We start from the raw sequence: 72089 nt of genomic DNA, 5'->3' as shown, positions 1-72089 counted from the left end.
GACGCTACTTACTAGCTTCTGGACGTCGGAATAGTCTACATTGGGTGCACAATGTGTAAAAGTGAAAACAAAGTGGAACTGGGAACGAAGCGGCGAACAAAATGCCTCCACAGTTGCAATGCAATGGTGAGACTCAAAAGGGGATCATCGTCGCAAATCACACGTCTTGATATCCTGTTGAAGATTATTCTGGGATTGCTCTCACAGGAGGATAGAAGTGCGTGCAGGCACCTCCTCTTGATGTAGACTAAAACGGTTGGAAATTTGTCATGGGATGAGATTCAGTGATAAAGCATTGTGTTTGGACAGGGTACTGAGAAAAGATCTGAATATGGTAATTAAGTCTACGGCGGAGGACATATTTGTGAACCTGTTCGAGGCATGTTTAATATTTCCAGTGTCATGTAAGCACCAGAAGCTAGTGCCGCAAGCTACAGCTGTTACCTATAGCTGGAAAATATCGTGCCGCCCCATATATTTTTTAAATTGTTTGTGCTACAGGGAAAATGCTGAAGCGAGTAATCTACATGAAATTGGTATTAGGACCGTTTCTGATGAAGTGGCTTGTGTCATTGCTGGAGTCATACAGATCGACATCCTGGTCGATGATATCAATAATGTTAAGCTCGAATCTAATCAGTATGTGAAGAACATCGAAAGGAGTGTATCGTTATCTAAGTGACAGCAGTGAAAGGAGTGATCCAGAAAGCGTAATTTTTCGCACAGTCTGATTACAATCCCTAAGGGCGGAATATGCATGCTATACTATAATCTCTATATATTGGCAGCTCACCTAACTTTGTCAGCTACAATAGTATCCCAGAAGGCCGGTGTGTCTTTTTTATTGTCAAAAATTTATTAATATTAACAAGTCATGAATAAATTGTCAGATCAGATTCAATGTTAAAAAATTTTGAGTTTTTATATTTTTATGTACTTTTACGCAGTTTATTAGATATTTGTTTAAATTTATTAGGAAAAGGATAATTGCATTCTACGGGTAAAACAAACAATTTCCAAATGAGGTCTCTCTTTGGTTTGTCGTTCCTTCTTTGTGTGGTACGTTTTTTTATAGATTACTTGCTAAGATACATGTCATCATTATCCATTTTTAATAGGTATTTGGCACCTGGGTTCCAAAAAATCGTGAAGAAATTTGCAAGGATCGTAAAGAATGCATCAAAGAGGCTAACCTATCAAAATCGAATTTAGATTTAGTCATGCAAGACGCATTTGGTGCCGAATTTCCCTTGAATGATGAACTCAACCGTTATATTTATTGTATGGGTGAAAAATCAGAATTATGGGAGATGGGTACAATGGATGCTAATATAGATCGGGTATATGAGGTATTCCATGCGCTTGGTTACGACGTGAACAAGGACGATTTGGAAAAGTGTTTTGTGCCAATATTCGATGTTTCTTATTATGTTTGGGCCGGCAGAAGTATCAAATGTTTGTGGGATAAAAAGCTTATAAGAAGGAAAGCAGGATGTAGTTGTGGGAATGAGTCTACTGCAACTGGACAACATGCGAAATGAATTAGCGACACAATAAAATTAGTAGCTTTTCAAAACACCTTTTGTTTCAATACGGTTTTGGGTTTGCGAAAAATAGCCACTGTCTCGTAGTTTTGCAATAGGGATTATGACTTACTTATGGTAAGTTCAAACGGTTGAAACGCAACAAGGTCTTTAGATGAATCACATAACATTTCTCTCCCCTCCCCCAGACTCCACAAACTGTATAAGTCAAATCCTCCCCTAATAGGTCAAATCCTCCCCTAAAAAAATTGATCCACCCTTTTCACCCAATTCTTAATATTATCGAAGACATCCTCTCTTAAAGTTTTCCAAAAGATCCCCCCTCAATTTTTCCCCAATATACTCCATTCCCAGACACCCAACTAGCACATAGCTCCAATGCAATTGTCGCCCCTCTTTTATGTGTGAGCTATCCACTGCCACTTCCGTCTTCCTATCACATCGCATACGAGTGCCAGGCCTGTTCGCCGATCAAGTTGTACGTTTAAGATAGTATCAGGCCAGCGCACTCCGATGACATGACGCAGGCAGGTATTGAACAAAGCTTGGAACTTTTGAATAACAGAGGTGTTCACTTTCCATGTGCTTTTTCCAAACAACAACGCAGAAAGAACACTAGCATAGGAAAGTCTTAACCTGATCCTGGTATTATATTAGATAACTGCATTTTCAGTTTTTAGACAGCGCAACAACAGAGCTCCTAACGCGTTGGGCAACATCCAGTTCGGTGCCGCCCTCGGCAAAAACCACGCTTCCTATATATACAAACTGATCGACGCCTTCGATGCTCTTCTTCCGAATTTTGTTCGGTATCGGAGTTCGAGCGCCTCACTCCCACCACCACTCGCAGCGGTCAGTGGAGCCCTTAATCCCTTCTATTCGTTGAAGTTCTTCAACGATCCTGCAGTGAGCCAAATCTTCTGACGTCCCTTCGAGACGTACTGCACTCGGGATCGCATGGCGGCCCAATGCTCTCAGGCGGGTTATATCTGACTTCCGATCAGCAAGTTAGCTCTCTCACTGCCGAATGACAGCTGGATCATACAAGCGGTCGGTGTATAACTTGGGGGTCGCAACTTCCCATCCATGGGAGAAATGGCGGACGCAATACGGAAGCGAACGTGAGCGACCATCAGATGATGATCTCTTTCTTGTTACGCATATCAAGAAGACAAATCCTAAATCTACTGCTGATCGCGAAGTGGCCGATCTGGTTGCTGGTATGGCATCAGTCAATTGAAACCCAACTGACCTTATGGAAGGCTTCGTGCTCTAAGAACATGCCACCGCTGGTGAGGCGGAGGAAGTTGTGCAAAGCCACGAAGTTTCCACCATTACGGTCGCCAAGACCGTGCTTCCGCGTCACATGCTTGAGCAAGATATTGTCACATTGTACCTGATCACATCCTTCCTCACTATATCGGAAGTCTCCGTCGGTGGGTAGCATTGTGCAATTGTGATGCTCCTTAACCTGGACCGGAACCTTGCAACAAGAAGTCTGTTAGAAACCGGTTCCTAGAGCAAGAGAGCACACATTGCAGTAGCCGTCAGAAGCACCCCGACATCGAATTCGCGTCTGCTACGACTCGGCTATCCATAGTACAAAAGCGCATTGCTGCTAGCAGGGGAACAGTATTCTCCAGAGTTTCGCGGTCTTACCCCGCTTACGCTGGGAATATTCAGTTTATATGTTGGAATTCTCGCGAAAGTTGGGGAAGGACCCTCCCTATCGTTGTTGAGAAGAGCGCGCACATTCCAGAAATCAATTATAGTCCATTTGCCTAAATCATAAGCCCGGGGGAGATACCAGCTTTTAAGGTCTTTCAAAAGATTTTTTCATTTTCCCCAATATTCCTGGTTGCCATATCTCCTATATGCTATTTTGAAGGACGAATCCTCATCCGGAACTGGTAGATCGAATTTCGCTTTTTTTTACTGAATTCTCAATATCAGGGGATACATCACAACCGGTATCCGGTCTAGGCCTGCCTTAGTAAAGAACTCCTGACATCCCGGTTTTTGTGCCGAGGTTCACCAATTCGACATCTCTAATAGCCATCTGGCTTCCTGGTCTGCTCCATCGCTCCATCACCAATTCGATATCTCTGATATTTGGATTCCTGGTCTGCCCAACCGCTGATATAGGGTCTGCCTGTTTTCGTTTCTACCATTGGTATTGCTTTTGTAGACTTTCCGGACAGGATCATTCTCACCCATACTAATTAGGTGACCCGCCCACAGCAGCCTATTCAACAAGATTTTATCTTCAATCGGTCGGTCATTGTATCGCCCATAGATTTCTTCGTTATGTAGGGTGTGAAATAGTCCATCCTCATGTAGGGGGCTAAAAATTCTTCGAAGGATTCTCCTATCAAACGCGGCCAAAGGTTAGCAATGTTTCTTACTAAGAAGGAATATATGAGGACTGGCACGATCATTGCCTTGCACAGTAAGGGCTTTCACCATATTTTGAGACGCTTCGAGCGAAACTGGATTTGTAAGCTGAAATAGGTTCTATTCGCCACATGCAAGTGTAGACGGATTTCATCGTCGTAGCTGTTCTTGGTTATGATTTTTGACCCTAGAGAGGAGGAATCATTAACGGTCTCAAAGTTGATGCCTCCCATCTTTATTCTTCTCGTTTAACCAGTGCGATTTGATGCTGTTGTTATTTGGCTTTTGCTGCTGACGTTGCCACCATGTACTTTGTCTTGCCTTCATGAATATGATTCCCGAGATTTCGTGCCAACCGCCGCTTGCTTGATATGGATGAAGGTAAATTGAACATTTCGGTTTGTACTTCCCATGATGTCAATATTGTCAGGATAGTGCAGTAGTTGGGTAGACTTTTAGAGGTTGGTGCCTACCGCATTAACAAAGCATGGCGGGTCACTTTCTCCTGCGCCAGGTTAAAGAGGATGCATGATAGGGCATTCCTTGTCTAAGACCGTTGTTGCTGTCGAATGGTCTCGAGAGTTATCCTCCTGCTTTTATCTGGCCTCGCACATTGGTCAGGGTCAGCCTAGTTAGTCTTATTAATTTCGTCGGGATACCGAATTCTCTCATGTGTACAGTTTTACCCTGGCTATGCTATCATAGGCGGCTTTAAAGTCGATGAACAGATGGTGCAACTGTTGTCCATATTCCATATCTTGTAAATGGTACTCAGCTGCGTGATACCTCTATAAGTGCTGCACCGTGTGATATCCTCCTTTTATGTATGGGGCAGACAGTGCTTCGTTGTCAGTCGTCAGGCATTGATTGGATGTCCCACAGCTTGAGCATCAGTTGGTGAACCGACTGATGTAGTTGATCGCCTCAATATTTAACCACTTTGACTGTAATTCCAGCCAACGCCGACGGTGGCAGAATTTGTACACCATTTTTAGTTGGCGCAACCTAAAGCTCGCTAAAAGTTTATTTGTGAAGCAGCGTCAAATTTCTCAAACCGTAATTTCAATATGCTCACACGTTTGGAAATCAGATTTCCTTTTTTTTCTCGACAGGTTCAACATCGAGTTGTATAAGGCTTCGTCCTGCTGACTTATTACTAAAATTTCTTGGTGCGGTTACTCCCTGTGTTTTTCGAGTTCTAGCTTGCTTTTACTGTATGTGAAGTCGCTTCTTATCGGGACGAAGATCGTTATAGGTCTCTGTACGTTCTCGCGCTCTTTTAAAGTACAGCATTGTCCGGTATGGGCTAGCGTTCACTCATCGTCAAATCAGTCGTTCCGCAGGACATTGTTATGGATGGTCCCGGCATTCAATCTCAGCTGATTGTTAGGAGGGATTCTAGGTGATATTGGAATTCAGGCAATCTCAACGACATAATGATTCGATTCTATGTTGGCCTCATAGAGGTTCTAACATTCATCAAGGCTGACAGGTGGTGGCTCAGTAAAAACGTGGTCAGTTTAGTTGAAAAAGGCCAATGTTAGTCTGTGGATGTTTTCCGCGCAAATCAGATACTTTCAACAACCATTCCGCGCGATACTGCTAACTGAATAGTCCAGAGTCCGTTATCAGTATTGACTATATGTAAGTTACAGGAGTCGACGGATTGCCTGAATACCTGGAAGTTAAATTTTCCAAGCATGATTTTGATTTCATAACTGGGGCAGGCTTTTAGGGTCAGTTCTATTGTCTCATAGAAAATATCTTTCCCCAGTGTCCTCTGTAGGGGTATGAGTGGTAATGAGGATTGCCTTACAGACGCAGGTGCATGGTCTTTCGCTTATATTTTGAAACCCGTTAACAGCAGGTTTCATTTTTTAGCTGACTAGGAAATCTACTCCGAGCACATAGTTTAGTGAATGACCCCTATAATATGTGGTGTAGTGACTCGTCTCCAGGAAACCAGCGAATCTCTAGTAATGCTGTTACAAAAGTTTTATATTGGGACAGGGTATCGGCTAGCTACTATTCTGTACAGGGAGCGCACGTTCTATGAGAAGATGCGCAAATTGTTAGTCCGTTTTCTTTGCCGGGTTCATTGTTGTGTTGTCAATCTAACCCGCGGTTCCTCAAGTCGCTCCGTAACTTTAATTTTGCGTGTAAGATTGTTGGCCTTATCCAATCCCCAACCTGGAGGACCAGTAAGTACAATTTGACCCATTTTTAAGCGCGTGAGAATCGCCTTCACCCCTTTCCGTCTGTAGTTTTTCAGGAGGTGGAGATACGGTTTGACAGTAGAGCTGTTGGCGTGGGTTGAGCAGGCGTTTCGAAGGTCAAACGGAGATATCGGTACCAGGACCGCACGTGGTATGCTGCGATGGAACTGAGGTTAAGTTATTTGAGGTGCCAGCTGCCTGCGATCTGTCTAATATGGCGATCTTTCCAATCTGGCGTTCCAAGTCCTTGTTATAAGGTAACAAATACATGTCTAGGGGTTCGCGCTGTCTTCGGCCCCTTTCTTAGAGGAACAAGGAATAGAGTATCGTTGATTCTGAAGCGGTTTTACCATTTATGCAATGAATAGTTAGTAGAAACGAGGCCGAGGACAAGGACCCAAAACAACGACCAATCGATGGGAGCATTGTACCATATCTGAACATTAGTTAATCGACCCGAACTCATTTTCACCTTGTCCGTAACTCAAGTTAGTACTTTGAGTAGGGTGATATCAGAAGCCTACCTATTCTTCGTATTCTCTTCTGCACCCCTCCAAAACCTAAATTCGATTAAGAAATTCTGGTAAAGTAATAATTTTCGTCCAGTGCAAAACTATAAATTAGAGAACTGATTTAAGGAAATTTGGAGAGATGGTGCTGACCCTTCTCTCAATGATCTTTTCTGGGATTGGTATCTGCCACTTCTTTCAATATTTTGATTGCTTAATTGTTTGTTTAAATTCGGATGGAAATTTTCGAAAAAATGTTGTTTTCATTCCGAATATTCTCTACATACCGAGGCTCTGCCCTACAAAATGTAGCCTCAAAGAGTTCAATCTTCTTATCATTAGTTTTGACCACGGATTCCTTTGAAAATTGTATTTATAATCGTAGCATATGGAATGACTTTGTAAATACGTAATCACGTTAACATAAAAAAGTCGTACAAATGTTTTTATTTACAACAATCACACAGCGGGTCGTAACTCGCTGCCCCCAATGAACTTTCTCCTCTGATAATCACATTTTACACCATCATCTGTATCACCACTAATTATTTCAGTTATCACGAATCTGTAATGAAAAAAAGACAAACAACTGTAGGGAGTTCCCCTGGCGGTGCTGGCCTCCACATTCCCAGGGTATGCGACAGAACGTACGATCGCAATTACAGGGAGTATAATTGTTATTAAAAAAGGTGTGGAATAGTTTTTACCTGGACTATCTCGGCCGATCTAATAGAATATAAATGGGGGATTCATGAAATCACTGATTCACGCAAAATTCGGGCTGAGGAAGCAAGAATTCAGGGTATGTCATTTAATTAGATATTATTTCATTCAAATTGCTGCTCACTGGAAATGTTTAACTCACCTGGAAAGGACCTTCTCGTATGTGACAACAATGTGTTACGTGATTCGAAAAGGGCAGGCATTGAATGCTTTATTCGCATCATGGGGTGATTGGATAGGAGGCACTGTTGCGAGGAGAATTTATATGTGAGGTTTGTGCATTTCTAGAGCAAAATTAACACCTTATCTGATAGAATGTGTAGGTTGGAATCACTTAATTTGGAATAGTACAGGCGTGTGAAAAATCTATTAAAACTCTCTCAATCTGATGGCGACTGTTAGTTAAGGGAAGCGGATGATCTCATTGCATTTTTTTAAGTGAGTTGTGAGATTGGATAGTTCTAAGGCGACGTTACCTGAAAAAGAAGTAACAAGGTGCGGTTTGATAAATAAATGCAATATACATATCGAAATATAGAGAATAACCTAATTAAGTCCAAGCATTGATTACTTACTTAATTAGAAATTGAGCAGCTCTAATGCTGAATGCAATAAACTCGTTGTTCTGCTTAGTAACGTATTCACAGGCACTTCGATCTATTATACTTGGCCTTGCAGTCGATTTTAAATTTAGAAGCCATTTAATTATATCCCAAATCGTCTATGTGTCATAGTGAGTCACACACGCCCACGTGTTGCTGCAGTTGTTCCTTGGCAATGTGCTTCAGTACTTACCAAGACTTTCTGAGAAGCTTGCACTACCCGTATGATATCATTGACTTCCCTGTCCTGGTCATATTCTATTTGCCGCTTTCTCCAAATCCAAGTTATTTTGAGAAAGATCCATGACTCGGTAAAACAGCAAATAGAAGCCATGGCAGAATGGCGCTTCTAGAAAGATCACGTCGTTCATTGAAACCGGTCATGTCCTCCAGCATGATGAGGCCTTCGCTTTGAACTCAAAATTCTTCTGGAATACGTTAATGCAGGAAGGCCACTGCTTCGTCATATGGAGCTCTCATAATGATCATAAATTTTGCGGAAGGTCCCCTGAACTTAGAACACTTCAGAAAGACTCCCTGTTGATGGCGTCGAAGACCTAATAACTTTGAACAATGATGATTCGGCGGGATTATTATGTCTTCTATAGGTTGACAAGGCTCGAACCCAGCTGATCCTCCTTGATCAAGCTTTTGAGGTGCTCTTTTATGCGTTCTACGATTAATTCAAATACTATCATTGCCATTCATGCAAAGTACCCCTGCTAGTCGTAAACGGCATTTAAAGGCGATAGAGGGCTAGCAATGGAATAAGCCAACGCTTCTCGACGGCGACGTCGAAGTTTCAGCGAGAATTTGAACGATATAGGCTGTAAATACAGGGGTTACGCGAGGTAAGATGGCTTTGAGAAGTATCCCTCCCCCGCCAGCAATACTATGCGAACAGCTAGTTTACTTCTCACATTCAACATGTGCCTGGATAAGATGAAGTAGTTACCGACACTTTGTTACGTGTTGCAGAGGTTAAGATCCCAGCGACAGTTGATTTTCCGGCAATCGCAGAGGACCAGAAGAACGCGGATCTTCAGGACCAACTCCAAATACGCATTTAGGGATTTTCCCATCTTTGACTCAACGCCTAGTATATACTGCAAGACCTCAGACAGGGGACCAAGGCATACATTCCGGCCGAATTCCGAAAGGACAACCCCGTACCAGCCGCAGTTCAATGGGATGCTTAAAACATAGCACACGGCACCGAAAACCTCTATAATGCCCCAAGGCTGCCCTTCTCCTTCAGCTTTTGTCCCGTTCATAAGCGGGGTCGGCTGGTCGTGATCGTTTTCGCCATTTGGCTCTATCGAATGCCTGATCTGGGTGCAATCTCGAGGCTTTTAAATCCCCATCCAGCGTATCAAGCCACCGTTGTTTCGGCCTGCCTTTTGGTCGTTTAACATCCACTTGGATGTTCAGACCAATCTTGGTAAGTGAATTCTCGTTTGCACAAATTGCGTGACTAGACCATCGAAGACGTCTCTCTCGCAATTTTTTCAGTTCTCATTTCGGATGTAATCAAAACGTGTCCAACGCAACATTTTCGCCTCCATTACCGCAAGACGCCGTTCCTTGTGTTTTATAGTCGGCCAACACTCAGAACCATAGAGGGCGACAGGACGGACGACATTGCGGAAAATTTTAGATTTGAGACGTTCGTTGATACGTCGATCACAAAGAACACCAGCTTTTGAACGCCACTTCATCCAGATTGCGTTAATGCGTGAAGCAATTTCATAACGTAGTTCTTCACTGGTTGATAGCGTTGACCCGAGGTATTTAAATAGTCCAGTTCTGGGCACATCACTGCCGCTGGCAGTGATTGTACATTTTTCGTGGGGATCGGTCGTAAAAATTTCAGTTTTGTTTAGATTCAATCTGAGACCGTGTTGCATGAGGCGATCATTCCATTTTTGGACTCGGGATCATTTTTGCTAGGAAAACATCATCTGCATAAGGCAGTGTGTAGGGCGCTGGACGTTAGATGTCCCGTGTAACTATGTCCATAACAGGAAAAAAGAAGAGTGGTGAGAGGGCGTTTCCTTGATGAACACCAGCAGAGACCCGAAGCGGTTGCGATATACCCACCACACTTCGAGCTTTACTTTTCGGATCGTGGTAGAGCAACTGAACTCAGCGCACGAGTTTTTCTGGCACTAAGTGTTATCGTAGAGCATATCAGATGAGTTCGTGTGGCACACGGTCACACGATTTCTCTAGATCCAGAAATGGAAGTTAAGAAGGCGATGCTTTTCACGGTGTTGAGTAACCGCGGAGTGTGTATTGCATCAGTAGTTCCGCTGTTTTTGACAAATCCGGCTTGATTTACAGTTATTTGAACGATTTCGCGAATACGATTGTCAACAATGCGTTAAAAAATCTTCATGGTATGGGAAAGTTACCGGATCGGACGGTAATTTGAATATTCTGCTGCATATCGTTCGCCCTGTCTGCCTCTATGGTTCTGAGTGTTGGCCCACTATGAAAGACAATGAACGGCGTTTTGCGGTAATGGATCACCCAGATGCACTCAGATCAGGAATTCGATAGAGCCGAATGGCGAAACCGATCACGACGAGCCGATCCCGCTTGTGAACGGGACAAAGGCTGAAGAAAAAGAAGAGAGCATCCAGGTGGAGGTGTTCCCCAGAGAAAGCACTTTTTAATCGATTGCAGCTCAGACATCCTCTTCTGGGTCAGTAGTGCATTCTCCCACACATCGTTAAGGGAGGATTAGTACTATCTGAGCCAATCATTCGTGCTCTCGTCGGCAAAGTTTAGTCGTAACATTTTACGGTAAACGACGTTTAATGTCTTACGAGGATGCGGTCCCTACAGCTAAGATGAGTTTCCTGCTAAGCTGTTCACGCTCCTCAATATAATAACCGGGTGTATTCGAGGCGTCATACGCAACGGATCCATTGGCTTTGATACCCTTGCCTGCAAATGAAGACTTGTCCGTTGCTGACCGAGCTTTCTTTGCGGCCTTTTGGCCTGAAGAGTTGGAATCGTCAAAAAACCGCTACCGCTTGAGTCTTCCCTTAGCCACCGATACCTTGGGCCATCCTTTCCCCCTAACACTGGCACTATCCGGTGGTTGTGGTTTACCCGAAGACCGTTTACCGGGAGGCGGTTTGCCCTTTCGCTCAGGGTTGAATCGCCAGGATCGCTTTGAGTTTATGTTGGTCTTACGGCAGTAGATTTAGAAATTCTAGAATTCTACTTTTATCCAACATTTATTTGGATAAGGGCAATGGCTCGGCATGTTATTATAAGTGACAGTTGTCAGAGTAGTCAACATATATGTGGACCGATGTCTGTGTCTATTAAATTTCTCCACGTCTTCCGAGCAAGGCAGTATCAAATATGTGATCCATAGTAAGAAGAAATTTTATCGATGACAGAATGTGCGACGTGCGCCATTCAAAGGGTGTAGGTTTTCTATTTAGCTCTGAAAACATGTAGAACACTTAGGACCAAGAAATCGCTCACCCATCAACAACAGATTGAGGTACCGAAAGGAAGGATTCAGGTTGTGTGCAACTTCGACTCCACCTGCTGCAGTCTGCGCTAATTATCGGTTATTGCAACTATCGTTTTAGCAGTTTGATTTTATACTGGATAGCGGCATGGTATGATCCTATTAGTTAAAAAATAATCATGTGAAATTAAAAGTGACATCTCTTATTCGTAGCAAAGATTTTGAAAATATCTTGTAATACCTCACACTTTCCCGCCATTTAATATAAACTCATATCAGTATAGTTTCCTTCAGATATTAATTTCATAACTTTCCCGCAATCTTACACATGGAGGTGCATATCTAATATTTGCACATTGTCATTATGATATTGGCTTAGAATCAATATGTAACTTCTTAGATATTTGAGAGCATCAGGGTTGAAAGTGTTAATGGGTTCAAATGAGAATAGTTTTTGTGGTATTTGCTTTCTGGTATAACTTCCTCGTGTATTTCTCCGCCACGTGGTGTTGCTCAGTTGAAGTAGAACTTTTTGACGCAATCAGGGCGAGATGAAAGTCATTTTTAGATACGAGGTTACCATACATGTACTTATGTATAAATATATACGTGGAGCATATCAATAACAGCACAAGCATCTAAAGACGAGCGAGTGTATCCTTTATATCATTGGCCCAAACTTATGCTTTTCTAATGAACGGCTCCCTCTATATCGCTAGATTCCTTATTTTCTATTTTGACTTTATTTGAAAATCTAAAACCCCAACTACTGCCTCAATCTGCTTTCTGATTTTAATATGCTTCCCCTTTGCGTTGCATCCCCCGTTCGAGCATAAAGGCTGTAACATGACTGAAAATAGTGGATGGGCGCTGAAGGGAAGGATCTCCTTGCATTCTGCTTCTGATGTGTGCAAATATGCGGAATTCTATAAGTTAAAATTTTATCTGATTCCATCGTCTACTAGTTTGTTTGGTTTGGTTGGGCTGGCACCAGGACTGACTGACTGGCTTGGCTTGACTTACTGACTCATCCCAAATGAATTTTCTTGTTCGCTTGCCTGCTTGCATGCCTCACGGACTGAATGCGAGCAACTTGGAAAATTTTCGGGGAAAATTCATTTGAGCTTCAGTTTCGAAGGATATTTGATTATTAACTCCTGAACTGAAATGAGCTTCAGTGAGTTTTCCTTGATGATGGGAACAGACTATTGGTTTGGATATTTAATGTTGGATATAGGATGAGAAGTTGTGTGTTTGGGAAGGATTTGATATGCAAAACTTAATCGAATGGAAAATTACTTAAAACTGGAAAAGCTACAAAAGGCGTTCGTTATATTTCCGTGTTTTGTATGTGATGAAATATTCCGAAATTGATCAAAGGTAGTTTGTTAGGATTTTCATTTCGATAAAGGATGAATCAAGTTAAGGATTTTGTCTCTTATATGAATATTCCGAGGAAAAGGAAAAGGGGAAGGATTTATCTTTTGTTATAAAACACCACAGATCATAGAAACACAAACAATTTTCCATTCTATATACATGTTTCAGTTCGCTCTTCACGAGGATAAAATGTAGTTTCAGATATATGCATCAACAGAATTTACTGTGGTTAATAAATGTCCAAATAGGATGGAACTTTAAGGGACAAAAAGTTCTTGCTTTTGCCTGGACCGTGAGTTCGTTGGTCAGAAAATCAATGCAGATTATCAATAAACATTCACCAAGCAGTATTTCCTGAATATGTGACAACTCTTCGGTTAACTATCACAGTTCCAATCCAATTACTGTCGAATCCTTTCAAAAGTTCCAAAATTCTTTTGATGGAAAACTCTTTTCCTTCCTCGTCTAAATTTTGTTGTGCGAATTCTGAGTTCGCAATCAGAAGAAACACACTGTTAATGTCGGTATGAACGGCAGAAGAAGGCACCTGTATTTCTGACCAGATGTTACACGGAACTTTCTTCGTGGCGCAACTGATTACCTCTTTCCAGAATATCGAGATTCGTTCACTCCTTAAGGGAGTCATCCCGTGTAAAGGCTGTTTTTTGGCTTTTTTGAAAAAATAGTTTGGAGAACTGGATAAAGATAGAAACGTGATTTTTTCACCATATGTTTATTGATATCTTTAGTATATGTGATAAATTTTTCAGCTTGATATTGGAGCTAGTTTTTGGAATAAGTGTCAATTTATGCATTCATCTCCAAAAAAAGGTGTTTTTCTGCTGCCACGCTGGAGGACGCTGTGTTCATCTGAAGAAAAAAACTAAACGGCGTTTTAAAGTGGACAATATTCTACGGTCCGCAAACTAGCATAATTAGAAAATATTAAAAGGTAAATTTTTGGTGGGCTTTTGAACTTAATTTTTTGGATTTTGGTGTTTTTTTACGGCTTTTTTAATGAATAAAAAAAAAAAAGACCCGTCCGATTGCAATTATCCTAGTTTGCGGACCGTAGAAATATGTATTAAAGAAGTCGGGAAAATTTCAAAGAATTTGGAATTTGAGCTATGGTGGCAGCCGATTTTCAAGATGTAGTTTCGAGAAAAACGCATTTGAAAATTTAAATGCCATTATCAACAGTAAAATTTTAACTCACCATTAATCTGCCATACCTGGTCCATAGAGAACACCCTCCGTTTCTTCAAAAAAGTCTTGTAAAGCCGATTGTTGCTCTCTGGTTTCAATTCTGGCTCTTTTAGCGTTCGTTCGGACCGCCAAATTCGCGCTTCATTACGGCGGTCGGCATAAATCTGACATATGTGACCAACTTGACATCCCATTGTCACTAGGATTTTGAGAATGCCATTTAGTCCTTCATTGAAAATAATTACAGTCAGAAAAGTGACTATTTCTACATCCTTGGCTCCAGAATGAGGGTGTTTAGGAGCGAAAGTCCAGATCAATGCATTTAACGACTCATTGTTATTTTAGGTCTCTGTTCCTAAACATCTGTTCAAGAGATCATCTCGTGACAAATCTTCGTAGATTGGTTTGATGACTGTTTGAACTTCTTCAGTCAAAGGTGCCTTCTCGTGGTGGAAACTATGCAGTTCTCCTTTAGCTTCCGCTTTGCGCCATTTGCACCAACTGTCCTCGCCTGCTGGACAATTTTGATGCTGAGGATTTTCGTCTGTAGAACATTTCTGGAAGAAAGCCGCCCAAGTTTCTTGCTTCATTCCTTCTATCGAATTCGCGTGTCGACGAATAGCTAGCCCAAAAAATGTAGTGAGGTCGTTAATTACCTTATCAGTAAGTTTTCCGGCCCCTTTTCCACCAATGCCTTTGTGATTCTTCTTTGCATTTCTAAGCCGCGTTCCCATGCTTTTCTCGACATGTCTTACGCTTTCCTTTTTTACTACTACGTTTATTTTATTATTTGCAGAAATTTGCAGAAATACCGGAGAAAACTCCAGCAAAATCCAATATACAATATACAAAACTTGTCGCAATTGGCACATCCATGTTCATGCTTGCTAAAAGTTACTTTGCTGATGTTGATGCGAAGTCCTTTTTCTTCTCTGATAAGTATCGATACCCATGAAATACTCGTTTTTTAGTGCATGACATTGGACGTTAAAGCGATCTCCCTTCGTATGATCCATTTAAAAAAATCACTGAACACACAAACAGCACAATACTTACTACAAAATATAATTGAGTATAGCTTGAAAGCCTTTCAGTGCTCACTCTAGACTGGATTATGTTTTTTATTCCAAACAGCAAATAAGTTTAGATAATTGATTGGTTTTCCATTTTTTATATTTATAGCTGTGTTCGAATTTATAAGGCTCAGGTAAAAAACTAACAGGTAAAAAAAGATTCGATGCTCCTTCTCATCGAGTACTCTAGTCGCGGCTGCCAACTCCTTACCTGTTTAACACTGTAATTTCTGAACGACTCGGAATATCGGAAAATCCCTTTGCCCGCATATTCTTCACTGTATATAGATACAATTCATGCAAAAAAAATCGATTTCTCCAACCCGACACACGGGATGACCCCCTTAATTGACAATATCCAATCTTTATCTAATTGTTACACTGTTCGCTAACTGTCTAAAGGGTCAATGGCGATACATTGTTTTGAAATTGGCAACTGTATCTTGTTTCATGGACTCCTTCACTTTTCGTCGCTTTCAGTGTGAATTAAAAAAAAAGGCGTCCTAGAACTTTGAAGACCAAACCCACAATGAAAAGTCTTTTTTACAGCATTCTTAGACTCTTAGCCAAAATTCTGTTCTGAACCAGTAAATAAAAAGGATGTTTTTTACGAGCACTTAAACTCAGTTTAGGTGAGACTTACTGAAGGTGACATTGTGATCGTGATTGGTGAATGCGATAGTGGGGTCTAATAACAATTTGCTCGGGCATGTAATGGGGAAACACGGTCTTGGAGACTACAACGATAATAGTGTAAGGTTCTTGGATTTCTGCAACTTTCACCACCTCGTCATTGGTAGCATTTTGTTGGAACACAGATCCTGGAACTGATCGACATAGAGCAGGCTGGTTTCCGCTCCGAATCTGCCTGAATTGACCATACCAATATCCAACGGATCATAATGCAACAGTGCGCGGAGTTTAGATCATTGCTGCACGTGCTCTTCATCGATTTCGAGAAAGCTTTCGATGGTGTGAACAGGGTCTGTATCTGGAGTGCTATACGCAGGAGGGGCATTCCGGAGAAAGTAATGGCTACTATCAGCTCGGCATATAATGCTGCATCGGGGTAAAATCTCAGGGGATTTTGGGGTCTAAAGCGGAGTCCTTCAGGGTTGCATCCTGTAATCGATATTATTTCTTCTTGTTATCGGTGACGTTCTTCATGCTGCATTGTCTAGAGGATGTGGAGGAATTCAATGGACTATGATATCTTTCCTTAAACATCTCAATTACATTGACGACATCTGTGTGTTCCATCACCGAATCATGGACCATGGCCAAATGATTCTGGATCTATCAGTTTGTATATCTAAGACGCATTAATAGCTAGAGGTCTGCTTTCTCTGCCTGTCTCAAATCTGGAGATGCAGTTATCTCACCATTAAGATCAATTCTTCAATGAAGAATCTGCACACTCTCTGCCTCTTGAGAATGTTCTCAGATTCGCTAAAGCCTGCGAACACCGTAGGCGGGAAGCCATTGAATAGGCAACTTACGGGGATAGTACAATGGGCCTAATAATGGCCTGAGTGCTCGGAGCTGCGGTTCCCCCCATTTAACTAAACTAAACTAAAGATCAAATTGAGATTTTTCTGTGCTAGTGTTCTTTCTGTGTTGTTAAATGAGAGTTGCACACGAAAAACGAACTTCATTGTTATCCAGAAGCTCCAAGCTTTTGTCATTATGTACGCGTCGTATCATTGGAGAACACTGGCCGAAACGTTTCTAGAGTTTCTGGAAATGTGTAGTAGAATAGGGCCCAATAAAGCCTCTGGCCTAGATATCATACCGAATCGGCTCTTAACGTCGCTATGAAATCCAAGCCTGCCATAAAATACTAGGTACCACGAAGTGGCTTTGACAAGGATCATACCAAATTGATGAAGCCTACCGTCCGCTTGTAGAGTATTTGCAGCCAGAGCGGCATGCTTAATTTTCCACTATGCAACCCCAGTTTGGGAAAGACTCTTCCAGGCCACATGTAATGCAAAACAAGTCAGGAAACCAGAAGCTGGACGCTTCACGTATGAAAGGTTTTGTGTGCATTTGTCCCATACGAACCTAGCACGTAATATATGCACCCTCCGCCTTTTCAACCAATGTCAAAACTTAGCCTGGCTTCGGAAAGTACTAATCAAGACCTTTCATTTGATAGCCCACATGACTATATTTGATGAAAAAAAATGTACACCCCCCTTTTGTATGTATGGGGACCTCCCCTTAAATTCGACGTAAAAGGATGTAACTCACTGTATGCGTGAACGTTCATAGTTCCCACCTTTCCACCAAATTTGGTGCCAATCGCTGCTAGTCTCCGAGATGCGTCCAAATGCGTATGATGGACAGACAGACAGACAGTAAACCGATTTTAATGCGGTTTTGTTTTATATAAAACCTTAAAAGGCTGAGTGCGATCCACGGAAGACCTCCATGCAAACCTCACTTCACCCACCAATATCCATGGTTGGGCAATAAAGAAAACTAAACTACCTACACAGGACTTTATCGACCAACAGAAAGCCCTCAAATGACCAGATACCGACGCGCTATTAAAAAAGGAGTGCTATACCGAAACATTCTCAATACTTTCATCCGATGTTGCTAAAAGAGATTCAAAAATGGAGGACTCCTTGTAGTAGTTCGGAGGTCCTTATCCTATCAAGAATGAATATTACTCAAACAAAACTGAAAAGGGAGTAGAAAAGAGGTCTTAACAGATGCTGGCCTAATCTCCGCAAATAGTGCTCTTTCTTATGCAGATATGCTACCAAAAGTTAAGAGCGAGCTATGTTATTATATAATTTGGAGGTATAGATGCTATTGTAATTACTTTCGCATTTGGGAGGGACTGCAAAATAGCGTACATTGACTATGTAAAGCAAAATGAAGACTGTTCTTTATACTACTATATTCAGTAGGCAGTCTCGACCATTATAAAAAGAGCTAGTGAGTTAGTTTTTTCTATTGAAACTGGAAGACTTTGCTACAGGCATTGAAAATGCATACGACGGAAAACTGGTAGTTGCAATGAGTTTGTGGCTACAATAGGTAAATAAAATACCCCAGATCTGCACAGCAAAACTTGGATGGATAGCCTGCGGGCTTTGAGAAAAGCTAACACTGATTTTTTGTCATGTCAGGAGTACGAGGTAAGTAGGTGAAACCACTGCAGAAGCTGTAGTGGGAGAGGTCGTTTTGTAAAAAAATAGTCAAAGTATATCAGATCTATATACTCTGAAAAGAGACAAGTGAGAATGACAATAGGCACATTGCAAAATGCCGTTCATGTCCACTCTATCAATCTTAATTTTCAATCATTTTTAGGCAGTACAAGCTCCATTTTTGCAGTCAATGGATGGATATTGACATTGCAGTCATTAGTGAAATCCACAAAGCAATGAATAACTTTGGGTGGGCTGCAGGTAAGAGCGGTAGGGCTGATACCAAAGAAGACACAATTCCTTAATTTTTGTAAGAAAGGTTGAGGACACTAATAAGTACAACTTTTATCTGCCATCCCCTCCTTCATTTCGGTAATTACTAACAGATTCTCAAGAAAGTTGAATGGAAAAGAGAAGATATAATCTAACAATATTTGCTAAACTAATCGCAACTAGAGAGCAGTACATATTCTTGTATTGTTTGTCCTATTTGAGGCGGGGGATAGGTATGACCTCTGAATACCCAGACCGTAGTGGCTCATTGTACTCGACTCTCCATCTAACGAAATATGTCGAATTCGTTTATGTACCGCAGGATTTCCGTTAGTGGATGTGATGCTACCCGATGCAACTGGGGCATATCAGCACCAAAGATCTGATGTATGATACGTCCATAGGCATTGCATTCACATAGAAAATGTTCCGTGGATTAGGCTTCCTCATTACAGGATGGACACGTATCATTTTGTACAATTCTTATTGTGAACATATGTTTAGCTAGTGAATAATTGCCAGGCAGAATGCCCACCATGCTTCTGCAAATCTTCCTGTTCCTTCGATAGAATAAACTTTGCTGTATGCTTGTTAGGTTTTAGCAGGAAAAGTTTGGTGTGTCTATTGGCATTTAAGTTTTGCCACCTGCATTATGGGAAGTTTTTTTCAGTTTCTGAAGACAGTCTTAGCCTGACTTTAACCTTCTGGCATTCCAATTGCTGATTCCACTCTGGACATTGGGGGAAACTGAACCCTATTTCGTTAAGGTAGTCAAAATTCCATTTCCTTTTACACCATAGTGACCAGGTATCCAGAGCAGTTCCACCGCAATGAATCTAGAAATAGAGTTCAATCAGTTTCGACATTTCTGAACAATTTTTGAATTGATCAAAGAACTGCTGAACGCCATCAGTGCAGCTTGACTATAACTACACATCTCGATGCGGGTCCCCGTTGACTGCTCGTCAATCACCTAGGTTGCTACCCTTAGGATCGCGTACACTTCAGCCTGGAAAACCACTGCATTTTGTCCCAAAGAGAAAGCCTTTTTTCGTTTCTACTCGAGAGCTAGACTCCGGCCTCAGCACCATGTTCTGGTTTTGAAAATTTAGCGTAGCAGACTTCTGTAAATCACGCTACGCATTATTCTGGGATATCCCAGTTTTCTTTACGTTTCAGGATAATTTCATATCTTCTACTAAACAGATGCAGAATTCTTCCAATGTTCTGTGCCCCTCAGGCCCTTTGTTTCCCCATAAATCTAAGCGAATTAGTTTAGGAGCAACAGTGCTTTCAATATATATGGGAATATCCAAGGGATGCAAATTAAGTAATGCGTTTAGAGCTGCGTCGGATGTTCTGCTCATGACAGTGGTAATATCCAGGCACACACGCAGTTTACAGCAAAAACTTTTTGTCTGACTTTAACCCTCCACTCGCACTTCCGCCAGGAAGTTCAAATTGAACTATATCCAATCCGAGTTCCTAGGATTCCGTCTTTGTATTATAGCCTCTTCGCCTGCAATAGTTAGACTAAATTCAAAGTAACGGTGATAGGAGTGTGGGACTTCTTCTATCACTCGTCGGTCTTGAGTCAACTGTAACAAATTTGAATTACTTCGAAATTCGAACTACTTCACAATCGTAGGGACGCATCCCACGTTCGTGGTCATCAGATCAGCTGAAGTGATAAAATCAAATAGCTTCTCTCTCTAGGATTATATTTGCTACTGCCCTAACAAATACGCTGTTCACAACTTATTAAGAGTTCAAGGCCACTTGATTTCACACACACTAACAGATCCAAATCCCTTAGTTCATGCGTCGGTGGAAAATACAAGGGTAAGTAAGCGGAGGCAACTATAACTTTTCTTCTCTTGTCACCTGTTATTGTAAGGTGAACGCAACTGATTCCTGGGAACATTGGGAACAGAATAGTCTCAGCATGTTTGCTGCTGACAATGTTGAAATCAGGACGCAGGCTCTCGGTCTCGAGAATCTCTCATTGAAGAAGATCCTTGCTCCCTTTAATGATCCAATACCACAGAATTTGTTGAATCGAATCCATGGCTCTTGTACCAGAAATGTATAAAAGCAGTCCTGCAACTTTGCCAGCTTTGCTGCCAGCAGATAGGAATGGGTTTTGGCATGCTGCAGGTTCATATGCCTAGCCTTTATGTTTGTAGATATAAGTGTAATCTAAAAAGTCTGCAGTAGATTTTACCGAGGATATCGGCTTGTTCCCACTTTTTGCCCAAAGTTCCGCTTACCACCGATTTTTCTAAATATTACCACACTTGGAACTGTTGTAAAGCCAATGTACTCATTCGCACAGTAGTTTCCTCTGTTGTCGGCTGTAAACCTGCCTTGGTTCATGGTGTTTGGGCAGCGTAGACGCTTTTCCACATACCGGATTAGACCAGTTACATTCACGTTTTCAGTTTTTATTTTTTCCGATTTTCCCTGTGGAGGCGGAAGAGAAGATTTTGATGGTCAACATTTAGCCTGCAGTCTATCCCTTTCCTTTCCGGTTGAATTTTCCTTCTGCCGAGCCTTCCTCTCATGCTTTCAGTTAGAATCAGGCAACAGTGCCACCGACAGACCGGCGTTAGTCAGGTTTTCAGCTCTTCTCATTATGAGAGTTCCGGTATTCTCTTTTCCGACTGACCGCGCTGTGAAAGTGCTGAATGAAGGCTTTCCACTGAAGTGGAGAGCATGTCATCCAAAGATTTGTCCTTGAGAACACGTGAATCTGGCGAAGCCTCCAAAATCCGTGCCTTGGCCGCGAATTGATTGCTTAAACCCGGGAGTGGATTCAAAGTTTGTGACTCCTTACGATTTGGAAAGCTAAAATCCATTACTTCCATCTTCATGTGTTTTGTACACCTTTAGAGTATTAGTGAACTACTATAGGTCCCCGACCACGAAAAGGTGAGGTTTGAAGGGAGTTGTAATATGGGAGTTGCACATGGAAAGTGACCACCGATGTCACTCAAAGCCTTCAAGCTTCCGCCAACACCTGTCTACGACGTATCGTGGGAGTACGTTGGCCTGATACCATTTCAAACGAAAACTTTGGTCAGCGCGCAGGCCTAGCACCCGGACACAAGGACCGGAAGGCGAAATTAGCAAGGATGGGCCACATATTAAGGACAACTGCATTGCTGACTATGACATGCAATGGAACTCAGTCTCTTGAGATAACCGGCGAGTGGGTCGTTCTAAGTGGATAACAGTAGAGGAGGAGTACGGGCATCTTGAGAATTCCTGGAGGAAGTTGAAACGCATTTCAGCGAGCCGCGGACGATGGAGCGTTGGTGCGGTTGCCGCGCTAATAGTCCATAATACGTGAATTGAAACCATCTATATTAGCAAGGATCAGATCACACTTTTTAATTGACTACACCTTTGCTTCAAGTTTGCCTTCCAAGCTGTTTCGTAAGAGATCACAGAGTGTACAATTACGATGATAGCCCATGGATATTTTTAAAATTAAAGTAGCTTTCAGATTGTGCCCCACAATGAGAAATTCGCGCCTTTCTACTTCTTAGCTTTCTTTTTTGTTTCTATTTCTCCGAACTTCGTTTGACATATAGTGCTCAAGAAGTGATTAGTCTATAGCGGCAAGGAGTAAGGTTAGTGAAGGGACTGCAGAGTGAATCCAACCTGCTAGTAACTTCTCCTACACTTTTCAAGTGACAGGAAGAAAGGGAAGCCAGAGACGTGAATGGAAATGATTTGATGCCAGCTCGAGTGATTGAATCTATGCAAACCGGAAACCGCAAACCAGTCAAGGTGCTAAGTGGAAAACAGAAAAAAGCTCTACGGGATGAGTTGAGATTTTTCATGGAAGAGGATATGGAAACCGCTGTATCTCCAAACACGAGGGGATTGAGTCTCTGGCGGTACGGTGTGGGGGAAACTCCGTCAAACGTGGACTGCGATTTAATAGAATCTGTGAAATTGGATCAGAGAAGGGAGCTAGGATTTTCTACGATGTAAGATTCATAAGACCGAGAGCTTGTATCCTGATGTCAAGAGGCAACCATGCTGGGACAGTTCAGTTCCCAGGACTTAGTTACCGTCGTACAATATCATATTAATGGCGAGAGGAAAAACATCATATTTGCCTCCGTTTATTTACCCTATGATTCTTTGTATCCTCCACCGACGCAAGAACTAAGGGATCTGGTAGCCTATGCAGAATCAATGGGTCTCGAACTCTTAATAAGTTGCGGTGCGAATGCTCAACATATTTATTGGGACAGTAGCAAACGCAATCCAAGAGGAGAGAAGCTATTTGACTTCATCACTTCAGCTGGTTTCATGACTGAAACCCTAGGAGACTCCTTTAGAGCGTACTGTGAGGTACTGGTAGGCGAAAGAGAGATTTCAAGGCTGTGCAGAGTCCTTAAAAAGGGATGAGTTGCCTAAGTTGGACTCTCTTAGAGAACCCGATAGTATTATCACGGGCTCCAGACTGGAAGCAGTACAGACCTTCCTGGAAGTACACCACCCGGGAGAACGGTTGAGAGAAGTGATAAGGGGGGGGGGGGGGGAGTTGACGGTTCTTGCAACCCTTTCAATACGCAAGTGCTGCAAGGAGAACAGGAACACTGCGAAAAAGGTTTTTATCTATGAAAAGATGAGAGCTGCCATACTGACCTTCGAACATTTTAAAACAACTAGCATGGACAGGATCTATGCGGCAATGCTAATGGAGGGTATGGCGTTTGACTGTGTGCCTTTTCAAAAAGTTTGCGATGCCGCCAGCGCACATGGTGTTGATGATGCTTTATTGAAGTGAATTCATGGTATGCAAACGCTGAGATTGCTGTATGATGAAGTGAGTGTCGATCGCTACCTAACCACGGAAACAACGACAGGCTGCCGCAAGGAGGTGTGCTGGCACCGCTTCTGTGGAGTATGCTGATCAACTTACTTCTATGCGAACTATAAAATTTGCCAATACACGGTTAAACTGATGCTGATGACGTGGTCGTTCTTGCTGTTGTCGGGGATCTTGGAACGGTATGTAGAAATATACAACGTGCCATTGATCTGATGGACAGTTAGTGCCTCAGGCATAGTCTTTCAGTTAACCCGCAATGATATTATTCACAAACAGGAGAAAACTGGATGGACTTCCTTGAGATCAGGTGTACTATCCTTGATCTCTCCGAAGAAGTGAAATATCTGGGGGTCACTCTGGATAAAAAGCGTCTGTGGAACAAACATGTAGAGGTAAAGATGAAACGAGCTCTCAAAGCTTACGAGCTGTGCAGGCGGATCTTTGCCTCGACATGGGGACCCAGGCCTCATGTGGTAATATGGATATACATTGCTATCATTGCTATCAGGCCGCTTATGTATCCGTAGTGCGGTGGGTTAAGGTGAGACCAAAAGGTTTTCACCGTAAACTAGCCACACTGCAAAGAATTGTGTGTCTGGATATCACTGGTGCCATGAGCATGACATCCAGGGCAGCTCGAAATGCATTACTCAATTTGCAGTCCTTGGATATATTTATTCAAAGCATTGCAATAAGAGAAGCTTATAGACCAAATTCGATGCGATCTATTCCACAGGGCAGAAGAGTTACTGGGAGTACCGAGTCCAGTTCTTATAATGCTCTCCGTTTCTCGTGTCCCTATTCATCTATTTGGTAGAAGACATGAAGTTAGCCTGATGCGTAGGGAGAACTGGAAAGTCCCAGAGGAATGTGTGCCCGGTTATACAGAAGTATTCTATACCGATGGTTCGAAAACAGAACAGGGTTCTGGAGCCGGATTCTACCTCTCGAATAAAACCAAAAAGTGTACTTTTCCTTTGGGAAAATATGGAACGGTTTTTCAAGCCGAAGTTTATGGGATTCGAAGGGCGGCAAACTGGGTGATTGATGAGATGTTGAAGGGCTGGCGCATCGCAATCTGCAGTGGTAGCCAGACTGCATCTCTAGATTCACTATGGTGGAACTGCTCTGGGTACCTGGTCACTGCTGCGTAGAGGGAAATGAAATTTCAGATGCTTAAGCGAAAGAGGGGTCAATCTCAACCATCCCGGGACCAGTAGTATTGGCTAAAACTGTCTTCAAAAACAGGGAAGAAGTTTCCCACAATGACAGGTGGCAGAGCCTAAATGCTATTAGACACACCAAGCTTTTCTTGCCAGAACCGAACATGCCTACCGCAAAGTGTATCTTGTCGGAAAGCAGGAGGACTTGCAGGAGTAGCTGGACATATGTTTAGAATAGGAATTATACAAGATGATACGTGTCCTTCTTGTAATGAGGAAGCGGAATCCACGGAGCATTTACTATGTGAATGTCTCGCCTATGAACACATCTGGCATCAGATCTTTGGTGCCGATGTTCTCCAGTAGCCACAGGTAGCATCAAATCCATGAACGGTAATCCTGCGATACGTTAACAAATCCGGGATATTTCTTTAGATGGGGGTATCGAGTACAATGGGCCCATATGGCCTGAATGCTCTGAAGCTATAGCTTTACCCTACCACACAAACACACAAGGACGGAAGGAAAAGGAAAAAGGTCAACAGGCTAACACTCAACAATCTCGGCCGTCGCACTGCCGCATGAAAAAATCCAAATAAAAATTCAAAAAGAAATACCAGAGTCAGAGTACAAACTCCTAAGATTAAACTCATCCAGCACACTCCCAGCATTCAGATATTCCACTTAAATAATCAATTTTCTTCGAAAATTAGCAATTTCGTAACGCAGCCACGCAATGTACTGAAAGTAATCACATTAAAACTATAGGCCATCTATTACTCCCGATTCAATTAACTCGGAATGAATTTAGATAGTGTTTTGGCTCCATCGCCTCCGCCCCCATAGCATTTTCTTATTATCTGGCCCAGACATACATCTAAGAGCGGCAGCAATACTCGAACGATTCCGGCATAGATTCCGGCGAATAAAACTAATATCCCATTCCGACTACCAAAAATTGCCGGAGAAAATCCACTGAACTTAAATATGGATGACTCCGATAGTCTTCGACAAACTTCTTCAAAGCTCGGTAGTTTGCAAAGCGCCCTGGATAGCGTAGTATTCGGCTTAGAATATAGGCGGGGGTGGTGTACCCTCTCAACCCCATCCGCGTGTATGCCGAATTTTCAAATGAACGAATATTTGCATACGCCATCCGATGGAGGAGCCATACATAAGTTAAACGGATTATCATTTCAATGGAAATCACTCCGATAAGACATTCCTTTGCATATGGCTTGGGATTAGTGCGGGCAGGATTCGTACGCGAAGGATTTTCATCTGTTTCGAGGAGCATATATAATATACATTCGGAAAATACGTATGGAAAGCGCAGAAGAATGGCAGTTGGACAACGAGGGCCCAGCGGCGGTTATCATTGCTCCGGAGCTCTTCGAATAATATTGTAATATAATCAAAAATATTCAGCGACATAAATTTTTACGATAGCCGCATAATTTCGCATATTCTATAAGATATGTCGATAAATTCTTATTTTTTTGGGAATCTTGTATGCAAAAGATGTGCCCAGCATATGAAATTTATATGTGCATATTTTTCATGTACGCTGTGGGTGTAGATTAGGCTGAACAATAAAGTTGATCTGTCGTGGTAAGTGATAACAGTTTTTCAAGGATACAGAAGCACGTTCCTGCTTTCCTTCTCCATATTTACTTCCTTACTGCCCACCCGACAACTTGTGTATATGAAGATTATTTAAAAGTATAGATTGCTCCCTAAATTTATTTTCTGTGAAAAAAAATCTATTGTTCAGTAAGTCGAAAAGGGTTGGAATCTGAATGAATTCAATAAGTAAATGTTTCCTCAAATCTTCCTTCGTATAATCTGACTTTCTATCTATATACATTTAAATAGGAACCAGTCCAGCACTTCAAAATCCGCTAAACAAAACCAGTAGAAATTGCCGAATGAAAATCAGCGCCTCCATCCAAATTGATGATATTAGTGGTCTACCAATCTATCCGGATCCCACGAAGTATCCTACTGTGCGTCTCCTCAACTATCTACATCTTTGCGGGTTGGATTTTTACGAAAAATATGTTTCGGACTATTTGAAATTGAAGTCACCATCTGAGATATTGTTTCGGTTGGTATTTCGAAAGATTCTGAGCCATCATAACGCAGTATGGAATCCTGCCTCCCTTTTTCACTGGAGGCTTGTCCTGTTTTATATATTGAGGGCACTGAATACATCAGTCTTTCGCATCCTCTCATTTGGCGTCGCAATTTTCGAAAGCGAGATTCCATTTTATCTGCTTTAGGATTTCGACTGATTCCAACACTTAGTTTTCTCGGACAATATTCAATGGTGCTCTCCATATAGAGAGGAGGGACGAAAAAAAGGACTCGTACTCGTACATCGTCTATTTTGAATATCATTCCATCTCCGGGGCATTTTTGAGAAGTTTCGGTTTCTGCTTCACTGTTTGCCGGTATGCTGGGTATGGAAATGACATGAATCGGTTGAATATTTTTTCTCATCCGAAATGTGTCTATGTTGAGGATGCTTCTTGTGGGAAGACGATGTGGAGGGTATTCTTCGGATATTTTGACAATGGAGGAAATGGATTTTATTGTCGTATTTATTGCCGTTTCGTGCAATGAAATGGCATATTTTTTTCCTTCCTAACCGGATGAATTTTTATTACATCGAGATATGTAGATACTACTCACAGTTCTTTGAAAATGATGGGGAATAATTCTGGTGGTCGTGAAAGGATTCCGGAGATGATTTGATGGGTATGGAAATTTCGTACTCGCAGGAATTTGATATATTGTACATATAGTGGATTTATTAAAATAAGTTGCTATTTGTAGTAATATGCATATATTGGAGAAAAAACTTAATTTGAGGGCATTCCATTTGGAGCCATGTGCTTACTCATTCCTTGTTACATTTACGGATAAACTTACCCCTTTTTACCCCGAGTATGCGAAACAATATATTTTTGCTTGGATTGGCACCTTTTGGTTTCGCTTTGAACATCTTCACAGAAAACATCAAGGAATCCAAATTTTAAATTTTTATGGTCTTAGAGGCAGAATTAAGTAGTGAAGGTTCGATAATGCTGGGAGGGAAATCCTGGGTTTCGACGCCCTCAACATAGCTTAATTTAAGGCCAAGTTCTCAGCATTCTATAGAATACATTTCCCTATTGCTTCCCTGTTATGTCCCTGTTTCTCCTAGATACCTGCGGTCTGGTCCAACTTGGTTCAGCACAGAGATCCACATTCATGTGAAGCATGCACTACAGATGAAGTTTTTCCTATCACTAATGTTACTGACCTTGATCATTTCAAACCTATGTGTGCCTCTACAAAATCAATAATTTAAATAGCGCATAAACGATAATTTACGACCATGAGGGCCGGGTCCACTTTCTCCTTTTTCCTTCCCCTCAGAATATCCGCAAAAAATTACTACATGCTACGGTACCGCGCTTCATGCGACCAAACCTTCTGTTTTCGCCCACTCCTTGCACGTTCCGTTTTTCCAAGTTCCGCCGGAATTCTTATCAATGCAAAATTCACTCCGACTTCAGCATTTCCCCGACGATGTTATACGGGTTTATGTTGAGTCTTCCTCTCTAAGCAAAATCGTGGACAGTAGAACATAACCTGTTCCTCAGGTGTGCAAGCACATTCAGGACTAAAGGAAGTATCATTCAACTTAAAACGATTCAGACACTTCCAGTAACCACTATTCCTTAACAGGAATTGGGTCAGATGGAAGTTAGTCTCGTCGTATCGTCGCTGAATCCACTCTTTAATATGAGGATTCAAAGTGTGGGTTCAGCGACTCCTTTGCGAATCATCCTATTTTCCCTGCGACTCCCGCCTTGCTGCCTTTCGGAATTATGTATTCTTTTCAGGTAGATTCATTATACTTTTCTCGTACAGATAAGGTGCGCCACTTGTCAGAATGTCCATCATTACATTCCTGCAATAATTTACGCTGCCTCACCTGAGATTGTTCTGAAGGCGTTGCACACCTTTAGCGCCACTAAGCAATAAGTCATGTTTACTCTCCTCCGATTGCTCTCACATGCTTGTGCTCCCTTCCAAACTAGTGTCGCGTATAATAGTGTAGACTGAACTACCCTTAGGCTGTATTTTGGGCCTCCAATGTTAGGCATCATCCGGGCTAACGATATGCTGGTATTTACAGCTTTCTCATAGGTATAGTCCGGGTGCCCCTTGAAGTTGAATCTCGCGTCAGTCATCACCCCCATGTATTTGATAACTGGCTTTGAAGTAATGATGTGACCACCAACACAAATATCAATCCTATTCCTTTTCCTATGGTTGGTGATCAAGACCGTCTCGTCTTTTTTCCACAAGGTCTAGCTGAATAATATCTAGCCACGCTGTTATTGCGCGTTAGCGTCCACTTCAACGTCTTCAGATTGTTTGGGGAACGCAACCATAGCTGGATGGTCTTCTTTGGCACGGAAAGGGCAAAGACGTCATTGTACATTACGTTCCACAGGAGAGGACCCAACATTGAGCCCTGTGTAACGCTGTGACGGTTCATTGCTTGAGTAAACTCGAGAGGTAACTTGCGAGGAGTTTAGTCAAAAAGCCGGGGACACCCGTTTTAGCCAATGAACTCTTTATACACTTCCAGCTTGCTAAATTGAATTTTTGACGTCCAATGTAACCACAGCTCAGCATTTATTAGACGAAACCACGCTTACGACGTCCATCATTATGCGGGTCCGTCGAAATCCAAATTATTGCTCTGATAGGCCATCTTATATCCTATGGTAGGGAGAAATCTAGAGTTGACACTTTTTAGCTTCTTTCCTACTGTATCGAAATGGGAAATCGAATCGTGTGATGATGGATGTGGCGGTTGCTTATTGGACCCCGGGAGTAAAACTAGTTTTTGCTTCTTTCACCGAGCGGGGAAAACTTCTTCTACATGCTTGCTTCAATTACCGGGTCTGGTCTTAACAGCTCGGGCTTTATTGAGAACAGGATACAAACCGGGATCTTTATTATTACCGATTCTCTGGCAAATCCCTGCAAGTTCCTCTTTAATTACTGCAGGTATGATGCAGACGTTCAGTGCTCGTTAATATTTTTTACACTGCCTCTTTATCTAGGGGGATTTGCCTCCGTGTAAAGTTCCTTGAAGCATTCTCGCTTGCTGGTGCTTGCCTATCTCAAAGGTTTGCATATACTTCCCGTCTCTCGTCGAAGTCTGGTCTTCCTCTACATCTTTGGCAAACCCTTCTTACTCGAAAAGATAAAGCTTCGCGATTTCTTCATTTCACCAATATTTTGACTCTCTATTTACTAGGAACATCTGCCTCGGCATAGTAGCGTCGAATGCTATCATTATGCATCTCATCATTTGCTCAACCTTCTCTAAAGTCACACCACCGGGATTGGCTTCCCAATCGCATCTCTATGAGTGCATCCTCTTCAAGCTTTTTCAAAGATCAACTCCGATTTGCAGCTCCACGGGAATGCACATCGCCACATGGTCCATATTCGATCTAGAGGAAAATTCCCTGGTGGTTGCTATGAGTATAGTGCTCACTGACAAATCAGACCATTCTCCTCGCCAATGTGGTATTCACATATGTTAGATCGACTACTGAGCCGGACCCTGTTTCACGAAGCCTCGCTCCGCGAAAGCATCAAGGTATACTCCTAGCGTTGTAGTTCTACTGCCGCAATCCACAGCAAATCACCAGCATTCCAGTTTTTCTTCTTCGAATTTTGCTATCGTCACATTTAGTGGATCATGGTAACTACATATGAACATGTCAATTAGTTTTGCCCCGATGAATCCTAGTTCTGGAAACTCTATAACTTCTTGGATGGTTTGATTTCTACACACCCATATTGGTAATATTTTAGCCAACGTACTACTCGTATTGCTGCGATAAGGCGGGCTGATTATGGCCACCTTCTGATAGATGGTCTGTGTTGCCATTGTGGTTAATTTATATTAACCTCATTTCATTACTGCATCCAAGGCTTTTCTAAAGACATGGCATCTGCCTACAAGATGCCCAGAGTCGACATCCTTTTTACTCTTGCACTCACTGAACATATGATCTTTTCTCCCACATTTTTGCACCTTTTCGACCTGTTACTCTCACCGGTGCATTTCGCCGCTATGTGGATATCTAAAGCAGGGCTTGTGGTCGGCAAATGATCCAACCTATTTTTGCTTTACAAGCCGCCAGCAGTTTGAATGCTGCTTCAGCTGGTAAGCTGATAGATGTTTTCACATGGTATCACAATCTGTTAGTTTTTGGTCCGTACTTGTGCCTCTTTTCTAATGGTTTCTGCACTTTGTCGAGAAAACTTTGAGCCGTTTTGGCTCGAGCATCAAATCTTCTTTTTTGAAACGTTTGAGTCGACTGACTCTTTCTTCAAGGTCAAGCAGCTCCGGGTCAGATTTGACCTTCCTGAGGATATTGGCGTATGTTATATCACCTTTTTTCACGATGATAATCAAATGGTTTCTACATTCCTGACCGATTTTCGACGAGATCAAATGACTACTCAAAGCTTTCAGTGAAGCCTGGTTATGGAAGGAGATTGTAATCGTCCAAGTTGCTGCCCTTAGTATATTCTTCAGCTTATTGTTGCATATTGCCCCAAAGGAAAAGTCCACTTCTCGTTTTTACTCGAGAAGTACGTAGAGTCCAGCTCCAGAACCCTGTTCCGTTTTTGAGCCATTGATGGAGAATACTTCTGTACATCCCACCACATATTTCTTTTGGATTTCCCAGTTTTCCCTATGTTTCAGGATGATTTCATATTTTCTAACAAAAGAATGTATGGGGACCCGAGAATTAGAGGCCATTTTATGAACTGGATTCAATTTTCTTAATAATTCTTCGAATGCTCTGTTGCCCTTGTTTTCCCATAGATCTGGGCGAACTCGTCTATGAGCTGTTTTCATTGCAGTGCTTTGACTGAATATATCCAGGGGCTGAAAATGGTGTAAGTTTTCTCTTTTTTCTAAATAATGCCATTTTCCTTTTATTTAGATTAAATGAAAGCCAACGTCTGAGGCACCGAATGTGTGAATATTTCTTCACACCATTCCGAGCTAGCATATCCACGTCATGAGCGTAAGCTTGAGGGTGCATTGCTAAATTTTTCAGTTCGCATAGAGTGAGTCGATCAGCGTACTCCACAGAAGTGGCGATACCACAGCTCCTTGGGGGCAGCCTTTCGTTACTTCTGCTGTTAGGTAGCGATCGATACCCACTTCAGCACCCGGCAATTTCCGCGTTAGCGTAGCGTAGGTCCAATTAGAGTATCATCGATACCATGCGCTCTGACAGCATTACACAGTTTTTGGAAACGCGCACAATCAAACGAACTTAAATGAAGCACCTATATCTTACTCACCCTTCAGAGTTTCATCCCTTATTTTGGAAACCAAAGAATGAAGACCAGACTCACAAGACTTTCTACGTGGGTAAGTATGTTATCTTCCATTTAATGGGTGTAACCTTAACGCCTTCCCATGAATATGACTTCCAACCAGTCTTTCCAAACCTTTCAGCAAGAATGATGCCAAACTGGTCTGTCGGAAGTTCTTCGGATTTGAACAATCATCTTTCGGAGGCTTCGGTATGAAGACTACCTTAATGTTTTGCCAAAAGGTTGGCACGGAGCTCAAAGCAAGATATTTCTTAGCAGTCGCTCTAAGTGCTCTATGCCCTCGTTTAGCATTGCTGGATAAATGCCATCCAAGCCAGGTGCTTTGGAATGGGCAAGGGATTGTATAGCAGCTCTTACTTTTTCTTCGCAGTGTTCCAATTTGTCTTGCAACACTTATGTTACGTACATTCAAGGGTTGCAGGAACCGCCAACTCTCTCCATCCGCTCCTGCTACCAGTACTCCCGAATACTGTACCTCCAAAAGAGTCCATGTAGATTCAACTCTGGAATTTGTAAAAGTACCATCTGGTTTTGTAAAATAGCCCAACTTGGACGACTCATCCTTTTTAAGGACTCTATACAGCTTAGAAGTCTGTCTCTCTCCTTCCAGTTCCTCACAATATGCTCTAAAGGACTCTCGTTTTGAACGTACGAGCCTCTTATATTCACGCTGTGAGTTCAGGAACCAGTCTTCATTCTTATTGCTTTTACAGGCAGGTTCAGAAGTCACTTGGTTGATTTCCTGAGCTTTTGCTATTCGCAGTTCAGCCACGGAATTGTTTTACCGCTTTTGCCCAGAGAGATAGCGTTTCCAACTGATCTTCTATCGCCAGAGGAGCCCTTAGTCGCTTAGAGAGCTGCACTTTATTGCCAGAAAGTTCGTTGAACTTTGCCTAATCCGTTTTTCTACGGTTCCATGTTTGTAATTTAGACTACTCGCCCGCAGTTGGATTTAATTCTAGGTATCGGTGATATAGCGTAGCACCCGCCGGTGTGTAATCAACTCTAACACCTTTGAAGTACGGATTGCTAAGTCAATTACTTCACCTCTTCTCGGTTCTGTAAACGTAGAGGTGCACCCTATGTTTTGCAGTAATGAGACCAGCTGAAGTCATAAAATCAAATAACCTCCCTTCTCTGGTATTGTTGTCAGTACTGGTATTGTTGTCTAAGACTGTTAAACCTCCATGTCAGCCATCCTACTATAAACCCATATGTCTTCTAAACACTATGGGGAAAATTCGCTCTAGGATTTATCTATATTAGATTGCTCCCGGTCATTGAGAGTTAAGTAGGCGCCTACAGAGGAACAGTCCTGAGGGTGTGTTTTTCCTTCTGGACCATCGCAGTTAATGCGGCGTTCGTCATCTTGTCATCTGGCGCCAACTGACAGCTTGGGAGATTAGATAACGAACATATATAACATCAAGTCCACCTTTCCTTTGTTGGAAGCGAAAAAACCGAAAGCGAGAGATGGCAATGGCGATGGGAGTACGCAAATAAAGGTCGTTGGATTCATAGGTTGATCCCTAACATCATAGTGCGGCTGGAGAGAAGACTTGGGGGGATTAATTATAATTTCACCCAGTTTCTCACCGACCTGGATACCCTCAATACTTATATAGGTTTAAATTGGACATTTCAATTCCGAAGGATTCAGCGCATGTATCCTTCCAATGCTCGAAATTCGTGGAAGAAAGGAGGAATTTAGAGGAAAGAAACTCTAGGTGTAGTACTTGCGCCGAAAAAATTTGTCCGGAGAACGGTAGATTGCCAGGATAACTGGGACGCTATCAAATCCATGGTCGCAGTGATTCAAAGTAGACTTCAAAAACCGGAAGAGGTGAGGAAGGCTCGTTTACGGTCGCCTTGGGTAGAGGGAAGGAGACCTAGCCAAAGTGAGCTAACTCCACCCCGTGATGTAATATATAAAAGTGGTGTTACTGTGTACCGGGAGAGTCGAAGATGGTTTTAATAGGCCCTTGATTTACAAATAATCCGGAAAAATGGACACTTTGAATACGATATCACACAAGCTCCGTGGACCATTCCGAACACCTTGTCATCATTTATCGCTTTACTTTATCAATGTAAGCAATTTTCAACCCCAATGCATGCTTTCGGTGGCAATCTCAGCTTAGGAGGAAACTACTTAGTGTCAAAAAAGCTCTTCCTCCGCTATCATTCAAGAAGATTTTCACTCTGCTTCTAATTGGCATATATTTGATTGTAACAAACAGCGCACTATTTTAAATCTTTCATTTTGATTTGAAAATTAGTCTTTTCATAGATACGATCAACTCTAATGACTTGTCCTCGTTTCACTAAGAATTTTGTGTCATTACATCCAAATACCAAAGTTCGTTCATCACACATTTTCTGATTATTTTATTTACTATCCCCAATTTCATCCGAAATCTTGTTGAGATTATCTATAATTTTGCAGGGTTTGGATTCGCGAATATAAGAACTAAATACTCCATGAATTTGTATTATAAGGAACATAACAATTTATTCTCAGACGACGAGCAATTTAGCACGTCTCATTATTTTCAATTAGATCAAGATCAAGACTTCAACCACAAGCCCAGAATTGAAATAAGACCCCAAAAACATATGATCTGGCACTATAAAAATCTGTGGACACATTATTACCATCGAATTCGACAATAGCAGTTTTCGTTTGTTACCAGTGCAAGTTTGACTCATTTAAAGTTTCACGTATGGATTTGATAGTTATGTTTTGTGCATTTCTGATTGTTGTAAGTGATTTTTTCAACCTAAAAAAAAGTTTAGCCCAGTAGCCCCGTAGAAATTAGTACTTCCATTGTTAATAGATGGATTGTAAAAGATTTTGTGTAGCACAAGGACTTAAGACCAACGATTCTAAGGTGACTTCTATCAACACTATCAAACGGTTTTAAAGGGGAATGTTAAGGCAAATCTTTGTAAGAGTTCAAAAGGATGATGGAAAGCGAATCAAGTTACAATAGGAAGTTTCAAAGGTGATAAAATTACAAAAACCCCTGGGCTCGCGATTTTCTATGGATGGGTGACTCAAAAAGGTATTCAAAAGGAAAGTTTATTCTCCTAGACCGATTGGGAAGATGGGAAGGCGATGAGGCGACTCAGTCGACACTGACAGTGCTTCATTATTAGGTGTCAGGAACTAGCAACCACAATTACTCCCACAACCCTATTCGTACGCCATTCCTTCATTATTCCCACTACCCTATTCATAAGGATATTTGCGTAAACAGGCTTCCAATTAAAATATTTTCCTTAAAATTTCTACAGGTTGCCGCCAAACCATTTCAACCAGCAAGTCAACAGCAATTTAAACAAATTTTCAACGAATGTCTAAAATCCTCTAACGCTTCTCCAGAGTTAGCTAAGCTACTTTCAACTAATGTTTACCCTGAGACATCAGAAGTAGACCATATCCTTCGCTGCCAAGTTTCCAGGCTAGGAATTTTCGTTGACTCTTCAACAGGAGGATCATCTCAAATGGGACGTTGGCCATCGGGATACGATCCTGATCGTGTGATGGCCCAATTCAAAGCAGCCGGGTACAGCCTTGAGCCTGAAAGTGTTTCTAGTTGTCTTAGCCAATATGAGAAGCTAAATGAAAATGAAAAAGCCAGCAAAGAAATCAGATGTTTGGTTAGGAAAGCAAGGGAGCAACGCAGCGTCCTAAGGGAATGATAAGTTTTACTTGTGGTATTATTATTATAAGCGCTAAGTATTTTATGTATGTTTGAATTAAATTTGTTTACAATGTTGTTGTGTTTCTTTCCAACTTTTTAAGTAATATATTATTCGTACATTGAAAATGACTGGCAGTTTCCTCCAGGGCTCGTAAATGCTCTTACCATCTAGTCTCCTCCGGACTACAGCTTATAGTGCTACTAATTGCATTCCACACTTCCTCTTCAAATTCTTAAGATTCTCCTCTAAAGAATTTCAAACTTTCCCCCTTCACCAGTAAACTTTGGGCACACGAAGAGTATGTGCTCCAGGTCCTTGTATTCCTTTAGACTTTCAAAAAAGAAGGGAGATTCGTCATGTCCAAAACGGTGTAAATAACTGCGGTATCAACCATGCCCAGTCAAAAACTAAATCAAGTGATAGTGGATATCTCCATAGCTGCGCATAATCCAAAGCTGGATATTTGGAATCAGTATGTGCGTCCATCTCCCCTTGTGAGAATTATGCCAACGTTTCTGCCATCTTCGGCATTATGGTCACCGCGCGCTTTCCAGTTGTAAAATCTTCACATCTCCTCAAAAAATATCAATGGACATCATTCCCGCGACTGCGAGTGTTGTTTTGTCTGACGTTGCTCTAAATGCGCTAGAAACTAGTTGATACTTTTCGTTAGTTTGGGTCCTCCAATATTCGGAATTATGACAATTAACGCAGCTACAACTTTCTTTCTTTCTTGCCGCGTAGCCGAAGTATTCCTTGAAGATTAATCGAAGATATGGCATAACACCGAGATATCTGATGGAAGCCTAGGACTTTATCACATGCTGTCCCACAAGAAACTTTTGAAATTATTTCGACTTGCGATTGCTGGCAGCCTTAGTTTTGTGTTCCACCAACTCCCATCTATATAATACCCAACTAATTCTTGATCAGTCTGACCGTTGTGTGGATATGCTGGTCTTCAACTGGAATCAGTCTGTTGCATATAAAGTTCCAAGTGGGACGAGACACCATGACTCGTAGTTTGCCACTCTTTGGTAGCAGCACCAGCATCTGCTTTTTGCACTAAATCGGAAGCTGCCCTCTTCCAAACAGGTATTAAAAGTATAAATCAACCACCCTGGTCTTGCCTTTATCATCACCTTCAAAGCCACGGCCGCTATTCCACTCAGCCCGGGTGTTTTTAGTCCCTAATATTTCGTAGGCAATGATAAGCTCAGCCTCTGTAACAGTTAGAATTTTCTCTGGGGGAAGCTCTCTTTCGGTCCCAATATTGCATCTGCTTTATTGTCGAAACAGAGTGGTTGTTATTCTTCGGACTCAAACTGGGCATTTGAACTGCGGGTCCTTTCTTCCTTTCAGCTTCCCAGCTCTTTCAGGCAAGCTTTGTATCTCGCATATGTGCAGTTTCTTGCTCATCATTTGTACTTTAATAATTTCTTTTTGGGGCATAGATTCAGCACGCAATTGTTTGATTTCGTCGATCTACCAGGGTTTTTATCATTTGCACCACAGGCTACGAGCACGCTGTTGAAGTGTGACTTTTCTTTAATGTCCCTCGGCACTATCCGGGCTGGATGCAACTCATGCAGTTTTTCGGGTATCGCAGTTATTATTGGATTCACGGCACTTCAATTTCCTTTCGACCTCCGAACATCCTCCTCCACGTGATTGTAGTTTTTATTTTAATTTGGATAATTAAATAATGTTATAATAATTAAATAATGTTATAATACTTGTAGTCCGGGTAGCTGAGTGGTTAGAGCACAAGGCTGTCGTACGGAAGGTCGCGGTTCAAATCTCGCTGGTGACAGTGAGATTTGTATCGTGATTTGACGTCGGATACCAGTCGACTCAGCTGTGAATGAGTACCTGAGTCAAATCAGGGTAATAATCTCGGGCGAGCGCAATGCTGACCACATTGCCTCCTACAGTGTACTGTAGTGTACCGTTACGGTCTTGAATGAAGTGCTCTAACACACTTCAAGGCCCTGATCCAGTATGGATTGTTGTGCCAACGATTATTATTATTTCCGAGTTATCACAATCTCGGCAGATGCCGGATTTTACCTAATACTAGCACTAAGTGCCAAGCATTTAGGCTCGGACGATCCTACCTACTTAAAAACTAAAGGGGCACTGGTGGTGGTGGCCGGTGGTAGGTCAGTGGGAGAATCCGTCGAGTACTCCCCGCAACATCGAGCACGTATGCAGAATGGTGTACTTCTGCATGGTTTGAACCAGACTGTGCGAAAGTCCCAGGACATCAAGGGAAGCCGTCAGGGATTTAGGTACAATACCTGTAGCTGACAATATTATGGGAACTACAACCACCCGCTCGAGACGCCAAATTTCTTTGATTTCCCGAGCCAATGGCTCATAGTTCACCTTCTTCTCCACGTATTTCCGTTCAATGTTGCTATTATGGGGGATAGCAACATCAATAATATACGCGGAGCGACCCGTCTTGTCAACTAGCAGTACGTCAGGCTTGTTGTGTGCGGTATGGCGATCAGTCAGAACTTGCCGGTCCCAATACATGCTGTAAGCAGAACTATCAAGTACTGCTTGCGGCTCATATCGGTAAACCGGACATGTTCCCGTGATCAGCCCATGCTTATATGCAAGGTTTTGATGGATAACCTTACATACAGCATTATGCCTGGTGATGTATTGCACCGGTGCCATAACAGTACAGCCAGAAATGAGATGGTCCAACGTCTCTAACGCCGAACCACACATTCTGCACTGGTCGTTCTCCACCCGTTCTTTCATGATGAGCTTTTTATAAGCTCGGGTGGCGACCACGCCATCCTGAATGGCACACATGAACCCCTCCGTCTCAGCAAAGAGCTCCCCAGCACAGAGCCACCTGTTCGACAGATGCAAATCGACAAATGGCTGCCAAAGACAATTCACGTGTTTACCGTGCATTGCCTTCGACTTCCATTCCTCGATCCGCTCCTGGTCCGACTTCACCCCACTCAGAGGATTGAAAGATCGATCCTTCAAGTTAAGTGGAGTCAGTCCACAGTCTGCCTTGCAGACAGCCGCATGCAAGGGGCTCGCCTGCTCTTTACTGTAAAAATAAGCGCGCAGCGAGTCGACTTGGCGATGATGTTGTGCCGCCACGTCAACCACGCCCCTGCCTCCGATGTCACGAGGCAGGTTCATCCGCTCCACGGCAGACTTTGGGTGATGCATTCGGAATTTGGACATAGTTGTCCGTATCCGCCGCTGGACGTTTTCCAGGTCAGTCTTCGTCCACGGCAATATTCCGAATGCATAAGCCAGTGAAGGGATGGCGAATACATTCAACGCGCTTATTTTATTCTTCCCCGAGAGATGCGATTTCAGCACCAGCTTTACACGTCGCAGGAATTCGGACAGCAGAGCTTCCTTCAGATCACCAACTCGAGCATGGGTTCCTTGCAGAATTCCTAGGTACTTGTAGAAGTCTGTCTCGGTCATAGCTTCGATGTGGAGGTCACCAATGCTATGTCCGGCATGCGGCTCGTGATGACCTTTGCGAATGGCTTGGATTCGACACTTGTCTAATCCAAACTCCATCCGAATATCACGGCTGAACATGTCTATTATTCGCAACAGACTTCTAAGATGGTTGTCAGTACCAGCATACAGCTTGATGTCATCTAGGTACATCAAGTGTGTCAGTTCGCACTTAGCACGTAGGCCATATTTTATTGCAAAACCATGCCCTCTAGTATCATTCAGTAGCCATGAAAGGGGGTTCAGTGCCATACAAAACCAAAGAGGACTCAATGAATCCCCCTGGAAGATGCCCCTCCGAATACGGATGGGCTCTGAGGTATTAGCACCCTCAGATGTACGGACTGACAAGGTGGTATGCCACCCTTCCATGACTGTCGCCAAAAACTTTATTAGTTTCGGATCAATGCGATACAGATGTAGGATGTCGATTAGCCAGGTATGCGGAACGCTATCAAAAGCCTTGGCATAATCGATATAGCAACTGAAGAGGTTTCTTTGGCCTCTAGTTGCTTGTCCTACAACTACCGAGTCGATAATGAGTTGTATTATTATTTATTATTATTATAATACTTATTATTTATTATTATTATAATACTTTATTTATAGGAACTATTTACTATCGACTGGAGGATAAACTAATACTCCGAACTATGAATGTTTTTACAATGCAATGAAGTAAAACTTGTCCTCAAGACCTTACATGATTCAGGACTCTGTTGACTGGGCCAAGTCCCGCTTTTCAACACAGTTCATGGCCGTCCCCGCTCTATAAGGCTGTTGGTGTAGCATGCAGCGGTCCTCTGGTGTAGCGACGCATTCGGGGCCGTTTGTCCAGTCCAATCCGAAGCAATGCAAATACTTTCTGTTTCCTGTAAAGAACTATGTTAGGTGGTAATCAAATTCGCCGCGCTTTCGCTCGACCCACACTAGATCAGTGTCCACAACACTTTCTGGAATAATCCCGCCATTGCTTCCATCTTTTGTGCAGCTGCTTCCTAGTGGCTTTTCGGAGGTCTGCAGTTACATCCGCCTAATTTTTTTCTTTTCTGGTAGGAAAAGTGCGTCTCATTCGCTAGAAGATCCAAATGAACCATTCTCGCAATGACAGACCGTCACGTGCATTGCACACCGTCAGCGCGATTGACCGGTGTGTCGCAATTAACCTTCCCTAATTCAGGGTGTTGGCCATTACTCCCTTCCAAGCAAGAGCAGCGTATAGCAGGATGAATTTCACCATCTCTGCGACAAACAATCGACAAATATATTTTGGCCCTCCACTGCACATTATAGTATGATAGTATTGCTTCCCGAGCCGGATCCACGACCGTTGCTATTGCATCGATCGTAGACCGCGTTCTCCAAAATATATACTACCGCTTCGATAGACCACCCGCCAGCTCGATGAACGGAAGCAGCTTGTGGCATTTTACTCACTTAATCATCTTTCTCATAATGTCTAAAGGACAGATGGGGCAACACGAAAATAGTGTTCTAGGGGGTTTTTGAGGCCTCGGTAACAAAACCAACTTCTACCTCTTCAACTGAGCAGAAAACACTCCCTGCGCCATGCATGATTCAAATGTGCTTATGAACCTCTTCGCCCAATTTTAGCAGCTAACCTCAGGGTTTCTTTCCGAATGTTTTTCAATACCGGAGCTTTATTATCCCCAATTCGTCTACAGCTCTCTTTTATTTCCTCTCTGATGTCGTCCTGTTGAACCCTTCGTTGAGGTCTACGTTCTTCCTGTTGCAGGAAAATAATTTCGATTTTTTCCAAAAAAAAGTCACGGGTACGTCACTTGGAGTGATTTTTGCAACCAAATCTTGTTCATTATAACCTTGTAAGCGATGCCCATTTCCTCAATTCCAATCCATATGCTGATTGTTTTTCCCTCTTATCCTTTGGCAAAGCCATCTTGTCCGCAGATATAATGCTCCCAACAGTAAAATTTTCTGGTTCTACCAATAGTTGGGCTTCCTACTGTGATAGAAACGCCGTCGCATACCGTATAGCGTAGTTGCGGTAAGGCTCCCGGATTACTGCCACGTCCATGTTCGGCTTTTCACACGTTCACTTCGTCTTCCTCTTTGCACAACATGCATTGTGGATCTCCTGTACAATCTTTGATAAGATGACCCTCTTCTCTACACTAGTACATGCTGCTGTAAAGTGACCGGAATCGAGGTATCTGATGCACCTGTTGTGAGACACTTTTTTTATTAAAAGGGAACAGTAGTCCCAGCATTCAGGTGGGTCATTGGGTCCATTCTACTCACTCCTTTGGACAATCACCATCATCCGTGGCTTCAGATTCAAAAGTAGGCACTACGTCGAGATTCCCTTAGTGCAGCACAAGGGGTTGGATCAAATGAAATTGATACTTTTCGAAACAAATGTTTGCTTTGATATTGGTGGTAAATGGGAAGAATACGAAGTCACAAGGATCCGTTGTCAGAAAGTACAAAAACGAAGAATCTTTTCTTCCTCGTGCTCGTTTTTCTTCAACTGATACCGAAAAATAATTTTCACTATCAATAGTTGTTTTTAGATGTCGTGGCGGCCACGATTCACACTTCCGGGCGTCCGACACAACTAGCGTGTTCCGCCACAACACTTCACCCTCAGCGGAAACCAAATGGTGGTTTAAGCGAGGAACCAGACACATGGCTCCCTCAACTCAGCTGCCGTGAATCAAAACGGACCCGACCTGATGTTGATAACAGGATCATTGGGAGGAACATGTTCTTCCCGTATACCAACTCCGCTGGAACTCTGCTCCGCAGCAAATTCTTCTCGATTGTCTATTCGGAGGCCAAGAAGAACAAGTGGCAAGACCTACGATCAAGAAGAGTCGACTTGGGCCATTATAGTGGCCTTCAGCGGTCTGTGCCACCTTTCGAGCATTCTATTGGACAGCGCGTAATATGCGGTTCTCCGATGGCGTCTAAAGCCGAGGAGTTTGTCCAAATTTGCAAAAAGGGTGGACTCAAACTGCATTCCCTGCTCGGGGATTATAATTGCCGTCGCTCCAAAGGGTAGAATCCATTCTCGAGAGAGGGCCTCTACACAAGATTGTGCAATTGTGCATTTCAGAAAAATTATCTCAGGGCACCCCGTGAAACTATTGATGATTGTGAGATAACACCTGAAACCATGAGAGTCTCGCAAATGGCTAAGGCTGTCTAGGTGGATCGTGTGGAAACACTTCATGAACTGAGGAAACACTCCCACCTCTTTTCCCACATGTTTTGTAGTTCTGCATTTCTAGCATGCGATGGATTGTCTGGCTCAATAATTAATGTCCTTGCTCATGGTTGGCCAAAAATGTTTGATGGCGAGTAACCGATTCGTTGTCCGAATGCCTGGGAATACTTCTTTCGCGAATCCGCCGGAATATATGGCCTTGGTCTCTTATCTGAGGTCTCGCACTATATACTAGATATTGAGCCGAAGATAGAAAACTCCCCAAAAGTATATTTAGAGTTGGTCCTCAAGCTTTTAAAAACTGTTTCGTCCTTCTGCCCGTCGGTGAATGTCCGAAAATCCACGGTGGCGGGATCTTGACCTCTGCAACACGCGACAAAGTTTCAACAATCTCCTTATCTTTTCCAAACAAGTGTTGAATGTCAGAAGTGAATTGGCTGATAAAGCTCAAGTGCCGAAGTCGGTGGTGGTTATGGTCAGTGAATAATGTGACCAGTCTGCCTTCAAGGGAATACTGGAATAGTTCCGCTGAGCGGGTTTGAGCTGTTTGGAGAAGAAGCCCACGGAAGAAGGCGGAAACGTTGAAAAATGCACTTGAAGTGTGAAGCGGCGAAGATCAGAAATTGCAGGGGCTGGTGTATTTTTTAGTCTTTTCAGCGAGCTTACGATGGTACCAACATCTCCCGATACTTGCTGAAGGTCCCGGCGGCCTACTTAGCGATTACCCATTTCGGGAGGCGAATCTAGACCTCGATCTAGTCCTACTCCCCGAAAACAAAGCATCGACAGCCTCTGTCAACTCAGAGAGACTGTTAATGCGGCCACCATCTGCTGCAGCTGAGCCACCTGGCATGGGTCGCGCGTGGACCTTATGAACTTTATCCGCGATGACGGGATACGTATCCAGAGACTCTGAATCTGCACGTGCCAGGATGGCATATGTGTTTTTCGGAAGCAGAAAGACTGTAGGAGTTCGGTGCCGACTTTGTCACCACCCAACTACTTCGCACGGTCACCTAGCGTAAGCTCTGCTAGTAAGTGGTTAAGTTTAGTTTCAGTTTTACTTACTGATAGGCGTTTTACGAGCTGTTCTTTTAATTGCCTACAAGAGCAGGACGTCGGAGACAAGCTCAACTGCCTGCTCGTCTAGCCCGACCAGCGCTCGGCTTCCGCTGTGATACCGGCCAATTGGCGAATTGGGCCTCGAGCTAGAGGACCCATGCTGCCTGGCTCCTATGACAAAACAGCGGCACCCGTACGGCCATGTTAGTTAATGCGGTGCTTGCCTATATTCCGAAGGACATCGTTAGCGAAAGAGTGCGATCCAAGAGAAAAAATGGGCATGTAGAATGGGCAGAAAGAGCGGATTTTTACCGGGTTATCAATTTGTATTTAAAATTACTTTTTATTAATTACGGTTATTAATTAATTATTTATTTATTTGATTAAGTTGAATAAAAAGAATTTTAAATTATATTATAATTTAAAATTAATAATTTGTCAGGAGTCCGTCTCCTGGTGTTCCTTTTTCTCCAAATGACACCGAAATACAATTTTCGCTGTCAAATATTGTTTTTCGATGTCATACCAATACTGATGATGACTCAAAATTCTCTCGATCTTTAAACGAAATTATATTCGCTCTTTGGCAATATTACTGAAAGTTTGCAACCATTTACTTTCGGATCCTTCAGAAAATTCCTATCAATATCCTTCATGCTGCTTCTAATTTTAGGAAATCTTCTCATTTTCGTAGGTGGGTTCAGTTGACCTCAATAAAAATTTTAAAGTTTAAATCATTGAATGATTTTCCTTCATGCATCCTTTTTCGAATTATGTTTAAAAATAACATGAACATTCACCTAAAGTGTGACTCAACCCCCACCAACCCTCCCAACAATCGGGATCCCACTGAATAAAAATGAGCCTGAACAACTCTTCTATTTCGAACTCCCTGAAAGATTTTGATTTATTGGTTTGTTCCATCAGAATATCTATTGTGTATCAGACGCATCATAAAATAATATGCAAACGCCACAACAAAGGATCGCAGAAGGGTGGATTTATTCCTTTCCGCCAATTCATACTTCCAGACATCATCCTTTCACGCAATATTACGTTCGAATCCTGTCTTGGTATATTTTTTAAAATGACAGAGAGTGAACATCAACTCCGGGCGTATTTCGAATTTTTCCATATTTCTGATGTGAAAGGGAAGAAATAAAAGGGGTGATATTTCACGTCTATATTTTAGATAAATGCATGTATATTGGGATTGAAAATATTTTGCAAATATCTTGAGTATTCGTGATTAGACTGCATTGAATACGCTTTCACTCTAACGGATTGAGTCGGATCGAATATGGAATCGAATGTGAAATCGAATGGATGGAACGTGGGGGGTGCAGTATTGAAGTGGTGTAATGGCACATTTGCATATGGTTAGCTGTTTGAAAATCGCATAATTTATAGCCTCTTCAGATGCCAGTGAAATATTGAAATATTGACAGTAGTGATTGTTGTTGTGTTGCAATTTAGATTGTATTGTTCAATGCGTCCTTGCTTTCTGTGGGTTAACAATAAATCTAGAGGGTGGAGAGCACTTAGTGAATTATGCTATATTGTATTGAAGATGATGAATGGAATCGATTTGGTGATTGTAGATATTATTGTTTATTGGGTTTGTGGTTTTCCTGTTGAGTTATAATCCTAATTCTTAAGAAAATTGAAAATTGCCAGATATCCGCAGACAGAATTAATGCAAATTTAAGTGGCTTTCACCGACGAGAATGTTTCGTAATTTACTTTTGTTGAAGAAAAGCTCCGTCAAATTTCTGCGAAATATGAAATCCTTAGAATGCAGTGAGTGGCAGAATCCTGCTTTGAGATTAATAGGGCTCCCTCTCTTAATATGCTCATGCCGGGTATCAAGTAAAAGTCTTCATATACTAACTAACCACTACCAATTTGCTATATTTAACAGGGAACGATAGTTTCGTCACCATTAAAATTTGTGCAGTTCCCGAAATTGGTAAGTTTCATTTGGGTGGAACTATAGAAAATCACCCATTTGCCTCTGTCTTTCGATGATCTTATAAAGATAATTGGACATTGATTTCCAGACTAGGCTCCATGTGCATTTGTGATAACTTTTTCAGTTTCGGTTGGATAGTTTAACCATACCGTGAGCCATCTGATGCTACAATTCCCTAGGTACTGACCCTTAGAAGGAACCAGAGAAATAGAATTACTTTTACCAGATTCTAATTCTCAAATGTAGTCCATGGAGTTCATAAGATATATAAATTCCCTTACCTTACAGTTACAGATTACGTTGGGGTCACCAAAGATCAGTTCCCTCATTCCCGTTGCTGCTGGCGGAGTTAGCTAAGCAGTTCTAAAGGAAAAACAGCACGAACTGACCTTACTTTGCCCATGTATTTATGCAGGAAATACCTAACCCCCAAGTGTGTTGGATCGTATCGTGACCGTCTCAATTCAAATTCACAAATTCTTTAAATGTGTTCATTTTTCCTCTTAGGACTTCCAGCAAGATGATTAATTTATGCACGCCCCACCTTAATTACTCGAATCCGAGTACGAATTGGAGTCTGTGGTCATAACGGACAATAAGTCCGACTCACCACAGAACTCCGGCGAAATTACAAATGAACCCAGAGAGATCGAGAGCAGCACTGATGAAGGAGCAAAACTCGTGTCTTATGAGAAAACTCGATGTGGCTATTATCGTCCCTCTTGAAGCGACGATTAAACAAACGACACCAAGGCAGGCAGAACAAACTCGTGTTGAGCCAACCACAGCTAAGGCGATCAAGCAAGCAACGAGGTAGGACGGAAAATTCGACTACGCGTCGTAATACAACATTTAGATGATTTTGAACAAAGCAAGCAGAACATTTTTCGCGCCCTTTCCAAGAAAATCTTCCTAAAAAACAATAATAAGCTCTTCACCTTCCCTCCGAAAAGATAACTAATCCAATCCTCCGAGGTCTTGATTCGACTTTTTCGGTTCAAGAAATCGCTAAGAACTGAAGGCGCGTCCAGCGTTGAGCCTTTGCCCAGGCCGTGACGAAGGGGATGAATATCCAGTTGAACCTCTGGCTACATTTGACTCTACGTTTTGCGAAGCACACACCAAAAATGTTAAAGCCATTGACCATACCATTGTTAGCTTTGAACAAATCACATGTCCGTCGGTAGCATTTGCAGACGCTGTGTGAAGTCGCTGACAGCTTCAAATCACTCAAAGCTACTTTGATTTCCTTTGAAACCCAATCATCCTCGATCTTCGTTGATGCAGTTTACTGTGCTGGCCCAGTTCCTCCTCCTGCTACCTGATGATAGGTGGAGACCTCAGCGTCAGGCACCAGTGTTGCTCAGCCTTCCTACTTTCCATTATCACTCATATTTGGATTGATTCATCATTAGCATGGAAACCGTTCCGGCATCAATGACTACGATGCTGTAAACCTCGATATCAAAATTTCCAAAGAGCCATCCATTCCGCCCCATCACCGTTCTGCATTGCCAGAAGGCGATGCGCAAACTTACTAATCGGATTCTCAAGTCCACACTTGATCTACTTCTGATCTCATCCAACGACATGGTATCAAACGACATCATCGACCGAACAATTCGTCAGGACACTGAAGTAATTCAGCAAGTATGCAATGAATTGATTCAAACTGGTCTCCTCAACTACCGTGACCAACAATATCAAATTTAAAAGGATTCTTCAGCGAAGACTATTTAGAAGTAGAAATTCTCTACAGCGCTCCCACATCAGTGGAGACGGGTTAATCGGTCAACGTATTGAAACCCTATATATCGAATGCCTCCAGAAAAGCCTTTTCAACACTGAATTGAACAAACCATCTCCCTATCTGAAAAGGCTAACATCCTAGCAAAAAACTGCCCATTGTATATCCGTGCCCAAGTTTTCGAAGTCGAGATCACCGAATTAATTTCTCTACTTCAATCGACTCCATCTTTCAACCACATTCAAACTACACAAAACCCCTTCACACATTCCCTCAATCATCCGGATCACCGGGAGAATATCCCAAATCCAATTTGTCACACTGAACCTCGTTACGGCGTCGATCCAGGCGTCTAAAAACAGGAAATCGAAAGGTCTTCAGAGAATCGCATCCACAGCCCTAACAAAATAGGCTCCAAACATTTCCCTTTCCTGTCCTCCATTATCAACCACTGCCTGTTCAACGCCCATTTCTTATTGATTGAAAGAGTGCTCGTATAACCCACACCCAATAAAAATGAAAACCCTCTTAATCCCGATAGCTACAGACCAATCTTCATCATTTTATCCTCCTCCAAGATCTTCTAGCGTTCCACTAACTCCATTATCTATGAGAACTATTATTTCAATTGCACACTTCCCGACTTGGTTGAGCATGCGTTGCTTGTCTTTAAAACGAACATTCTACTCTATATGAACCATAAGACTTCCTTGATACTCACTTTTAAGCTTCATGAAATCCTCAACTTCAATCTGCGTGCCTATAAACTAATCGTTAGCTTTCTAGATAGGATATCCCAACAACACTTGTGGTTGTCCAGCAGGCACTCCCCAAGGTTCAGTCCCTCAGCCACCCCGTTTTCCCTGTTCGCCGTTGACCTTCCTAAACCGAGTACAGATCCAAATCCTAATCACTGAACCGGACAAATGGTGCCTGTAAATCCCTGTATCACGCCCTAGAATACAACCCCCAGTGTCCTAAAAAATTAAGGTGTTCTGTTAGAAACAGCTTATCAGACTTTATTTTTTGCTTCATCTTCTGGTCCTTTCTTAAATAGAGAGCCTCCACCTGAGAGAACGACAGTGCTCCAGGATGTACAAAAACGAAGACAACTCCAAATATACATTAACGCTGTCCTTATTCATCACGAAATTAATTTCCTAACCAAATGTTAGACACACCCCAATCCCTTTATCGTCCACGCCATGCATCTGTACCTTCCTCTTCGCTGCCTCTTCTTTTTACATCGGTAGTTACTGCCAGTCCCAATTTAAATTTCTTTCTTTCTTAATCCGTCATTCTACGTAGGTTCAGTTTCTAATTTAAATTCATATTCAAAAACCAGTCCTAGATATTTTACATTATGTAGCAGAAAGTGACAGTTTTCGACCTTTTATGCAGCGCAGATGGTATCTCTCTGCGTTACTGGTGAATATGGTAAGAAGATCAGTTCTGTCTGGATTGATGCTAACTCCTCGTTACGAGGTCTGTGAGCACATCTTTTTCAAAGTCTGACTGATAACTGAAGCCTTTACCATAGGTGCGCGAACTGGAAAAGCATTTGTGTTCTTGAGTAAGGCGCGCCGTTGATAATGATGTGTAAATTCAAAGCAATCTAACCAGTGGTGGAACAATGAAATCGCAAATTTGCGATCCACATGATTCCGGGCAAGGAGACTTTACCAGAGGCCTAGAGGAAACCCCAGCAGCGGCGATCGTGATGAGAGAAAAGAAACCATTCGAAATAGTAGAATGAACTCTATCAGTTGTGCCACCATGCCGATATAAACTCCTGGGGTGGAGCTTACAGGATGGTAATAAAAAATTGTAAAGATCGCCTGAGGTTACCTGCCTGCTGCTCTGTTTCCTCACCACGAAAACAGCGGAAATCAAGCGGTGGTCCAGCTCAATGAATGCGTAATACCTTCAGTAACTGCGGAGGAGCTACAGGAAATATGATGTGGAAACGGCGACCACAAAGCCCCGCATTTGGATATCATCCCTAGGAGAGCTTTCTGGCTGGTACTAGTCTAGGTCCGACTTTTTCGTTAACATCTTCGGCTTCTTCTTGACAGAGTCATCTACAACAGACTCTCACTAATCGTTGAAAGCAGCAATGGTTTGCCAAAGCGCCAGTATGGTTTTCAGTGCGCCATTCAATGAAAGAGGCAATTAGAATGGTGGCGAATTTGGGAAAATGCTCGCTGATTTCTAACGGCTGCTGTGCTGTATCTGCTTTATACGTAAAAAAAGCATTCATCTCCACTAGCTGGGTACGAATTAAAGGGTACGGGGATACGGGGCCGAAGAGGGCCCCAGATCTCGGTACTCGGCTCCCTGCTGTGGAAAGTCGTGTATAATGAAATGCGTTATATTTCCGTAATAGAATAGACTACGAACACGAGCTTTGCGGATGACGTGACTACAGAACGGAAACAGTGAGAGTAGTGACATTCTGGCTAGAACGAGCTGAGCTGACCTTCGGGATGAGAAAACAGAAGCAGTGATAATACCGATCCGTAGAAAGAAGAACACTGGAAAAGTGTAAGTTGGTGGATATAAGGTCGTCTCAGAAATGACTATCAAATACCTGGCGGTGATTGATAAACTGAACTAGAGCACCTAGAGTTTGCATGTCAAAAGGCACCCAGTTCCACTGCGCACATGAAAACGGTTGCCGGATATTGGCTGCCGAAACACTGTCGAAGGTTGCTCTAGTCAGAGTGCTGCAATTCATTCTGTTTATGCATCGTGTGTGTGGGCATAGGCACTTGTAAGCTCTCGGAGTTGGAAGCAAGTGAACTTGGTTCACCGGCTAACGGCTTTGAGGTTTCGCAACGCTCTCAGAATCGACGAGAATCATCCCAGTCGACATTCTGCCGAAAGAAATGGGTATGCATTTGAGCTGAGTTGGGACCCAACACTGTGGCCTAGCGATTTCTTCAATCGGGTTATTGAGAGAGCTAGAACACAATTTGACTGGCTAGAAAGCCAATATCGGAAAAAAAGGGAGTTCATTCGCATTCTTGACAACCGTATTTGCGAAATCGTTCTAATAGCTGTGAATCAAACCTAATTTCTCGAGAACTTCGGAAGTACTGACACCATACACGCTGCACAGTTCCTCATGGGAAAACACCGTAAGAAGGATCGTCCACCATACATTACATTTCTGGATCTGGAGAAGGCGTTTCACCGATTGCCCCAAGAATTCATCTAGTATGCTCTACGGCAACACCTAGTACCAGAGGAACTCGAGCGCTTGTTAAAATTGTTAATAGTAACGTTCGAAGTGTGGCGGGCATATCAAAACTGCTTCGTGTCTCCTTCGGTGTTCATTAAGGAAGCTTCCTCCCACCACTGCTCTTTGTTCTTGTTTTGGACATTGTCACATGGCGCACGCAACGTCCATCGGCCTCTTCACTGCTTTATGCAGATGATGCTTTCCTAGCATCTAATATTCTAATATTCTAATCTGAATAAAACTGAATTTTTGACGACCGATTCCACTGAAACAGGCACTATCACTGTCAATGGCATTGACATGTCCAGAAATGAGCGATTTAAATATCTTGGGTCAACGCTATCAGCCAATGGAGAACTTCGTTATGAAATTGCTTGAGGTGGTATTCCGACGTATCGACGAACGTCTTAAATCTAAAATTTAAGGCAGTATCCTCTCACATTCTATGCTTCCGCGGGCAATGAACGGCGTATCGCGGGAATGAAAGCGAAAGTGTTTCTTTGAATACACAGAACCGAAATGAGGATATCCGTGATCGATACGGGGTGGGACTAATCGTGGAAAAATTTCGATAGAGGCGCCTTGCACGGCATGGTCACGTAATTCGCGCTAGTGGGAGTTAATTTGCCTAGATGGGTCTCAGCATCAAAGTTGATAGTAAACGACTAAAAGATCGGGGGAAACCAGAAAGACTAGATACATTGGATGGTGATTTCAAATCCACACGACTGCATCCAGATCAGGCAAAGGGCAAAGCTGACCCCGGGACACAGACCAAAGAAAAAGAAAGTAGAGAAACATCATGGAAGGAATAATTGCCATTGGATTGCCGGAGAAGACACAGTTCTATCTGATATGAAATTTGGGGTCAGGAAATATCGCTCCAACGTGATTGGAATAAAAATTATGGTAGGTATCGCAGCCAAAGACAACTAGCGACGGCAATTGGGATCAAAAGAGTCCCCTGCTGGATATGATGAATGCTTTCAACTCGGTAAAACCTCGTTGATTTGAATGAATACACCGTGCTACCAGAGAAGTATATGTTGTAGGACGTTACTTCATTGATAAGGAGCTAAGTTCCGAAAGTGACGAAGATATATATTACTATCGTGTCCCAGTTCAGGACAAAGTGTGAATGTGAGCAGAGTATTACTCCTTCGAGTGATTAGTTCAGTCTATCTCTAAGCCGATCCTATATGAGATGCAGCGTTAAAAGCTGAAGGGCCAGTCGAAAGACGATTGATAGGAAGTAGTGGTATTTTCAATAAACTTCCGAAAAGAGCGCCGCATAACTGAAAAGGAAAGGCGGGTGACACACTATATTAACTAACCAGCCCAGTAAGTAACATAACTCCCATTAAAGTAAATATATTCAGATAAAATTTAACCTCAAATAAAGCTGTAACCCCAAACTTAATGAAGTTCATACATTGAAATCGAAACATTTAGCTCTGACTAAATTTATGAGCAAAACAGTCTCACCCTCTCACCGAAAATGTACACTACAACCAAGGGGTGCCGGCCAACATTTCCTTTCATTTTTACTCACCTGACCAAGATACAAACAACCCTCGTGGCCCAAAACTATAAAATGTTGAACCGGAGATAGATCAGTTGAATAGATAGCTCAGATTTATGGCATAACGTGACATGCCAAGTAAATTTTATTATTATTTTTATTATTATGATTTTTGAGGTCCGTCCTCTATAAAAATATTTACATTATTCCAATGTACACATTTCATTATGAAGCTGACGAAGGTAATAGGCGAGGTAATAGTAAAGGCCAACCTGATTTAACACACATTGTATTATTGGCAAGGATGGTGTTCGGTGTACAAAGGACATAATGTACTTCTATGCATGCATAACACCCCGTTTTGAGATTACTATCGGAAAGTTCTTTGCGGGAAGGCTGTGGAACCGTTTAATGGGTTTCGGAAAACCCTAAACAAATTGAATTCCGTTCTGGTTGCTATGATAAATATTTTTCCTTTTCTTGGAACTAAATATTGTTTATACGCACGTGAAAATTTACATTAGATTGCAATTGTATCTGAAGATTGTTGGTGATTTTTCGAGGATTGAAAACTTATCCTCGAACAGAATTGTGTGCATTGACCGTGAAAAATTAATGCAAGAGTGAATTAAAATGCAAGTAAGGCTACTTCGGTTACCAGCTAACAAAGGAACATTCATTGAGTCCTTATGTTCTGTTACACCAGCAAAAATCTAGGGACCATCGCTTTCTAATACAAGTTAACGACATATTGGAACTTGCATATAAATTGAGTTTTACCCTCGTAGGCCTCTGTGTTTCCTCCAATTGCTTCATCCAAGCCAACTGTTAGTGAGATCTTTATATCTGAGCCTGAAGCTAGACTTCAATGTGATCAAAACCAAACCCGAAAAGCCGCCTATACTCCCAATCACATTCCTTGCACCCTCTCTTTAGTGGTTTGTCTTGTAGTGTCGCATCCTTGCTCAACTGAACATTCATACACTGTCATTAAAATCGACAAATTCGAGAAGCGAACTGTAGACGTCGAAATATGAATCCGAGCTCGGAGGACCATATGAGTTTCATCAATTTCATGTCATACAAGGGATGTAAAATCCTTTTTTGGAAAAAGCTACTACCAGCATTGACGTCATATGCAGGACACTGATGGCGAACGTTGGTGATGGTGCAAGTACAGGATTTTGGTCCATTTGATGCAGTAGATACATTTTGTCTGTGGTGTTTGAAATAGGCGAGGTGTGAACGAAAGGGGTTCAAGTTTGATGTGCTTGCATATACACTCTACTCCAAAAAGAATGCTGACTATTAGAAGACTCAGAATTTTGGTTTAGAATTTGTTTCTACATGTGACGTGGGATTATCCCGAATCGGCGAAAAGAAAGTTTCCGAGTATTCTTCAATAAACAAGTTTTTGTTCGCGCTCAGCTTAAACTCCATAACGGAGACTTCTTTTCGTTGGAAAAATTAAATTTTGAAAAGACTTTTGATGCCACTACTTCAGCCCCTTTAGTTGGGTTCACTGTGTTCATCGAGGAGCCTTATCACAGCAGCAATATGGGTTTTGGTGTGATCAAATTACCTAGATCTACCTCAGATTAAGATGGCCTTCGGCAAGCGCTGCATGATAATGATACTGGACATGAACAATTCGTTTAGTATAGCGGTCTCAATTAAAGATACTTTGACCAAGCAGCGCCAAAAGTTTCTCCAATTGAATATCTACACAATAATGGTTTGAATTAGGAGGTAGTTAGTTAGCTGAAATTGAAAGTGAAAGATTTGCATTTGAAGATATTTTCCTTTTTATTGGTTGCCTTTGAAGATATTTTCCTTTTTATTGGCTGCCAATAAGGGAAAAAAGGAAAATATCTTCAAAGGCAAATCTTTCACTTTAACGATAATGTTTTGCAGGGTTATACCAACCATTACAGCATCCTTCAGCTTCGTTCTTTCTGGAGGAATTAGGTCTACCACATCTTTAGGAATGAGGGTTATCAAACTTAATTTCTTTCTCATAACTCGTGTTATCCTCATATTGTGCCAGGAAGTGTGTTGGTGATATTTTGGGAATTATCAGGTGAGGTTGATGGTTGGCAGTAAAATTTTAATAAAAGGTCATGTATATAAACTTAACGTGTTATTTGAATGTAAAATCGGACCTGCTTCTTACAGTAGTGTCAACAATGTAAGAGCTGTGAGTACTCTGATCATCACTTAGCCCAAGCAATTAGATAACTTGTCACGAGTAGATCACTTCCGTAGAAAAGAAAGATTATTAAATTAGTTCAGGCAGTTCCTGACTTTCTTACTCCAGGTAAGTTTCTGGAAGTGCACCACCACAACATGCCTTTGCCAGTGATTGATTGCAAGGAAATTACGATGAATCAGCTGGCCGTGTCGTCACGCCAGCTGTGAATCTGCGGTATTATAATGGTTGAAGTGTTGAGGGCCTGTCTAGTAACGATCAGGAAATCTAACCCGTTTGCCAGATTTCGTTCAGATGGAGACTTCAAGCTGTTGAACGGTAGCTTGAACTATTTTCGGATGTCTCTCGCGAGAGTGTACATTGTCACGAAGGCTTTCTGTTATTGATCCTAGATTGGATTCTCTCTCGTAAGTTGGTTTAAGTTGGTCGATGGATACTATGATGATACATCCGACAATTTCAACTTTAGAGACCTTATTGGTTCTGCTGATCACCCAACAAGGGCCCTGGTATGCATGTTGGAGTATTTTCTTTGGACAATCTTTGGATATGAAGTTCTTTTGCTGAATTGCAGGTAATATTTTGAAACGCTGTCTTAATTTGTAGGCGAAATTAGACGTGTATACCTGCTTGTTTTTGAGGGGGGGGGGCTCAACAAATTTGCTGGCAGACGTAATGGCTGACCATGTCAGATTTCTGCGGCTTATTTCCAAGCTGTGCAAATGTCCACTAACATGACAGGTAAGACAGCGGCTGCTGTGACACCGTATTGCTGCTTTGAGCTGACGGTGAAAACTTTCAACCATTTCATTAACTGGCGGATGGCACGCTTTAAATCTGATGTGGTTTGCGCCCGTCAGGCCACTGAGCTTTTGAAAAAAAAAACGATTCAATGTTTCGGTTCGATGTTTTCTTTGATATGTGGTGATCCGAAGTGGTATGCTGAACCTGGAGATCTATGTGTCAAGGAACGCTTTGGCAATTGTGATGGCTTTTTGATCGGGGTATGGTGCTACTTCCAGCCAACATGAAAAACGGTGGACCATGGTCATGCAGAAGCGTTGTCCCTCACAAAAAGACATAACGATATCTAGATCTAGATGATGGTGGCACAAGTGGCAAGGTGTGAAAACGCGGCAGTTGACGAGGTTGTGGACAAAGTCGTGAATGAGTGGTTTGCGGTAGCTGTCTGGAATGGTCTGAGCATTCAGACACTTGTAATTGTCACGTGGTTTCCATTCGCCGTTGGACTTTGGAACCATGTGTAGAGGAGAACACTAGCAGCTATCTGATGGTCTGCAAATTCCCTGCTTTAAAACTGTGTCGGATTGCTTCTTAGCAACAGCGAGTTTCAGGTGTGGTAATGGACGCACCTTTGAGAAGATATGAAAGCCAATAGACTCGGTGTGGTGCGTACATCATGCTTAGCTGACTGCGAGAGACTATTGTTGGTACTTATGTTGCTGTATTTTTGAAAAAACCCGCGAATGGGAAGGTCAGCTACAAAAATGATTGAAATACTGACAGTAGAGTAGGTAGCAAGTTTTCCTGAAGACCTGAGCGAAGTTACGGGGTCTATAAAAGACTTATGCTGCAGATCTACTAGCAATTGATAGTGGCTTAAAAGGTCTGCACCTAATATAGAGCTGCTGAAATCCGCTACAACAAAATGCCATGAAAACGTTCGGCGAAGTCTACTTTCCTGTAGTCGTAAGTCTGTATGATTGATGAGCTTGCCGACACTAGTTTGAGTTGTTGCGGAATCAGTTTGTGATTTCGCGATACCGGGAGAACTGAGACATCTGCATCTGTGTCAACTAGGTAATGGCGCTTGCTCAAGGAATCATATATTGTTAGGCGGCGTGGAGCCGCGTTCTGGGCTGCCGCTGCCAGAGGACGGAACGAGTTCAGTTTTTTGAAGATGTGAACTTGCAACGTGCCTGGATTTTGCCAGCAGTGTGTGCTAACACCCCCAAAGATCCGGAGTCTGCAAAAGCCTGGATGCTTTCCGGAAGTCGTTGCAACCACAGCAATTTCAGAAGCTCAACGCCGACCTTATCCTCGTCCAACTGCTTCATTTCACGCAGCAGTTGGTTTGGGGAGCGGTCGTCTAAGGTGACGACACCTTTGCCTACTTAGTTACCAACAGTCACTTGAGAAGGGGGCCCTTCAATTTCGAGTAGGAGCACTCCTCCAGAATGTCAGCGATGAGTCCAATCGACTCCTCGTCCAGGCTGACAAGCGTACGATTCAATCGGGTGGCATCAGTAGTGATACCCGCAAGGGTGAACTGCGCCTACAATTCGGATAACGTCGCTAAAACTGTGGCACCCGTGCCGCCTTTGTGGCACCACGACCGAGGTGGAACTCATTCCGGAGCGGAACCACTCGAAGCCAAATGCTGACTACAGAATGAGGAAAAACAAGGAAGCGCCAGAGACCACAGTCTATCCAACTTTGTTTCTTTTAAAAAAACTGTGCACCGTCTCCTGGGGCTTAACGTGTTTTTACTTTACAAAAAATTATTTAACTAATAACAAAAAATGTAGTTTGTTGCTGGAGTTGTACCAACGTCTCGGAAATATATTTGGTTTCTTCAAAAGTCTCTCCTTTTGCTGTAACAGATTCCATAAGTTTCGCTGGTTGCACCTGAACACTTATTTCTGCACTTCTGAAATTCGATCACGATGAAATGGAGTTCCTTCATCCGTGCTTCAGACGTGGGTATCGCTATTTTTTAGAACAAACACAAGAACATGACAGCAAAAACTCTTGATGGAAAATCCTCATTGTAACCGGAATTAGCAAGCTAAATTTTAGATGAAGTGATGCGTGAGGGTAGGATTGTTTCCAATCGTGATGAGTTTTGCTACTTTCGTGTAGAGCTCGGACGAATCTTCGCTAAGCGACTCCATACTACAGCGCCTCCACAATACCTCCACTTAGTAGTTTCACGCTGGCGTTTGTTCCTGGTTAGCATAGGTAGTTTAAGCTGTTGAAAATACTTTCGCAGAATGGGAATGGCACCAGTAAACGCATCACACCGTAGTTTGCAGCCGGCCACCGTAACCAGAAATTGTTTCAGTCGAAGCCCTGTGCTTCCTTTTTGTAGCATTTTGACCTCTGTGGAGTCGGTGCGGAGGTTTTCTCGAATGCACACAGTGTCTCCGAGTCGTATGGTCTCCCAGATTTCCTCAGTGTATCCCAAGCGGAAGTACTGGGGATATTGAAAGCCTGTCGATTACTGGGACATAATCCGAGCCCTAAGAGTGATATGGCAATTCTGACTGATAGTCATTAAGGCCTTGTACTCAGCGACCACACCTACCAGGCTGGTGGGGCAGTGCAGAAATGCGCAACAAGTCTGGGCGGCCTCTGGTCTTGGCAGTCCTCCGGCGGGTACTGTCAGTGTCTCGTTGGGGGGTGGTCAAGGGTGGAATCTACTCGCACTATTTAGCAGCCCAGGCCTTAGATGACGAAGGCTTACCACGGAGCCAGGTCAAAGAGGATTTGGCCCGCTTATAACAAAACCCGATCACAAGAGCTTCTGTGCATACAGGATTACGGCGGTGTGCACGAGGCACTGGGAGGAACATAGAACCTGGGTAATATCAAATTCTCAAAAAGGGCTGGATTACATCCTTAGCCTGATAGCTAAGAAGGGACATTTCAAATAAATGAATTTTGGGTGCAAAAAGCGACGTCTTACCCTAGCGTGCACAAAGATTATATTTCGAAGAAGCTTATAGTCCAGTAAACAATTGTTTGTTAACCATTCAAAAAGAAAATCTTCTAAACAGTTTTCTGTTGCGAACTGTTACCATCCCCCTACACATTCTGCCTGACTTTGCACCCTACATACGATGACACTCTCCTAGCGATACATGGTCAAAAGTCGTGCACATCGCGGTAATTGCACCCTAGTCACATTGCATGACCCGGAGGTTGTTGATTCCGCACTGAGTTGATTAAATTAGTCGCTCCATATATCACCTGATTTCCAATCATCAGGTGTCGCCTACAGGCTACAGTTTCCCTTCTGCTGATTTTTTCCCACCAATGACGCTGTCCTTGTCCGTGCGCATCCATGCCAAATGATTCATTTCCGATTTGGACCGATGATGCTGGGTATTTTCTCCCGCTGTCCTCGGTGAACATTGGTTTTGTTTGTAGCACTCCTTCCTGTCCATAAATAGATCACAATTCACATCGCGATGCAATCCTGCCATGAACCGGGCGCAACTGTATCAAAATCATCGTAGAACACATATTGGAGGTGTGCAATTCGGCACTTAGGAACGGAAATATCCTGGCATATGTTGGCTGTATGGACCCTCGCTCGAATGTATGTTCCAGATAGAAATCAAACCACCACCAGTCCGCCATCGAATGATTGGCGAATTTGAGGTGGAGTGGCAGCAGCAGAATTTGTAGCGGAATAGAAGCATCGGCAGTGGCACCATCCGTAGATATTAGTATGAAGGGAAATGCATGTTGTGGCCGATGTTGTCAAAGGGTTGCGATTACTTCTGGCCGTGGATGGAGGTGGCTTCAATAGCATTCTGGCTGCAATTTATTCCTGTTGACACAATCTCATGTTGTAGTCTCCCGGGCATATTGTACCGCCGTGCATCGGAATGGATAATTGAAAAAAAATCAGGCACGGATGCGATGATATCCAATTGATTTAGTAGATTTACCGGGAATTAATTGAGATGAAAAAGTGTGTAATTGATTTATGATAGAGCCGGAGGGAGGGCTATTTTGAAAGCAAAAGGATTTTCACCGAAATTTTCCAATGCTGGTCACTTTAATTGAAAATCCACGATAATGAGCAGATTGCAGCAAACAAGAAATTTTCCATGGGGCTCCTTGGGCGATTTTCCTGTTGGGTGTGATTGTGATCGCGAAAATAGTTGTATAACCACAGTATGGTACCGTAGTTTCTCAATGGAGGTGCTAACATTATGCGGTTGAACAATTAGCAAGTTTTCTCCCCAAAGACACCACAGCGGGCAGAGTGAATGTTGCAAAGGAAATGTCATGACCCTAGACAGATGATATTCGGAACCTATTGCCCTCTATAAATATGAGTGCTGGCAGACTATAAAAGGCAATGAAGGGCGTCTCGCGGCAATGGAGACAAAGATGTTACGTTGGACCATTGGCGTAACATGCCATGACTACATCCGAAATAAGGATATTCGCCATCGATATGGGGTTGTACCGATTGTGGAAAATTTGCAAGAGAGCTTTTTGGATAGTATGATCTATGGTATGGTATGGTATGGTGTGAGTATCACTCGATGGGAGAAAATCAAAAGACCGGCCCAAACAACGGTGGCTTGACACGTTGGAATCGTGATCTGATTTGATCTGGAGACTACCAAGGGGACACCACTAGTGATACAAGATATAAGAAATGGTTCAATACCAAAGCAAGCACGGTAACCGGAGTAGCCGCAAGTTCTGCCAATTTATGAAGAATATCCTGAGTTGGAAATGGTCGGTAAAATAACACATTTTCCGAGAAAACAACATTTTCATTCAATCATGGTTGCCGGAGAAGCTGCAAAGAAGTTCCTCAGTCGCGCGCGCATGCGCCAAGCAAGTTGTTCGCTCCGTCACAACACTCCACCCCCAGCTGAAACCAAAGGGGGGTTTCAGTGAGGAACCAGATGCACGACTCTCCCAACTCGGCTGCTGTAAGTCAAAACACACGCGCCGCGCGCCTCTCGCACTGGTCACGTTTTCTTTCTGGACCAAGGGCCTTAGTTGAACCAAGGAGACTCGTTTGACTGTGCCCCTGACGTTGAGACTATAATACTGTCCGCCTCGCTCGAGGACTTCAAAGGGGCCCTCATAAGGTGGCTGCAGTGGTTTCGATGGGCGCCTGTCCTAACTAGGACATCAGGGATCCTATTGGCTCATTATACCGGCCTTCAGCTCCCTATGTCACCTTTCGAGCATCTTATTGGACTGCGGATGGTACGCGGTTGTCCGGTGACGTTTAAAGCTGAGGAGCTGGCCCAACTCTGGGAAAAAGAGAAGGCAAACTGCCTGCCCTGGTCAGTGATTAAAACGTGAAATCCATTCTCGACAGAGGGCCTCTGCATAAGATTGTGCAGTAATGTCTTTCAGAAGTATTGCCTCAGGCCACCGCGTGAACCTATCAATGATTGTGAGGCGTGCGAGTCGTGCAAAGGGCCAATAATGTCGAAGTGGTTGTGTGAAAACGGTTGGCGGATCGAGGGAACACTACTACCTCTTTCCTCACATGCTTTGTTGTTTTGCAGTTCTGGCCCAAGAATTAATATTATGTCCTTGTTCATGGACGGCCAGAAATATTTTGCGGCGACTAACCGATTCGTTGTCTGTATTCCCGAGTGCGCTAGATCGTGAACCGCATGAAATACTTCCTTTCGGAAATTGGGCGGAATATATCGCTTTGATCCCTTGTCTGAGGTCTCGCAGTATATACTGGATACTGAGCAGAAGATATGAAACTCCCTAAATGTGTGTGTGTGGTTCTCAAGCTCTGAAGAACTGCGTCGTCTTTCTAAGCCTCGGCGATTGTAGGAAAATCGCCGGTGGCGGGGATATTGACCTTTGCAACAGGTGACAAAGCGTCAGCAGTTATTTTATCTTTTCTAGGTACGTGTTGAATGTCGGAAGTAAACTGGCTAATACAGCTTAAGTGATAGAGCTAGCGAGGGAACACTTTGTCGGGCTTTTGTTTCAAAGCAAAAGTTAACAATGCCGGAAGTATTTAATTGCAAGGTACGCGGCGAGTAATTCACGATCATAGGTGCTGTAGTTCCATTGAGCGGAATTGACCTGTTTGGAGAAGAAGCTCAACGGCTACCAGATTTGATCCACTTTTTGGTGAAGAGCAGCACCTGCGGCAATGTCTGAGGCATGCTCGAATATGGCTAGGGGTGCATTTTGCTGAGAAAATGCCAGAAGTGTAGCATAAGCCAGCTCTTGCTTGGACAGCCTTTGGAAACCACACAATTAGACAGAAGTCTTTGGTTTTCCGCCCAGGCAAGAAGGCGTTAAGGATCGATTGAAGGTGGGCGGCCTTGAGCAAGAAATGACGATAGAAGTTTAACAAGCCCAAGAGCCGTCTGAGTCCTTAACAGTTTTTGGAAGCAGAAAGCTCGAAATTGTTTGCACCTTGACTGGGTCCATTTGGATGCCTTGAGAAGTAATTAGGTGGCCGAGGAACCTCACCAGCAGCAGCAGAATTTGGCACTTTTCAACATTGAGTACTAGCCGGCCGCAGGGAGATGTTGAAAAATGCACTTGAGGTGTTCTAAATGCCCGTACTTTGAGGAAGACGCGACCAAAACATGATCCAGATATACGGAACAGAAGTGGAGGTTTCGCAACACAGATTTGATGAAGCGTTGCACAGTCTAAATGTCATTTTAGTGAACTTGAAGAATCCGAAAGGTGTACATATTGTCGTTTTCGGGATATCTTCGGGAGCTACAGCGATCTGACGAAATGCCTTCACCCAATCCAAGGTTGAGAAAATATGGTAGTTAGCGAGGTTGTGCGCAAAGTTGTGGATGAGTGGTATGGGATAGTGGTCTGGAATGGTCTGCGCATTCAGACGTCTGTAGTCGCCACAAGGAATCCATTCGCCATTAGATTTAGTGACTGGAAACAATGGAAAGAGTGCTAGGTTAGCAGGATGAGATTTTTCCTGATGACCTAAAGGAAATTGTGGGGTCAATGAGGGATCTATTAGGAAATCCGCACCTAACATGGGTATACTGAAGTCTGCGATTACGAAGCGCCAGGAAAACGTTCGTCGAAGTCCTAATCTCAAGTCTACCTGCCTGTAGCCATACATGTAAGTCGGCGAAGAATTTGCTGCGGCGAATTTTAACGATGCGGTGTTAACTAATGTTGCCGGGATATGGGAAGAACCGAAACTTCAGCGCCTATATCGACCAGGTAGTTGCGTCGGATCAAGGGGTCGTTGGTTGCGAGGCGACGTGGTGCTTTATTTTAAGAAGCAATTGCCAGAACTCCCGGGAAGTTTGTTTTGTGTGGTGAGAAATTGCAGGGACTGGTACATTTTGTAGCCTTTCATCGAACGTACGATGATAGTAGCATGTCTCGGTACTTGTCAAAGGTCCCGACGACCTAATAACCGATTCCTCATTTCGGGAGGTGGATCTAGTCCTACCCGCTGATCTACTCCCGGGCTAAAGTGAGTTGGGTCTCGAGTACAAGGAACCATGCTACCGGGCTGCTACGCCAAAACGTCGGCACCCGTACGGCCGCGGTAGTTACTGAGGACATCGTTTGCGGAAACGAACAACCCAAGAGAGAAAAAGTGCATGTGGAATGAGCGGAGTTCGAGAACTAATGAAGTTAGAGAAGAGGGAAACAGTCCTGTGCAGTCTCTTGCGGCGTTCACTTTTTTTATGATAACAGAAAGAGGCAGTGCCGACTCCTGCGCCTGACCATTTTATTTTACTTTATAAGAAGGATAATAACTTAATCTATTCCATAAAATATAAAATATAAAAAATGTGGGATGTTGCTGTTGGGTTTGAGGCTGCGCTGGAGTAGCTGATTTTGCACTTCCAAATGCGAAAGGCGTTACTGTTGATGTTCCGTTAGGAAGTGACTTGCTAGCGAAGGTGGCTCGATCTGCCTCCCTCTGCTGCAAAGTACTGCTACTGTTGTTTTTGTCGAGATTTTGAGGAGGATTTCTGGGAATTCGGGATCTGTGTTGTGGATCCTGACCTCGTACTTGAATAGGAGGGAGCTGGAGTCATGGAAGTGCAGTTCGGCTTTTTGTTGTTACAGCGAGGATGGTTGCTGCGTTGGTAGTTTCCAATAGCACCACAAGTTTTGTGAGTGGGACTGAATTACATGCGGCTGTAGTAACTATATTTGTTATTGATTTGAGAATGGAAATTCGGATCCCTTTTGAAAGATGCGTAGAAAATGCGTAGCCAGTGACAGTGGGGAAAAGTTGGAAATGCTTCTTTCACTTCGGACTTTCCTTTCAAAAAGGAGAACTTGGACGTTTAATATCTTCGATTCGATAACCACTGTGGGCGTGGGGTCTCACCAACTGTAATCTAAACGCTTTATTTTATTTAATACGGGTTGTCTTCCTGGTTCCGTCTCAAAGACACTTTTCGCTGTCAAAAATTGTTTTCGATGTCATGGCTAACGCGATTCGCACGTGTGCGCATGCGCCACGAAAGTTGTTCGCTCCGTCATCCTTGCCCATTTCTTGACAGGACCGGGGCCCGTCCTGCCCCGTTGACTGAGGTGGACACCCTAACATTACTCCGAGGCTTGTGGCTCAATCCGATCATCATCTTTGTAACGACATTGTATGCATTTTCTTGGTCGGCCTGTCACCAAGAGAGATCATGTAGGATTTAGCATAGTACTCTATTTATCTATTTCCCTGACCTCAGCATTTTATTTTTGTTTTACTGAGGATAGTACCAGCATACTTAATCGTGTGGCAATGTAATCGGAGGTTTTCCGTGCCGCACCATCCTTTTTAAAGTTGGAAAGGAGCCGCTCAACATCTTTTGGGGAAACTTCTACTTTAGGATTAGCGCATTATTATTCATCCTGACTTCGATTTTGTTAGTCTTGTATATCGGAAGAGTTTATTCAAAATTTCTCAACTTCCGTAGTGTTGAGATTATTAAAAGAACTCCTTTAGGACCATTAAATTGATTGCCCTATATCCTGGTACAGATTCCTTTTGGTAAATAATGTGCCCCGATGTGTAGAAGGGCTTCTGGCTGGTCCTCAGGATTATCTCTGTGGATACTGATAATCGGAGAACTTAAAATATCTTATGTTGACTACCTTAAGTAGTCCCACCTGTCGCGAGTTTTGCCATCAAAGGAGTTCGCGTGGGATTTAGCGTAAGAGAGTAACTAACCCATACATTATTTATTTCTTATCACATCTCAGTATTTTTTTTATTGACTGAGCATAGTACTAAGTTGGCTGCCTCAAATCTTGCTCTTTGATTTAGACCTGAGATCAACATGTCATGTAAATAACATGAAAGAGCTGGCTTTCTATATATTGAATGATTTTCATATGAAACACACTTCTACATGATTGTCGTTGTCATTTGTTGCTCTATTGGGACATAAGTGAGCTCTCATGAAATCTTCACCATTTCCGTCTAGTAAAGCTGAAGGCATTTATTGACCTCAAAGTTTGTCATTAAAATTTTAACGATTGGATGAGGCAATTGATGTTTCCTATCTACTGAGAATGAATTTAATATGAAAAATTGGTGAACCTTCATTAAAATTGCCTAACCTCTGTAAGACTGTCTATGCAACAAAATATTGATAAACGCATTATCAAAATTTTCAAAATGAAATTTATAAAAATAAAAAACTAAACTGCGCTTAATTGGAGTCAGGTACTCCTATTGTCGACTGTTTATTGGGAACGTTATCAGCATTGAATTTTGGTTTAAAAGCACCCGGACGTCCAGAGAAATCGTTTAGTTGTAATCCAGAACGCGAAAATCAACACCAGCAGATCACAATGAAGTATTTCCTTCTTTTTTTAACACTCCTCCCAGTGGTAAGTATTTTTCTAAGTATTTGATCATGAACCCCAATCTAAGGAGACTTCCTGTTTTAGGCTTTCGCCACATGGGTACCCCACACTAAGGAAGATTTCCTCAAGTATCGTCTAGATTGCTATAAAGAAAGCAATATTACCGAGGCTAACTTTGAGAAAATAAAAAAACAACAATTTGCCCACGATCATGATACTTACTGCTATATACATTGTCTAGGATTAAAGTTGGGAATCTGGGACGAACTTAAAGGATATGATGTTGACCGAGTTTACGAGACCCTTAAAGTTCACAACTTGGATGTAAAAAAGGAAGATTTGAGCAAATGTTTCCATCAAGTGATGGATGCTGATACTTGTACGTGGTCAGCAATTAATTGGATGTGCTTGTGGGAGAGAAAATATATTACTAAAAAGAATTAATTGTGAAGTGTGGAGCAGAAAGATCCCGTGCAATAATTTTTTCATTTTGATTAAAGCAGCTTTTCAAAATGTTTAATTTTTCAAATCAGAAATCGGTTCTAAGACCTTTTTTACTTTTTCATGCTTTAGTACTAATGATGTACTAAGATGGCAAGAAGTTGTATTCTGGTGGGGTGTTGTGAATAGTAGAAATGTTTGTCCGTGATATTCGGATGGAATTTCTATTAAACAAGCTTCGAATTCAAGCCCACCTTGAAGGTCATCACAAGTCGCATGCCAGACATTGCATTGGTGACTTCCACATCCAACTCCGATAGATACAAATGTCTGCAATTACCTAGGAATTTTGCAAGGAACCCATGGCTGAATTGGTGATTTGAAGGATGCTCCTGTGACGTTTGAAGGTGGCACTGAAGTTGCAGCTTTCGGGGAGAAATAAACATATTCACTGTTTCTTCACTGACATATGTATCGCAAACATTCCTGTGGGCAAAAACTGATCTAGAAAACGTCCAGAGGCAGCTACGAATTACTGCGTGCAAAAGCATCATCCAAACTCTACCGTAGAGCGGATGAACCTGCTCCGTGACATCAGAGAGAGGCGTGGACCAAACTACTCGCAAGGTGTTAATTTTTATGACAAAGAACAGGCGGGTCCTTTACATGCAGGCTGACTTCACTTAGCTCGAAGGATTGATCTTTCATTCCTCTGAGCGGGAGGAAGTCGAAAGCAGTGCACGGTAATCACGTGAATTGCCTCTAGTAGCCATTTGTCGATCTACATCTGGCGAACAGATGGCCTCTCCTTTCTGGCTGCACTTTTATGGCGCCGGTGCAATACATGAACAACATAATGCTGTAATTCTTCAAAACCTTGTATACCAGCCGGCATACCAATATGAGCCGTAGGCAGTACTCGATAGCTCTGCTTACAGAATGTATTTAGACCGGCAAGTTCGCACCATATTGTGCGTAAGAAGCTGGTGTGCTGTTAGTTCACAAGAGACCATGCCCTGGCACGTCGTATGTCCTGGTGCGTCAGCAAAGACTACACCCAGGTAATCTTCTTTGGGCTATGGGTGGAGTCACCGGGCAGGAGACCATCATGCTCGAAACCGAGAAAGATGTGAGGCTGGTCCGCTAAAGCTCTGGATGAGTAGATCTTCGTAGAGGTGTGGTTAGACCAACTTAATAAACCAAGCGCCTTTACGGAAAGAGCGGTTCTTACAGCCCAATGCATTGCCAAAGCATGTGACGCGTCCATGCCTAGGGGGTGCTCATTCCCCAGTAGAAGACCAAACTACTGGTGGAATACTGAACTGACCAGCCTTCGATCAGCCTGTCCCCGAGCCAGAAGAGCGGCTTAGAGAGTAGTAGGCAGAATCGACCAAAGGCAGAAAGAGCGCGCATATAAGGATAGGAGATAAAGCTCTGGGTCTGGATGGAGTGCCGAATAGGGCTCTTAAGCTTGCCGTGAAATCCAGACCGAACATGTTCGCTGAGTTGTTCAAAGCGTGCCTGTCCGAGGGGATATTTCCTGCACCATGGAAACGACACAAGTTGGTGCTACTGCCTGAGGCTGGCCAACCTCCAGTTGAGCCAACCTCCTACAGACCTATTTGTCTTTTCGACACTGTGGGGAAAATGCTAGAGCGAGTAATCTATGATATATTACTCCCGGTTGTTGAGAGCCAGGGGGGTCGCTGAGATCGGCATAAAGCCAGATCAACCATTGATGCCATCAAAATGGTTACTGGCTTGGCCGAAGATGCAATCCACGGAAAGGCCAGTACTAGCAAATATTGCATAGAAGTGACCCTGGATGTGAGAAATGCATTCAATTCGGCCAATTGGAACATAATACGGGAATCTCTGGCGAGGAGTGGTATTTCCGCTTATCTTGCAACTATTGTCAACAGCTATTTACTTTGGCTTTGGTATGACACTGATGAAGGACCCCAGGAGTACGTTATTTCTGCGGGTATCCCATAGGGCTCCGTACTGGACCCACTGGAAGCACCTCGAAGATGCTGAGTTATACTCATGCGAAACGATGAGTGCTGTTAAAGGTTGGCTAGAGAGTTCTGGTTTGACACTTGTGGAGAGAAAAATGAAAGCGGTCCTCATCACCAATTTATCTCGTATTCAAATTGGGAATCATATCATCACTTCTAAGCCTGCCATCAAATACTTGGGAGTGATGATAGACGGGAAGCTGGGCTAAAAGCAACACGTGTAGTATGTTTACGACAAAGCTTCCACTGTCAGTGTGGCCCTGGCAAGGATGATACCGAACGTGGGAGGGCTACGGCCTGTTTCCAGGTTGCTTATAGCAAGGGTAGTGAATCCGATCCTGCTCTATGCAGCTCCAATTTGGGGAAAGGCATTACAGATTACATTTAACGCTAACAAACTGAGTTCAGTCTACAGGAAAACAGCGCTAAGGGTGTGCTCGGCATTCAGGTTTGTCTCAGATGCAGCATTCGTCATCTCTGGAATAATTCCCATTGAAATCTTGGCAAATGAGATGAGCAATATATACAACGCGAAGTCTATCTTGCCTTTCTCACAGACGAAGAACGTCGAAAGGGAGATATCCCTAAATAGATGGTAAGAGCGCTGGGAACGCTCGGGAAAGGGTCGGTGGACACAGAAGCTCATCCCTGCCATCAAGGAGTGGTTGGAGAGACGACGTGGTGAGATTAATTACAATCTTACTCAGTTTCTCACGGGACATGGAGGATATCGCCAGTACCTGTTCAAGTTTAAACCAGATACCTCATCCGATTGCCCAAACTGCGATGAAGTCCAAGAGGACCCAGAGCATTTATTCTTCCACTGTCCAAGGTTTTTGGAGGAAAGGAAGAACCTAGAGGAGACTCTAGGAGAGCTGCTCGTACCAGAGAATCTGGTGCGAAGAATGTTGGCATGTCAGGAAGACTGGGATGCGATCAACTCCATGGTTGTATCTATCCAGAGCAAACTGCGAAAGGCAGAGGAGACTAGAAAAACGCGGTTACGTACGCCGCGTAGAGATGAAAGGGGACCAAGTTAAAATGAGCTGACTCCGTCCTGTCATGTAATACCGTATGGTGGTTCCACGGGGCTTGGGGAAGTCGGGGGTGGTTTTAGTGGGTAAGAATCTTACACGCTGGCATGTCCAGGCCAGCGTGATTTGAAGCTTTCCACCTCCTAAAAAAACAAAAAAGGCAGACAGATATTGAGCGGATTTGTAATTGAAAATGATCAATTGTAAGTTAATATTTTTAAATAAGCTAATGTCTGGATGAATAGTACTGAAAGGAGGATAATGGAGATGTTGAAGGCAGTAAAGTAAGCAAGAGAAAACAAGTCGGGAAACCGGAAGCTGGACGCTTCAGGTACGAAAGGTTTTGTGTATTTCTTAGTACGTAGCACGTAATATATCCATATATTTATAACCTTAAAAATGCGTCTTACCTACTAGCAACTAAATATCTTGTCATTTCATCACAGGACAAAGCGAACGAAGGGATGTACCTGCTGTGAATCCGTGGACACTACAGCAGGTCTCGGATATATGTAATTAATGTGATAAACATAAGGAGACTGCTCGGCTTCGCGATCTTGGAGCAAAGACACCTCTATAAAGAATCTGGGTCCTTTCTGTTTTTGGCAAATGTTTTCTAATTCGCAAAAACCGGGAGGCCGTTGAATAGGTGATTTGAAAGTTGTGTGTTTTTGTCTTTAAATGTGGGTAGTAATCTCATTTTCGAAGTGTCTGGAGCAGACCCTTAGGTTAAGATATATCAATATCTACTTCTTAAACAAAAACGATTTTTCTAGGGAATCTGTAAGATAAAGATAATCGCATACAGCATATGTTAGTATCTATATTTTGCACCATCAATTCTAGTGAACTGGAGGCTGAAAATGATAAAATCCCCCTTGTTTTGTTTGCACAACTGTTTGTAGCCTCCAAACATCTTCACTGTTCATTTTACGGTACATTTCCAATCCATTGAATCTATTTTTATTTCAAATGAACAAAAACCATATCTTGACATGAAAGTTTCATTACTAAAAAGTATAAATCTCCCACGTATAAAAAACAACATTGAAACTCCATATTTATTTACAGATAATTTTTCCCCGAATCTTAAATTACATTGACATAAACCTGTTAATCAGTCAAACAAATCCGCCAGTTATCGTACAGTTGGTCCCGAAAAAATGTTGATAGAATCACAGAGATAACACTGCGGAGATAGGAATCTTTTAGATTGTTCGAGAGAAAGTGTTCCGCCGGTCTAGGTTTGAATAGTTGTGGCTAGGACTGTGCTGCAGAGAATCTTGTATGACGAACACCCCAAAGGTTATCAGTACCTCTCCCCTCGTATTGCCTAATAATTTGTATAAATTTTACCAAATTTATTAGAAATTTCGCCAGTTTCGCGGTGTAGCCCTATCTGTGAACATAGCTTGCTTAAGATCTTAAGATGAAGTCGTTGATAATTTTCTGCGCAATTTTTGCCGTCGTAAGTATTTTCTGTTTGCAGATTCAAGACGATATTTCAAGCCTTTTCTTAGGTTTTTGCCAATTGGTCTACCCCAACGAAAGAGCAATTCAAGCAACATCGTGATGACTGCTTGAAGGAAGGAAATGTACCGGAAGAGACAGCTAACAAAATCAGGAAGGAACAATATCCTAATGACCGAGATACCTATTGTTATATTCGTTGTGTGGGCTCGAAATCTGGAATCTGGAATGATCGCAAAGGTTATGACATAGATCGGTCTTTGCAAGTGTTCGAGGCTAATGGTTATGAGGTAACCAGAGAGAATTTGGAGCGGTGTTTCGCCCCACTTCCAGGGGCTGATACGTGTACATGGGCTGGAGTCAATATGAGGTGCTTGCGTGATAACAAGTATGTTACTAAGAAGGCGTCGGCATAGAATTCGAGACTGTGATTTATAAAAGTGTAAGCAGATTTATACGATGTGAACATTAAAGTTTTTATTTGATTCAATTTAAATGACTTACCCTTTCGCAGTGTCTTTAAAAAAAAAAATGAGGGAGATAATTGTTAATTTCTTAAACCAATGCGAGCTCCCTGCTGCTGAGTTTTTTGTATAAAACTATCTGCTTTGCTTTAATGCCATCCCTCTTCAATTTGTTCCATTCTACTGCAGTATCTGATAGCAGCTCCTTTTGCATCCGACGTGAAATATTACCATCATCTCACCGCTAACTGCTTTTTGTAGTTATTTACCGGATTGAATTGAAAAATTTTCTCGGAATGGACTGCAACCACAATTTCTGAGGTTGCGAATGATTATCAACTGAAACAGACGGCAAATGTAAGGTCCACTCACTATTGTTATAATTGGCGCCCAACGTGGGGTTATTGTCCGAGCTGGAAAGGTATCCCCAGCACAACAAAACTAATAAGTAGTATATACACTCAACGGACCAGACTTGTGGATGTACGGATAAGCTCCCTAATATATTCGCAGGTCCAGGGCCATTGAGTGTGGGTACTGCCTTTTAGATATACTTTAATCCTCAGGTTTCAGTGGCTCCGCCATCGGTTTTGGAACTGATATCAGTAGCCTTACAACGACAGAAGGTCTTTACTTATCATTCAACATATTCTTCGTCTGGAGTACTAGGAAACGTTCCACAGAAGCCTAGTATCCAAGACCCTTCTGAAAGTCAGTCAGAGGTCTTTCGGTATCTGAACAACTTCTGCCTTCGGTTCAATTTTATTTATATCTTTATTCTTTCATTTCTTTCGTTATAATTTAGAAGATTTGCAACACAGGAAGTGCAATCCGTGATCTGTATGATATCCAAATCGAACACCCCGAATTGAGTGAAAGGAGCAAAGAACTGAATGCTCCGAGATGTGTAAAGACAGTTGCCATAGATTAGGCTAGACATCTGGGGTCTGCTCATTATCTCACGGTACATATATTCAGCCGGTTTTTTTCTTTACTTCCCTTGCCAGTCACATATTTTTAAGGTTTTCTGTAGAGCAAAGCCTTATTAAAATTGGTTTATTGGACATCTTCAAAAATGATAAACTGGCTTGAGGATGTCGAGGCCTCATACAAGATCTGAGGCGGAAGAGGCAATAATTGGGACCGTGATCCGTCGTGGATCTTCTCCTCCTTGATCGCGGCACTCGGGTCCGGAGACTTACGGCTCCACGCGCGCGGTCGAGCCGTTTTTTTATTTACTTTCCCATTTTAGTCGCGTTCTGGTTATTATTCGATAGGCCGCCGCGAAGTCCTTATTAATATCTATTTTGGAATCCGGTGTGGACCCACGCATCGGAATAGACACGTTGATTTATAGTAATGAAGCGTAAGGGAGCGCTCAAAGGACCCCCCCCCCCCCCACATTCCCGAGCCTGGCTAGCACAGAGGCGTGCAAGAACGTGTCGACCGAGCACTTTGATGGAGCTTCAATCTTTGTGGGCGGACCTTCATGGTGAACATAGCCAATTTTTTTTTAGGTTTCTAGGATGGCTCTGCCCTCTAGATCGTTGTCGGCCACTTAAGATGATCGATCTGATCTTTCTATCTAGTTATATCATTACAAATGGCCATGGATTTTGATGGAAGGTAGAGGCTCCTGATAGACGGTTATGTGGTACTCTTACCCAAAAGACCACCTCAACCTCCGTCTACTCTCCCTGCGGGACTATGGTGTTGCTTCGCGTGATTAGATCAGAATTTATCCTGCATTCGTATTCACATTCGTGTCCCTCGCTTGTTCTTCCTTCCGACTGACTTCTCTATCCTTTTTTTAAATGGCTGCTATCACTTTTTCAACCTCGGTTCATATCCCCTCCGATTTCAACGTATG

General features: G+C 42.7%; 4 protein-coding genes and 1 long non-coding RNA gene across 5 annotated transcripts; 4 read left to right on the top strand and 1 right to left on the bottom strand.

Moving 5' to 3' along the window:
• The first annotated feature begins 838 nt into the window (after nt 1-838).
• Nucleotides 839-1578, top strand: LOC119655221. Its single transcript, XM_038061000.1, has 2 exons — nt 839-1059; nt 1119-1578. The coding sequence occupies exons 1-2, from the start codon at nt 1021-1023 to the stop codon at nt 1539-1541; spliced, it is 462 nt and encodes a 153-aa protein (XP_037916928.1). The 5' UTR covers nt 839-1020; the 3' UTR covers nt 1542-1578.
• A 5440-nt stretch (nt 1579-7018) lies between these two features.
• Nucleotides 7019-7628, bottom strand: LOC119656259. The gene is made up of 3 exons (XR_005250028.1): nt 7529-7628; nt 7371-7444; nt 7019-7228 (listed from the first exon to the last, which is right to left on the bottom strand). It is a non-coding gene; the product is annotated as an uncharacterized LOC119656259 (long non-coding RNA).
• A 26981-nt stretch (nt 7629-34609) lies between these two features.
• Nucleotides 34610-35814, top strand: LOC119655111. The gene is made up of 2 exons (XM_038060833.1): nt 34610-34794; nt 35330-35814. The coding sequence occupies exons 1-2, from the start codon at nt 34756-34758 to the stop codon at nt 35735-35737; spliced, it is 447 nt and encodes a 148-aa protein (XP_037916761.1). The 5' UTR covers nt 34610-34755; the 3' UTR covers nt 35738-35814.
• Nucleotides 35815-64655: 28841 nt separating this feature from the next.
• Nucleotides 64656-65306, top strand: LOC119656093 (general odorant-binding protein 99a-like). The gene is made up of 2 exons (XM_038062402.1): nt 64656-64816; nt 64877-65306. Exons 1-2 carry the CDS (start codon nt 64778-64780, stop codon nt 65234-65236), a joined length of 399 nt encoding a protein of 132 aa, XP_037918330.1. The 5' UTR covers nt 64656-64777; the 3' UTR covers nt 65237-65306.
• A 4328-nt stretch (nt 65307-69634) lies between these two features.
• On the top strand, nt 69635-70245 carry LOC119654513 (general odorant-binding protein 99a-like). The gene is made up of 2 exons (XM_038059952.1): nt 69635-69753; nt 69806-70245. The coding sequence occupies exons 1-2, from the start codon at nt 69715-69717 to the stop codon at nt 70169-70171; spliced, it is 405 nt and encodes a 134-aa protein (XP_037915880.1). The 5' UTR covers nt 69635-69714; the 3' UTR covers nt 70172-70245.
• The last annotated feature ends 1844 nt before the right edge of the window (nt 70246-72089 follow it).

The sequence above is a fragment of the Hermetia illucens genome, chromosome 4 (genome assembly GCF_905115235.1).
Source record: "Hermetia illucens chromosome 4, iHerIll2.2.curated.20191125, whole genome shotgun sequence".
Lineage (NCBI taxonomy): Eukaryota > Metazoa > Arthropoda > Insecta > Diptera > Stratiomyidae > Hermetia > Hermetia illucens.
Note: the sequence above shows the minus strand (reverse complement) of the source record. Positions and strands in the feature narration are given on the sequence as shown.

Bases quoted from the DNA above. Each gene is read 5' to 3' on its own strand.
- LOC119655221 (XM_038061000.1), top strand. From the start codon at position 1,021: ATGAGGTCTCTCTTTGGTTTGTCGTTCCTTCTTTGTGTG. The intron at 1,060-1,118 runs GTACGTTTTTTT...CATTTTTAATAG, and splicing joins TGTCGTTCCTTCTTTGTGTG to GTATTTGGCACCTGGGTTCC.
- LOC119655111 (XM_038060833.1), top strand. From the start codon at position 34,756: ATGGATTTGATAGTTATGTTTTGTGCATTTCTGATTGTT. The intron at 34,795-35,329 runs GTAAGTGATTTT...AAATTTCTACAG, and splicing joins TTTGTGCATTTCTGATTGTT to GTTGCCGCCAAACCATTTCA.
- LOC119656093 (XM_038062402.1), top strand. From the start codon at position 64,778: ATGAAGTATTTCCTTCTTTTTTTAACACTCCTCCCAGTG. The intron at 64,817-64,876 runs GTAAGTATTTTT...TTCCTGTTTTAG, and splicing joins TTTTAACACTCCTCCCAGTG to GCTTTCGCCACATGGGTACC.
- LOC119654513 (XM_038059952.1), top strand. From the start codon at position 69,715: ATGAAGTCGTTGATAATTTTCTGCGCAATTTTTGCCGTC. The intron at 69,754-69,805 runs GTAAGTATTTTC...GCCTTTTCTTAG, and splicing joins TCTGCGCAATTTTTGCCGTC to GTTTTTGCCAATTGGTCTAC.